The 72,089-nt window shown below is 31.8% G+C and overlaps 2 protein-coding genes and 2 long non-coding RNA genes across 6 annotated transcripts; 3 read left to right on the top strand and 1 right to left on the bottom strand.

Annotated features, from left to right (window-relative positions):
* Positions 1-27,860: 27,860 nt before the first annotated feature.
* Positions 27,861-33,987, top strand: LOC123224850 (kinesin-like protein KIN-14T). Its single transcript, XM_044648582.1, has 11 exons — positions 27,861-28,080; positions 28,217-28,300; positions 28,486-28,653; positions 28,791-28,897; positions 29,149-29,327; positions 29,629-29,790; positions 29,999-30,214; positions 30,694-30,731; positions 31,091-31,218; positions 31,786-33,244; positions 33,418-33,987. Exons 1-11 carry the CDS (start codon positions 27,861-27,863, stop codon positions 33,531-33,533), a joined length of 2,877 nt encoding a protein of 958 aa, XP_044504517.1. The 3' UTR covers positions 33,534-33,987.
* Positions 28,076-32,788, bottom strand: LOC123224852. Of its 2 annotated transcripts, XR_006504073.1 has the most exons (5): positions 32,657-32,788; positions 31,911-32,167; positions 31,662-31,742; positions 28,375-28,706; positions 28,076-28,234 (listed from the first exon to the last, which is right to left on the bottom strand). It is a non-coding gene; the product is annotated as an uncharacterized LOC123224852 (long non-coding RNA). The 2 variants fall into 2 exon arrangements; XR_006504074.1 differs by lacking the exon at positions 31,662-31,742.
* A 9,681-nt stretch (positions 33,988-43,668) lies between the features above and the next one.
* Positions 43,669-55,186, top strand: LOC123226208 (transcription factor Pur-alpha 1-like). 2 transcript variants are annotated; one of them, XM_044650744.1, is made up of 5 exons: positions 43,672-44,244; positions 44,320-44,367; positions 54,139-54,279; positions 54,391-54,633; positions 54,751-55,186. In XM_044650744.1, the coding sequence occupies exons 1-5, from the start codon at positions 43,930-43,932 to the stop codon at positions 54,901-54,903; spliced, it is 900 nt and encodes a 299-aa protein (XP_044506679.1). In that variant the 5' UTR covers positions 43,672-43,929; the 3' UTR covers positions 54,904-55,186. The 2 variants fall into 2 exon arrangements, with proteins under 2 accessions (XP_044506678.1, XP_044506679.1); XM_044650743.1 differs by having other exon boundaries at positions 43,669-44,367.
* On the top strand, positions 47,121-49,349 carry LOC123226209. Its single transcript, XR_006504302.1, has 2 exons — positions 47,121-48,791; positions 49,108-49,349. It is a non-coding gene; the product is annotated as an uncharacterized LOC123226209 (long non-coding RNA).
* Positions 55,187-72,089: the final 16,903 nt, after the last annotated feature.

The following is a 72,089-nucleotide window of genomic DNA, read 5'->3' as shown; positions in this document are numbered from 1 at the left end:
AGATGAAAAATTATTAACGGATCAGTTTCGTTTGAATGATGAAATAATATGAAAACCATTAGTAACACAAGATTGAAAAATTTTAATAAATGTAACATTAATCTTACAATATGTAAAGACAAGGTTGCATAATTACAAAATTTATCCATACTACGACGAAAACAATCTCAAGAAAGAGAGATTGCAGTTTGTCTAATAAAGACTATTCAAACTCCAACTTTTTACGCTTTAGACTATTTATCGTGGGTTGTGTTAGATGGTGTTTTTTTTTTTTTTTTTTTTTTTTTTCATTTTTCGGAGATACTTTGTAGAATAATTACAAATTTATGTAAAAACTTTCTTATTGAGCAAATTCACAAAGCGGTATACTAAGAAACAATCAACCACGATCATGTAAACAAATATCTCATTTAGGTAAAATGACATGTCAATCATCCTATGCCAACGTAGGAAGATAACGTTCTGATCAAAATGAGATTAATAAGTCATTCGTCAGTTAATTACCGAAATTACTTCCAATGTAATGGAATAAAAACCTTTTTTTTAAATTTACATTTAAATTATAGACAAGAAAATTAAGAAGTGGTTGTTACGATCTCAAATGTAAAGTTTGAAACTTGAATTTCACATAGAATACTATAAATTTTTTGTGTGGGTATTGTATAGTTTTGGACTCTCAAATTTCAACACTTAACTTTTGAAATATGGTTTTTTTAAATTTTGTATCATTTGGTATCAAAGTTATAATTATGTTTCTAGTAGTAATTCTGTAGAGGATGATGATATGTTATGATCTCAATTGCAAGACATGTAACTTGGATCCTACACTAAAAAGTGTGAACTTTTAGTGTAGGGTTTATATAGTTTTAGATTCTCTAATATCAATAATTAATTTTTGAGGTGTGGTTTTTTAAAATTTATTTTGGTAGTGCATGATTAGAGAATTGAAGGTAGAGTAAAAATGGTAAGAAAAGGATGAAGAGTCATGCAGACCGTGGTGGTATGTGTATGATCTCAAACATAAAATATGAGAATTTGAGGTGATTAGAGAAATTGATGTAGAGAAAAATGGTAAGAAGAGGACCAAGAGTCGTGCAGAGCATGATAGTATGCTACAATTCCAAGCACAAAGTATATGACTTTAGACTTTCTACTTCTTATTTTTCTCTTCCATAACCGGAATGGAACCTCACCAAGCAAACCAACCACTTCAATTCAATTCAATTCAATTCCATTCTTCATGGCCATGGCTGTGGGAGCTGGACAATATGGCTGCTATCAATTTTGAACTTGTTAAAATTGGGCTCTGCAAAATGTCAAGAAAGAGAGGCTGAAGCCTTCTATCAATCCGCATCAAAGCTTTGGGCTATTAAGTGACTCTAATGCGACATTAGGGCTTCCTAGTTCAAATGACCTAACAAACTAGGGTATTGCACCCAGAAGTTCTGCCAATTTATGCAGGAAAATTGGTTAATTGCTTTCTTTATAAGCTAAATCAGTCTCAAGATCATGAAACATAAACTTTTATTTCTGCTTCGATGTTCAACATTATGTTTCCAAAGGTTAGAATCAATATTATTGTTCTTTCTGAACTTTTATAGACAAAAATGCAAATCTGAAGCAAAAATATATCATTTTACTATAATTTCTGTATTTATTACGAAGGATTTAAGATAGAACTCCATGGATGCATAAGAAATAACTTTAATGCAATATAGTTTTCTATTGTAAAACTAAGAACTCCATGATTGGCAAACTAAGTTTATCAAACATTCTATGCATGATCACTGTCTACAAAAATAGAATTAAATGTCCTCTCGAACCTCTAATGAACTAAAACTTGACTAATGTAATCAGTATATATATTATTACTATATTTCTATATAAAGAATAGTGATTTTTAAGACAATATTTATTGTTAACCATATCTAATAACTAGTCATTAAACCACAAACTAACTATTTGAGAAGATCAAAACTTGGTTGGGGTAAAAAGGTATGAGATTTAATATGTATTAAATCATAATACATTATAAGGTATTTTAAGAATGAGTGGTGGTGATAGATACAATTCACTGTTTAGTAATAAATATTACACTTATATCATGCACAAATGGCTTTTTTTTTATTGCCTTTTAACACGTCATTTAAGATATTATAAATTTTATAATTAAGGTTTTACACTCCATATGTTTTAAGAGTTTCAAACAGAAAAATATATTACATAATTAACAACTGTGTTCTAATATATTTGATCAATAAAAAATATGTTAAGATATAGTATAAAATAGATAAGTTGTCTTTATCATAATTAGTTTAATACATCTATCAATCAATTTCAAATATTAAAATAAATAAATAGAAATACAAATTTTTTTTTTTCGAAAAATCGAAGATGAGAATGACCAATAGGGTTGAATAACTAAGAGATTAAAACATAACATAAAAATCTATATTTGACTAACCAATGGAATTTAATTTTCATTGAGCAGCTCCTCCTATATAAACATTAGACATAGAGCTTACCAAACACATAAAAATTAAATCAGAGCCAACATCAAAATATTAGCAATGACATCTAAGAAGACCACAAGGAAGTAGAAGATTGAGATAAAAGAGATTTGGAAAAGAAGAAGACAAGTTCAATAGGATAAATTTGGGATATCAAATTAAATACCCCATCAACATGAGGTTAAGCAAAAAAGTCCCATTTTCAAAATCTTAAGCAAAAATATTCATTTTTCAAGGGTTTAAACAAAAATGTCCCAAAATTTTTTTAAATATCAATAATATCATTCGCCACTTCTATATAAACTCTCACCCTCATACCTTCCTCACATTATTCAAATTTTCATTTTCCACTCAATATCTAATATTGTGGCTTCGCTCGAAAGGAAGAAAATTTATGCTTCTGAGTTCGAATAAAAAAAAAAATTCATGATAATAAAATATTTATACGAATTTTAACCCAAAACTTAATCTATTCATTAAATCAAGTTCATATATTTTATATATTGACATATAATTGTGTCATAAAATGAATGCTAGGAAAATATAAGGGGCATTTAGATATGGAGGCATTTTGATATTAAACAATGTATGAAGTTGTTAAATGATAAATGTTAGGAAAATATAGGGACATTTCGATATCAAACAATATATGAAGGTGTTAAAAAATGTCATATAAATATATGGATGTTTTAAAATTGGACAAAATATGAGGGTGCTAAATAAAATAAGTCAAAATTGAGAGGGCATTTTGATATTATAAGAGTATCAAGTTCACATATGTTAAGAAAATATAGGGGGCATTCCCACTGTTGATAATATATGAGGGGGTTAAAAAATTTAAGAAAAATATAGGGAGTATTTTGATATTAAGTAATATATAAAGGGGACATTTGGATATCAAATAATGTTTAGAGGTGTTAACTAAAATGTAAGAGGGTGCTAAATGAAATGTAGGAGAATTAGAGGGAGCATTTTGACATTAGATAATATATAAGAGAGTTAAATGAAATAGTAGAAAAATACAAGGGACTATTTGATATTGGTAAAGCTGATTAGATTGGTAAAGTTTAATGTGGATTTTTTTGATAAATGGTTTTTTAACCTAATTTTTTATTGTAGAATTGATTATTGAAATGATGGGTTATACTGTTATTCATTTCAATGGAGAATAGATTCAACATTATCAGAATATAATGAAATACATTAAAGGTTATAAAAGAGTGCTTAAAATTTCATTCAGAACAATACTTGAGAGATTTATTGAGTTGTTGAGTGAAAGATGAGATATCAATCCAATCTGAAACAATATTCAACCATACATGAAACCAAAATGCATTGAGCTAGACTCCCCTGTAAAAATTGAAAGTGATGAAGATGTCGAGGGTCTTATTGACGTGTCAAAATACTTGTAAGAATGTATTACAGTTTTTGTTATATGTATTATCATCAAAGCACAAGAAAAAGAAGAAATAAGTGACAATGATGATGGTGAATTGAAAAAGGAATTCGATGGGAAAGGCTCGATAGATTTTCATAATAATGTATTCTATACTATTGCAAAATGGGTGCATGTAGACAAAGAGAAGGTTTCAGATTAAGGTGACTATGATAGGAATGAAATAATTGATGTTCCTCTTGATAAGCTGGACCTAGAAGATACATTACTTATTAACTATGATATAAGTAATCTTCAGCTTGAATATCCTCTTCAAAGTGGCAAGAATTATGTTGGACCTTTTTTTGATAATGTCCTCACTAATTTATTTAAGTGGTTACTTGATTTTCTTCCACAGTCTTTAACAACATCAAGTGGTGCAGAATCGATGTGAAAGGGGAATGCTGTAAAAATTGGTGATATTTTTAATAATAAAAAACACTTGAAAGATGTAGTGGCTTAATTTGCATTAGAGAAACAATTTTAATACAAAATGGCCAAGTCAAGCATGACGAGATGGAAGATTAAGTGCATTGTTGAGAAATAAGAATGGTATCTATTCCAGTGACCTATTTTGAATCCGTTCTATGAATCTCATGCACACATGTTCAAAAGATCAGATAAAGTCATATCATAGGCAAGTTAGGGCTCAAGCTTTAGGCCAATTAATGAAGTCAAAGTTCGTGTTGATTGATTGTATTTATCAACCTAAGAAGATCATTATCGACAGGTATAAAATTGATATATCATATTCACAGGCTTGACGAGGAAGAAATTGGTTATTATAGTTATTAAGGGGCTCACCGAAAGAGTCATTTACGCTCTTACTAGATTATTATTATAATTTATAGTGTACTAATCTGGCTACCATGATGCATATACAAATAGACAAGAAACATCTCTTTCAGTACTTTTTCATGGCATTGGATTATTCTATCCATGCATTTCAATGATATCTTCGATCGATTATTTACATTGACATTGCTTCCTTAAAAGGTTGATATCTTGGATATTTATTTCTCATCATGGCCCTTGATAGTAATAACCAGATCTACTCAATAACTTTTGACATGGGAAAAAAGAAAGATCATCAAACATAGTGTTGGTTTTTGAAAAAGCTAAAAGATTGCATCAATGAAGTACCAGAGTTGATAATAATCTCAGATTGACATCACGTTATATGTTTTGCAATAGTTGAGGTATTTCCAGATGTGCACCATAGATGTTATTACCATCACCTTCTTTGTAACATGCAATCGAAGTATAAGCATAACTCATAGGTCATGTGTTTATACTAGAAAACAATGAAGGCTTATACACAGATAGATTTTGAAGTTATGATGAGATTTATTGATGAGGTATATCTTGAAATAGGGGATTACTTACGTGAGGTAGGGTATCATCGATGAAACAAGATACATTTTCAAAGCCATAAGTATAACATAATGACAAGCAACATCACAGTCATTTAATGCACTTGTTAGACACACATGAGGTTTGCCCATCACAATGCTAGCTGAGTTCATTCAAGACATTTTGTAGCAATGGTTTTATGAGAGAAGAAACCATACAAGTATGTGTAATGTTAATAGTAATTATCTAATTGACCAAGACTTTTTACACTTACACGTATTTACTAACAATTGTGCTAATGTTTTTAAAATTACAGATGAATGCCCTCATTATGTTACACCATGGACAAAGAAGAAGTTTAGCCACCATGTGTTAAAGTCTATGAACTTGGAGGTTCATCCAATTACAAATGTTTGGTACTAGGTTATAGGTAGTGGTAGATACATGGCCATTATGGACTTTTATAAGCAGACATGTATGTGCATAGAGTTTAAGCTTTCATACATAACATGTAAGTATGCATGAGTTCATCTTTTCTACACCACTAAAATTTTACTGTGCAATATATGTGGAAGTTATCAATCCACTCAAAGATCAATTAGAATGGTTACATGTCAAGAAGGAGAGATTTATCCTACCACTATTTCTCAATCATTGTCAACCAAGTCATCCTTCAAACAGAAATCGATATCCTTTATAAGATGAGGTCATTATATTGAAGGTTTACAATCAATGTAATCAACCTTGGCATGTACAATCAAACTACAAAAGCCTAACACTAGTTCCAAGCTTTTTGCTATCAGGTTCATTGAGAAGAGATAAAGGAAAGAGATTTTCACAGTCTCAACCTCTTGTTTAATTTGATTTATGTATTTGTTGAAATGAGATGTAATGTATAATCTTATATCAATATTATTTATGTTCCAGATATTTATTAATCAATTATTATGTTTCAAAGGTTGGATAGGCATTTCTTCATTTGAAACAAGTGTTTCTTTATTTGAAACAAACATCCCTTCATTTATTTGAAACTACTAAAATATCTTAAATAAAATATATAAATAATAACTTTGAAATCATATGAATAACCAATCATAAATAAACACATGTATCCATGATCTACTTGAAGAAATGGAAATATAACTCTGAGGTCACCTAATCGTCAAAGTGGAGACTCACAAGGGAAATCGAAACTTCGTTTAAGCATCATACACTTTATGCAACGTAACATAAAACATTACAATCGTTGGAAACTATGACCTACTGGAGGACACCTTCTGCTCAATGCAATGCTAAGTGATCATATCGTGGTGCATAACTTACAGTGGACCAAAAACTTGTAAATGCCAACAATGTTAGGATGAAGGTGGTGTACGTTCACATTCTATATGTCAGCCCCCCATGGCTACACGTAAAAGTCATTTATGAGTCATATATAGTGATCATTCACATATGTAAACCCAAGACCTTGACAACCTAATGGACATAGTCAAAGTTTATAGGTATGAAAGCCTGTAAATATTGAGAAATTATAATAGAGACACATGTTGTATATGAATAAATCATAATGGAAACATGCATATACAATACCTAATCGATTATATCTTATGATTTGTAAAATAAACTAGGCGAATAATATATCTCAACCATCTTCATAAAGAGTTTTGACCATTCATACTCACCCAATAGGGTGGCATTCCAACTGTAGTATGCCATGCTAATATGCCTTATGAAGAACATTTGGGTCGTTATCCAACTTTGTAGGAAGATGCCTAGGTAATCATGTTAGTACTGACGTATTAGTGTTAGGAAGAAATCTACAAGCTGGTGATTGACAAGAAAACATCAATTGTTATGTTTTCATGAATATATAAAACATTTAAACAAAATAAATGGATATAAACCATTTACATCGTTGATCACCCACTGACGTAACTTGAGAATGGTGTGCCAAAATTTGGCTTTAGACTTGGCTCTTATAAAATAGACCTCATGGTTGTTCGATGCTTTAGCTTCCTTAACCATTTTTGGAAAGTTTCCTTATGCTTTATAGCTAATAAGGGAATTGTCCAAATCACTTATTTTGCCTTCAGTTTGAGCAGGTTTATGTATAGTGGGCTAGGGTGATAGGCATTCTATTGTGAGGGGCATGTTTGAGTCATTGACAATAGTCGACTCAACAATAGAGGGCTCAATGAATGGAGAAATACAAGTGGGATCAATGATAGATGCCATAGGAGGAGTGGGATCAATAAGTGGAGATGCACCATTTATAAGAATCAATGACGTTGATACTGGTGGAGGAGAGAAAAGATGCAGACTTGCCAGTCCAAATAGCCAATGATATCAATATACCATGGCAACTGCTCCTTGTTTGGGGTAGTAACCAATGGAAATTTACATCATCCTACTCATTAAAATATAACAATTAATATTTTGTTAATTAATTAATTAATTCAAAGTTACAAAGCTTATTTCCATTGAGTGTATATCTTGCATCACCCTATCCCGAGAGGCTTTTTGAATTCCACCTAAACATACACTGAAATGCAAAACAATCTACCAGAACCACCCACTCAACCATAGAGTCCAAAGTTTCATATATCCAAAACTGTAACATAAAAATAAAAGTTTAGATTCTATCAATTTACTAACAATAAAAAGTTTGGGAGAACCCCATGATACTATACTTTCTCTTACTGGTGTTGGGTGGGTCCAATGATAACCTTGTAATGGCTTTGTATATGGATCAGTACGTCTTGTCCCACAGGTAGGCATTAAATCTATAAAAGTGATCAACTAATTGAAGAAACCACATATCAACCTTTTTTCGATTTTCATTCCTTAGTAACATCATATGAAGATAATATAATAAAGCCAATTTAATGGCATCCTCACTATAATACCCTCAGGTACGTTCTAGGGGCATTTATGTCTTTTGGTCTTATTTTAAAAGATTTCCAGTTTTAAATGTATATATTGAAATGTATGTGTGTGTGTTATATACAACAATTATAAAAAGATAAAGGTATATATAGCCATATTAAAAAACAAAGGAACACTTTATGCCTTTTTCCATCTTCTCCCATCTCTTCCAGAAGCCAGCAGCTTTCCTCATGTTTTTGCTATGTTTTTGAATGAAAAATGGGTGATTTAAAAGGGTTTTGGAAGATAATTAAGGAGGGAAAAGAAAATGAAACACTTTGAAAGTCTTGATAACCAAAAGATCTCTTTCCTTTCCCTTTAATTGTGTTTATATATATTGGATGCATGTTATGTGAATATGTTAGTGTGTTTGATGTTAATTCAAGGTGGTTTTGGTGATAAAGGAAGCAAAAAAAAGAGGAAGGAGTTAACTTGTAAAAATTTGGCTTGAAACAAGGTAAGAGGTATTATTCTTGATATGTTTCATGTTTTATGCTTTTGGTTCCTTAGCTCTATGTTATAAATGATGATCTTGAAGTTGAAAAATGTTGTTTTGCCATTTAGGGTATCTATGTGTGTGATTTTGTTTATGACAAAAAGTTAGATAATATTTACACTTTTACCACTAAATTCGTTCTATGTTTTGACTGTCTTATCTAAGGAATCATGAGTGTTATTATAGCTTTTTGGAAATCTCTTTGAATCCTCTTTTCAACGCTATATAACTTGTATGAATTAGAGACCATTTGAACTGTTAAATTGTATGAACAAAAAGACTGTCTTACCAAATAAACAGTAAATATAATTTTTGCCATTGATTTCATCCCACATTTTGATTGTCTTATCTAATGAATCATGAGTACTATTATAGCTTTTTGGAAAACTCTTTGAATCCTCGTTTCAATGATATATAGAATGTGTGAATTAGAGACCTTTTGGACTATTAAATATTGTATGATCCAAAAAACTACTTTACCTAAATAAACAGGAAATACAGGTTTTTGCCACTGATTTCATCCCATGTTTTACTGCCTAATCTGATGAATCATGAGTACTATTATGGCTTGTTGGAAAGTTCTTTGAATCTTTTTTTCAATTATATATAGTTTATATAAAGTAGAGACCGTTTGAACCATTAAATGGTATGAACAAAAAAACTGTCTTACCAAATAGACAGTCTCATGAACAGTATTTCACAGTTTTTGGAAAGAAAAAAAAGGAGAAAAAGGAAAGGAAGAAAGAAAGAAAGGAAAGGAAAGGAAAGAAATGAGAGAAAAAGAAAAGAAGAAGAAGAAAATAAAGAAAAACAAGAAAATGAATTTGAAGCTCAAGATTTAGGGGTCGTCCGAAAAGTATGGTTTGGTGAGTTATGGATAGTTTTAGATGAAAACAAGATTAGTAAGATATAATGCACGCATGCATGCTATGAACTATGAGGGGATATTTTACACTACACCACCTATAGTAGGGCACATCCGTAATAAGACACTTTCATAATAAGACATAGATCCATAGTAGGGCCTGCTCGTAGTAGAACACAATTCAGATTCAAAAATAGTGTAGTGAGAGAAAGAAAGCGAGCTCGAGCTTAGAAAAGTATCAAATCCTTATAGTTAGCTTCTAAAAAGTATCAAATAGACATCAAATGGGACAGAGTATGACCCAAATAGTAAAGAATGAATTAGATTATCCTCTCGATTTCTTATGAAAGTTATGATACGAGATTGAGTCCCAAGAGTAAGTTAGAACAGGAAATGAGATAATTTACTTAATTTTTTCCTTTTATTGAGTGTTTTTATCTCTCACTTCCTTTTCTTTCATGATTACAAGTATGGGTGATCGAGGTAGTTACGAGGTAGGGTCACGTTAGCAAAAACAAACTCAAGCTGAGGCTGGTTACCTATGATTTTTGTTACATACATATGATACTATTGATTTTGGCCCTATTCAGATAGTTGTATAGTTGTATCTAGAGGCATGTATATGATTATTCAGTGATCTTAGATGTTTCAGATGAGTTTTCATATAGGATATATATATCTTTTGTTCGCTTCCAGATTTTTAGTTTTCTTAGAATAATTTCTAAACGCTTTTAGTGATGCGTTCATTTTAAAGTATTTTAAAAAAAAATAGACATTCCAAATATTAAGTCGTAATATTTCTCCTTTGGTAGATAATACTTCTAGGGATAAATATTACAAGTTGGTATCAGAGTATGATTTTAGGAACCTAGTGTACAAAGACAGAGTACAGAGATGTCGATGGTACTTATATTAGGGCCTAAGAGTTTATTAATCTAGTGTAGGGGACAGATTCAGTAAAGGAATATTCCATGAAGTTCAATCAATTTTTCTAGTATACCTCCGAGATAGCTAGTATAGATATAAGGCATATGCAAAAGTTCGTGTATAGGATAGGTCCAGAGATAGCTCGAGATGTTATAATAGAGACGCATCCACCTAGAACTTATGCAAAGACCCTTGATAAAGCTTTAAGGGTAAAGGTTTTTATGAGAAAGAGGTTTGGTTAGACCATAGGGCAAAAGGTTACACCTCTTACTGCCATACCAATTCCCCTATTGAATAGTGGTTCAGTTTCAGTATAGAGAGACCTTCCTCCAAACTGAGACAAGAAGGGTAAACGACCTTTCCAGTTCAGAGGCATGAAAAAGAACTGGAAGAGTGAAAAGAAATAGAGAGGACCTGAGATACCAGCTTGCCAGAAATGTGGGAAACAACATAGAAAAGAGTGTCTGATAGGCCAAACATTTTATTTCAGATGTTATTAGCCCAGACAAATTACTCGTCTTTGTACAGATGCCCCAGTGAGAGTAGAGCAGGAGTAGCCTATATAAGGGACTACAACTAGCGTTTATATGATCACCAAAGGCCCAACAGAGGCTAACCTATCAGTAGTCATGGGTCAGATTCTCTATCTTGATACTCCTATTTATGTTTTAATTGATTGTGGGGTTACTCATTATTTTGTAGCCAATAATTTGCTTGAAAGGTTAAAGTTACAACCCATCAGAATAGCCTAGAGGATTATGTGATGGGGGGTTAGTCATTAGTAAGATGATGCTGCTAGGATAGAGTATTGTGATTCAGGGTCAACAGTTACTAATGAACCTGATTGTATTTGATATGTCAGATTTTGATATGATTTTAGGGGTAGACTTTTTGGGGAGATACGAAGTTGAGATTGATTGTAAAAAGAAGAAAGTGAGATTTAACCTAGACTATAGAGATCAATTTGAGTTCAGTAAGGGTCATATTCAGAGTTTGATGATCAGTATGTTGAAAGCTAGTAAACTATTGAAAAATGGTTGTATAAGATATTTGGCTCATATAGTGAGCAAGGTTGAGTCAAGCCCAACTATTGATGAGACATCAGTTATACGAAAGTTTCTATATGTGTTTTCAAGTGAGCTACCAGGATTAGTTCTCGAGTAAGAGGTTGAGTTTAGTGTAGAGTTGACATCGAGTACAACACCTATTTTGAGAACACTCTATCGAATGACCCCTGTTGAGTTACAAGAATTAAAGAAATAACTTCAAGAGTTACTAGATCATGATTTTATCAGATTGAGCCATTCTCCTTATGAAGCTCTCATCCTATTTGTGAAAAGGAAATATGGGTCTATAAGGATGTACATTGATTACAAATAACTAAATAAAGTCACAGTTAAGAACAAGTATCTGTTACCTAAGATTGATGACTTATTTGATCAGTTGAAGGGATCCATAGTCTTCTTCAAGATAGATTTAAGATCTGGTTATCACTAGGTAAGAGTGGCAAAGAAGGATAAACCCAAGATAACTTTTCGAATGAGGTATGACCACTTTGAGTTTAAAGTGATGCCATTCAGATTGATAAATGCCCTTGTGGTATTTATGGATTTGATGAATAGGGTATTCCACGACTGTCTGGATAAATTTATTGTGATATTCATTGATGATATCTTAGTGTATTTTCGTAGTCGAGAGAAGCATGAGCAACACTTGAGGTTTACCCTTCAGAGATTGAGAGAGAAACAACTATATGTCAAATTCTTGAAATATGAATTTTGGCTAGATAGAGTTACCTTTTTGGGGCATGTGATTTCAGTAGAGGGTATATCTGTGGATCCTAGTAAGATTGAGACTATAGTTGAATAGTAGAGACCAAAGAAAGTCAAAAAGATTCATAGTTTCCTAGGTTTGGCAGGGTATTACTAGAGGTTTGTGAAGAGATTTGCCAGATTAGCTAGACCTCTTACAAATCTAAAAAAGAAAGCAATGTCATTTTAGTGGTCAAATGCTTATGAGGCAAACTTCCAAGAATTAAAAAGAAGATTGACTATTGCTCCTGTGTTAGCACTTCCAAAGGAGGGAGTTAAGTATGATTTGTACACCGATGTCTCACATGGTGGTTTAGGAGTAGTGTTGATACAGCGAGGCAAGGTGATAACATATGTCTCAAGACAGTTGAAAGAATTTGAAACTTGATACCCTACTCATGATTTGGAGTTAGCAGCGGTAATTTTTGCTTTAAAAATCTGGAGACACTATTTGTATGGGGTAAGATGTAATATTTATACTAACTATAAGAGCTTTAGATATTTCTTCACTCAAAAAGAGTTAAATATAAGACAGAGGCGATGGCTTGAGTTAGTAAAAGACTATGACTGTGATATTAAATACCATCCAAGCAAGGCTAATGTGGTTGCAGACGCCCTTAATAGAAACGTGATGATATCACAACTGACGGTCCAGAGAGAAATTCAGAGAGATATGGATTGAGAGCAAATTGAGCTTATGATTAGAACTCTCACTAGATTAGAGATTCAACCCACTCTTATAGATAAGATTTGAAAGGCTCAGACACAAGATGAATGGTGTCGATAGAAAATTCAAAAGGTCTAAGAAGGTTTTGAGACAGATTTCTAAGTATCAAATAGAGTTCTCAGATTTAGAGATCGAGTGTGTATTCTCTAGATAGCCAAACTAAGATAGAGGATTCTCATAGAGGCTCATAGTTCTCTTTATACTACCCACTTCGAAGGTGTAAAGATGTATCAGGATTTAAAAAGACATTTTTGGTGGTCGGACATGAAAAAGGATATAGGTGAGTTTATTACCAGATGTCTCACATGTCAGCAAATTAAGGTCAAACACCAGAGACCGTCAAGGTTGCTTCAGCCTCTGTCTATTCCAGAATGGAAATAGGAGCATATCTTCATGGACTTCATCAATAGACTCTTTAGAGTTCAGAATAGATGCAATGCTATTTAGGTGATTGTGGATAGATTAACCAAATCAGCTCATTTCTTGTCGATCAAAGATACTACTATCACATATCAGTTGGAGAGATTATATGTTAAGGAGATTATTAGATTACATAAGATTTGTATCAATTTTCTGAAAGAGTCTCCAAAGATCCTTCGGTACTAATTTGACATTTAGTGTAGTTTATCATCCTTAGATAGATGGTTAAACGAAAAGGGTTAATAAGATTTTAGAGGACATGTTAGGAGCTTGTTGCCTTGATCATAAAGCTACAAGGGTAGAAATGTTGCTCTTGGTAGAGTTTGCTTATAATAATAGCTACCAGAAGACTATTCAGATGGTACCTTATAAGGCATTATATGGTAGGAGGTGTCGTTCTCCTCTCCACTGGGATGAGATAAGAGAGAAAGATGTGTTATCCTGATCCCTTAGGCCTGAATTAACCTAAAAAATGATCAATGATATCCAGTTGATCAGGCAGAGAATGAAATAGGCTGAGGATCGATAGAAAAGTTATGTAGACTATTGATGTCGAGACTTAGAATTCAACGTGGGTGAGTTTGTCTTTGTAAAGGTTGCTCTATTCAAGCATTTTATGAGATTCGAAAAGAAAGAAAAGTTAGCTCCCAGATTTATTGGTCCATATAAGATAGTTGAGAAAGTTGGTAAAGTGGCTTACAGATTGGCCTTACTAGCCAATATGGATTGGATTCATAATATATTTCATATCTTATCTTTGAGGAAGTGCCTTGGTGATCATTCCCAGGTTGTGAATATAGATGATATTTAGTTATCAAAAGACCTTAGTTATGAAGAAAAACTGATTCAAATACTTGACAAGAGAATTAAACAACTAAGGAACTGACAGATTCCTCTAGTAAAAGTCTTATGGATAAACCAGAAAATAGAGAAAGTTACCTAGGAAATAGAACAGACCATAAAGGAGAAATATCTAAAGTTGTTTTTGTGAATTCCGATGACGAAATTCTTGTAATACCGTCAGGTATATTTTAGGGGCATTTGTGTCTTTTTGTCCTACTTTGAGACATTTCCAATTTTAAATGTATATGTTGAAATGTATGTGTGTGTGTGTTATATACAACAATTACAAAAAGATAAAGGCATATATACATATATATAGCCATATTAAAAAACAAAGGAACACTTTATGCCTTTTTCCATCTTCTCCCATCTCTTCCAGAAGCCAGCAGCTTTCTTCATGTTTTTACTGTGTTTTTGAAGGAAAAGTTAGTGATTTGAAAGAGTTTTGGAAGATAATTAAGGAAGGAAAAGAAGAGGAAGCACTTTGGAAGCCTTGGTAACCAAAAGATCTTTTTCCTTTCCCTTTACCTATGTTTATATATATTGAATACAGGTTATGTGAATATGTTAGTGTGTTTTGGTGTTGATTTAAGGTGGTTTTGGTGATAAAAGAAGCAAAACAAAGACGAGGGAGCCAACTTGCAAAGATTTGGCTTGAAACAAGGTAAGGGGTATTATCCTTGAAAAAGGAAAGGAAGAAAGAAAGAAAGAAAGGAAAGGAAAAAAAAGGAGAATAGAAGAAAAAAATAAAAATAAAAGAGAGAAAAAGGGAAGAAGAAGAAGAAAATAAAGAAAAGCAAGAAAAGGAATTTGGGGCTCAAGATTCAAGGGTCATCCTAAGAGTATGGTTTGGTGAGTTATGGATAGTTTTAGATGGACGTAAGATTAGTAAGATATAATATACGTATGTATGCTATGAACTATGATGAGACACTTTACACTACACCACCTACAGTAAAGCATGTTCGTAGTAAGACATGTAGGGTCCGCTTATAGTAGAGCACAATTCAGATTCAATAATAGTATAGTGAGAGAAAGGAATAAAGCTTAAGTTTAGAAAAGTGTCAAATCCTTATAGTCAACTTCTAGAAAGTATCAAATAAACACCATATGGGATAGAGTATGACCCAAATAGTAAAAAATAAACTAGATTATCCCTTCAATTTGTTATGGAGGTTATGATATGAGATTGAGTCCCGAGAGTGAGTTAGAACAGGAAAAGAGATAGTTTACTTAATTATTTCCCCTTACTGAGTGTTCTTATCTCTTACTTCCTTTTCTTTCGTGATTGCAGGTACGAGTGATCAAGGTAACTATGAGGCAAGGTCAGATCAGTGAAGATAGACCCAGGCTGGGGCTAGTTACCTATGGTTTTTGTTACATACATATGATACTGTTGATTTTGGCCCTATTTAGATAGTTGTATAGTTGTATCTAGAGGCATGTATATGATTATTCCATGATCTTAGATGTTTCAGATGAGTTTTCATATGGGATATATACATCTTTTGTTCGCTTCCAGATTTCTAGTTTTCTTAGAATAATTTCTAAACACTTTTAGTGATGCATTCATTTTAAAGTATTTAAAAAAAAATAGATGCTCCAAATATTAAGTCGTAATATTTCTCTCTCAGTGGATAGTACTTCTGGGGAGGGATGTTACACTCACCATCACCCCTCCACCTCCCCCCCGATAACCTCGCATTAAATACTCTATCAATATAACAGTGGTGAACTTTGAGAAGTGAAGGTCAATAACAAGAGCAAACTCGTATGTACTAAACCTAATGTCAATCCTATTAATTTGAAACCATAATTGGCCTTTCATGTCATGTCTTCTAACCTCTTTGAATATACACAAGTGAACCAAAATTGCATTGAATCTTATGTCTCTTAACCATAGAAAATATCCAAAACAAGTTCTTTCAAACATTTTCAACTGCCTCTTGATTAATATAGACATGATTGGGCTCATTGGTTTTCGTTTTATCTTTATACTTTATCTTTGTCAAAAAGTGTTAACTCTTATCAGAAAATCTCAATTCCCCCTTTGCTCCTCATGTTTTCTTTTTTTTTTTTTGAATCTTTCTATCAAACAATAAAAAAACTGTTATCACGACAATTTTCATAATAATATCAAAATAATTTGAAAAAACAGATTGGAAATCCAAAATCTATACATAAAATAACTTTAATATCAAATATATGTATCCACTATATATGTAAAATTTATTAATTATCAAAATAATTTAAAAAAACTGATTAGAAATTCGAAAACTACATATCCAAAAACCTTAATATTAAATGTACATATCCGTTAAATAAGTAAAATATACTAATTATTGCAATAATTCGAAAAACAATTGAAAATTTGAGAATTACATGTTAGAAAAACCTTAAGATAAAAGAATTCAAACTTTCCCATAATCACGCCAAATTTCAACTTGCCCACTCAAATCCATAACAATTATTTGCCCTTCCATAAACCTTAAAAATCAATTTGCCCCCTAACTTGAAAATTTCAATTTGCCCCTCCTAAATATGTAAAATCTATTGATTATCAAAATAATTTGAAAAAATCGACTAGAATTTTGAAAATTATAAGTCAGTTAATCTTAATATGAAATATTCATATCCCCTAGATAAGTAAAATCTATCAATTATAGCAATAATTCAAAAAAAAAAAAAAAAAACTAGAAATTTGAAAACTATACGTTAAAAAACTCTAAGAGAGAAAAATTTTCAGTATGCCCCCCATAATATGGCAATTTCAATTTGCTCCCTCTAATCCATAACAATTTCAGTTTTCCCCCTCATAAACCTCATAATTCAATTTGTCCCCTAAACCCAAAAAATTATAATCTACCTACCTAAACCCAAAAAATTGTAATTTCCCCTATCACAAAATATAACAAAAAATCATCATTTAAAAAGTCACTTTTTCCTCTATCACAAGTCATCACAAAGAGTTACTGTGTAAAACTCACTATTTTTCCCTTATCGTGAGTTATCACAAAGAGTCACTATTTAAAAACTCGCTTTTTCCCCCTATCATGAAAACCCAATTGTTTCGCAATGAATCTACCCAACTTCCAATACTCGAGTCATATAAACTTCATTATGATACAACATCATCACCATGTTTTCTGACCCAAAATATATTTTTTGACTTTCATTTCAACATTAAACAAATTTATGTCTACTATAAAACAAAACCCTCAAGAATTAATCCAAAACACGCAAAAATTCACTCATAAAATGGATTGTTCATACCAAAACCTTAACTTTAAAATGTGAAAAATCTTCATCCAATCAATAAAATATCAACACCGAAATGATTGAAAGTTGATAATGAATGATTTACTAACCTCATTGGCCATTTTTGTCACTGGAAATTGTAAAAACTTATAAGAAATGGTCAATCTTGCAATGTCTTGTGGTAATGCACAGTGAATTCACGAATCACAAATTTCATTTTAAAATTGCATAGTGATTTCATGATAAAATTTGTGCGTTTTATTTGAATATATAAAGGGCATTTTGATCATTTCATGTTTTTTGGGTATTTTTGCTTTAGTTTTGTAGATAATCAGGTATTTTATTTAATTTCCTGATAAATTACAACAAGACCTTTGTTTTTTCTATTTAACACCTTGAATCTTCCAAGATTCTTGTTAAGGATGGTTATAAGATCAACAAAAGATAAACATGATGTTCAAGTCATCAGCCTTTTGATGTTTGGAAACTTTTGAATTTTTGTATTGATAAATGACAAATTCACTATGCAATGTGCACGTATAAAAAATGATTAAAGAATTATAAGAGTTTCTAGATTGTAAATATATAATTAGGGATGTCAAATCCAAAATGTTTATGGTAGAACAAACCCTAAACTATAAAATGGTGGACTCCAAAGTTATCATCAGTCAAGCACAAGAGATCCAAGTGATATTACATAAGACTCATTCAAAAGGGATAATATTGAATGAAACCTTCCTATGTATACTTGCAAGTGTGGGGTGTCTTACTAAAGTAGTCGTATCAACACTAATGAAGGATACAGTAATGAAAATTGGATATTTATTCACACTAGAAGGTGCAACTATATCATGAAAATCCTCTAAACAAGTCATTATAGCTAGACCCACTATGTTATTTGAGTTTATTGTTTTGGTTAAGTAAGGTCAAGAGGTTGAATAGCAACGCTAATTCTTAGAGGATATTAAAAAATGACCAAAGCCTATGCAAACAATTTGCATTCATTGTGATAGTAAATATGCAATTGAAATAATATAAAACAATATGTATAATGGTAACTCTAAACATAAGTTGCCGATATAATATCATTTAACAATTATTTTCAATTAAAGTTATCTTTGTTGACTATGTGAAGTCAAAAGATAATTTAACAAATCCACTAATCAAAGAGTTTAATAAAAAGTTTGTTGAAAAATCATCAAGTAGGATGGATCTAAAAGTTAGTATGATAAAAACTCAACCAATTTAACTAGGGATCTCAAGATTTAGGTTTTGATTGTCAAACTCCATTACTAGGTCATGTATTTAAGTTTGTTAAATTCATTCATGTAGGGGATTGTTAGAAAAAATTGAAAGAGGTTTAATTAAGATGAAGTTAAAAAAATTGAACATTAAAGGTTAATATATGGCAAAATTCAAAGTCTCATTCCAAATTTGAGTAGTATGAAAATAAAATAAAACTATGCATATAAACAAATTGTATAAATTTATCTGTACAAACTGAGATATCAACTTGTGATTGAGTGATATGATTATTTACTTATTTTTCTCACTTTAAATCATCTAATCAGATACTAAATTTTAATTTATACAAATAAATTTGTATAATTTATTTTTACATATAGTGTTACTCATAAAAATGAGACTACTCCACTCATTTAAACATAAAAGATTTGAACCATTTTAATTTTTTGTTAATCCATAAAAGTGTTTTTCTCTAAGTCTTTAAGTGTTCTTTAGGTAATCTTGAATTGAAGAGTGGTGTCTCTCTTATTATTTCCTTGTCATTTTTTGTGTGCCTAAGGGAAAGAGATAGATATGTTATGTTACACAAGTCTCAACTTTCAACCTTAATTTGTTCTAATTTTTCTTTATCCATTTCTATAATTTAAATGATTATTTGAAAAGCTTCTTCCTTACATTAACATTTACAAAGAAAAGAGATTTAAACCTAGGTTTCGAGATTCTGACAGACACATAAACAGTTGACTTGAAAATATTTATTTTTTATATTATCTAATAAATATATTTAATTTATATAACTTTAGTAATATCAAGTTGATATTACTTATTTGTATGGTTAATCAAATCAATCTAACCAAAAACTAACCCTTTGACCATATTAAAATCTTGGTTTGGGTAAAAAAACATGAGATTTAATATGCATTATAAAGTTGTTACTTTTTATTTTCTAGGGATTCGCTAATCATCATTAAAAATAAGTGGTAGAGACAAATGCACCTCATTGTATGATAATAAAAAATTTATTTTATTTTAATATTAGGGCATAACTGTCATCTTTTATAATAAAAGGTTGGTTCCTAATTAATTTTAAATTTTATAATTAATGTTTGACTCTTCACATGTTTTATGTGTTTTAAAGAGTAAATTATATAATGTTATTTGTTATATAATTAACAATGCTCTAATATATTTGATTGAGGGAAACGTATTAAGATATTGTATAAAATAGATAAATGACTTTATTATAATTAATTCAATATATTTATCCACAACAAATTTCAAATATTAAAATAAATAAATAGAAATACAAATATTTTTTTTTGGAAAAATAAAGAGATAAGAAGTGCATGGCTCCATGGCTTCTACAAAATAAATATAAAAATCTATATTTGAAAATAAAAACAGTGAAATTAATTTGCCAACAAAAAAAAATGTATACTTAATTTAAACAATAATTAAATTTCAAAATATTACCTAAAGAGGAGAACTACATAATTTCCAATTGAATTTAATTCTCATTGAGGAGTTCCTCCTATATATACATGATAACATAAAGCATACCAAACCCTAGAAAATCAAATCAGAGGTAGTATCAAAATTTTAGCAATGGCAACCAAGAAGTCTAGAAGGAGGCAAAAAATTGAGATGAAGAAAATTGAAAAAGAATAAGACAAGTTAATCACTTTCTCAAAACGTAGATCTGGTATCTATAAAAAGGCAAGCGAACTTGTGACTCTTATTAGGGTTGACATTGGAATAGTGGTGTTTTCATCAGCAGGAAAGGCTTTCTCCTTTGGCCATCCATCCATGGAAGTTGTGGCGAACCGTTTCATGGGTGGGCAGACACTAGCAAGTGACCCAACAAATCTTTATCTAGAGGCTAACCAAAAAGTGAAAATTTATTAATTGAATCAGCATCACAACAACCTCCTTAACCAACTAGAGGCCGAGAAGTAGTGAAAGAAGTTGTTGAAGCGAATGACAAATGAGATGGAAACTAAGGGATGGTAGGATACTCTTATTGATCAACTTAACATTGAAGAGCTCCTCCAAATGCATGCCTCTTTAGATGAGTTAAAGGAAAGTTTGTTAAATGAAATTTACCTCAAGACTGGTAGTGATCCTCGTGCTTTTTCTTCATTGAAAGCTCTTCCACAAAATCTAACCAAGCAACAAACCCTTTTCCAGTGAACAATCCAGATGAAGCAAATCCATCCTGTAGTTCCTTTCCTTAAAGCTATGGTGGTTACATGCCAAATCAATTCTAAATGGCAATCATGTTATGATAGTGTTATCTTAGTTATTTTGTTATGTGTTTTGAATCATCTTTAATGTTTTTATTTTATGTATCTTTTTAAGTCATGATCAAATAAATCAAACAAGGTTATGCATTGAAAAGTTCCTGTTGATTTATGAAAGAAACAGAAATGATAAATCCAAAGCAACGACATCGCATTTTATTGTAATTTATATATAAATTACCAAGGATATAGGATAAAACTCAATGGATGTACCAAAAAATAAAATAAAACTCCAAGGAAATACAATTTTACTTTGTATAACTAAAACCTTCATGAATGATAAACTAAGATTATCAAACTTTCTATACATGATCACTACCTATGAAAAAATACACTTAAAATTTCCTTTAGAAATCCATTTTTTAAACTAAATCCGGGTAACATAATTAGTATATTATTTCAGTATTTCTATCCAAAGAATAATGACTATGTGTTACACAGGCCTCAACTTTCAACTATACTAAATTTTCTTTACTTGTTGTCAATCATATTGAAAGTTTTCCAACTCTAAACCAGGTAATTGACATGGTTATTTTTAATATGTTTGTGTTTTATTTATATTGTTTACATATGATATATTTATTGTTACTAATATGAATTTTGTTAACAAATTTAAAACAAATTCGTTTATATTAGTTATCATATTTTATATATTTATAAATTTACTATTGATTTGGTTGTGAAATGATTTTTATTATTCACAAACATTATCATTGTCAAGAATGGAGTCTGATGTTTTTTATTTTGGAAAAGCTAAATTTATTGGCTATTAATTTAGGAAGGCTGAAATATGGAAAGCTAAATTTACTAAGTTATTTATTTAGGAAGTTGAAATATGGAAAGTTAGAAATTTAGTAATATATTTGGAAAAGTTGACAACCCTAGTTGTTAATGTGCCTCCTTTTAAATAAAAAGTATATGTGTGTAACACTCTTGAAAACCTAATTCAATAAAAATCTTGTAAATCCCATAAGTGTTTATGATTGATATACAATTGACTAAATGTGAGTTAGATGATGAAATGTGAAATTTGAGTGACACACCACTATGCATGAAGAGGCCACACCCAAGTGTTACATTGTCGCGTCAATTGGATAGGGCGAATGTCACGTGGTATTTGAATTAAATGATACAAGGTTATGTGTGGTGAAGCACACACCCGCGCAAGTTTGATGCATTTTAGGGATTTTTATCCTAATCCAAAATGCACACACTCACTCTAGAAGAAGAGAAAAGTGAGTTTTAGGTGATTCTTTGATTATGGTGGCAAAATCTAGGGATGACAAGACGCTTTCTAGTGAGCAGAAGTGTAATGACTTGTGAAGAAAAATTGTCAAGTTCATCAATCAAAATAAAGGTAAGTAGGACTCTTCTCTTATTGTTTTGAATGTATGTTTGATATGGTTTGAGGTCATTCTTCTGCTAAAAATGTTTACATAATGCCATTGATGTAAGTGGAATGTTAAACCTATATGTAGCTACATGACTTTTGTCTTTGATGATGTTATACATATGTTCTTATGCTAAAGACTATTTTGAAATAAGATTGTATATTAGGCTAATGTTTTAATGTTCTGATTGTTGATGTTATGATCTAATAATAAAACTCTAATGATTGGCATGAACAATGGTGAAAATTTCATAATAGATTATAATCTGATATGCATATGTGATTACTAATTTCGATGTGTATTATTGCTGATCAATTTTTGTTCTCTATTTGGTGGCATTATGATTTTCTTAAAGATGCTAATTGTATTAGATATATGTGATTGAAAATGTTTAAGCGTTGAGGAGAAAGTAGAAAGATCGTAAAGACAGATTGGGGTTCAATTTCAAGTTTGCATTTAACTTCTAGGTTTCAACACACAATCATGTGGTATAAGTTAATGCTTGTGTTCATGAAGCCCAAAATCTAGGTTTCAAGTTAATTTACATATTGTGTTCAAGTCAGTATGGACACCATGTAGGCTTTTAGAATTTTTCAAAAATAAAGACTTAAAGTGGAAATCGTCTGTGCCAATCACATGTCACCCATTCACTCTGTGGCTTGAGTATTTAAAGTTGTCGATTGGGAACTCTAATTGGGGTTAACCTTAGCTGTAAAACTTAGGTCCTAATCGTGCCTTTTGAACCTACCGACTGTGCTCAAACTGTTTCAAGAGCAAAACATTATTTCCAACAGATAAATGACTAATTTCTCAACTCCAATGGAAATATTGCAAATTACAACCACTCCAACCCTATAAATAAACCAAGTTTGAAGTGAAGAAGAGTTAGAAAAACAATTGTGATAATTCTTTGTTAATACTCTTCATTACTTTTCACTTCTTTCTCTCACTAAGCTCAAACTCAAATCCTTGAGAGAGACCATTGTGCAAAACTTGTATTTTCAATCTTTGTAAGACACTTAGTACTCAAATGTTGTATTCTCAAACATTCATAGGCGAAATCCCGATTCAATTATTATTGTCAGCAAAATTTTGGTGAAACCACTTATAAAGAGATATTTGAAGTGTTAGTGGAACTCCGAGGAGATTTGCTTAGAGAAATGGACATAAGATGTTTGCAAAAGAAAGCTTCGAACCATTATAAATTGAACTCTTATAAATTAAGCTTTTTTAATCTCTACTGTTATTTTAGCACTTATTAATTGTTGGTTATTTGTATTAATTGATTATATGCATTAAAATTTTTAAAAACCTATTCACCCCTTCTAGGTTCTTTTTATCCATTTAAAAAGGTTTTCTAATAGATCCTTCAAAGGCTCTAAATTCTCCACCTGAAATCCAAACGAAATCTAACTTAAACAATCCTCACATCCCTAAAGTTCATCAACTCTTTTTGTGTATAACCTATAAACTCTCCACTAAGTTAATAGTAATCAAATTTGTATTAGGCTTTCGACCTAACATTTGTCTAGATATAAACTAAAATTGGCCTTTAGCAAGGCACAGTAGCTACCCAATTAGCAAAAGTCAATGTATGACTTCTTTAACTTGTAAATGATATGGTTACTCGTACAATTTAATCATTTCATCATACGATATCTTTTCGAGACTAAAATATAGATTAAGTGTCTCCTTCAAGGCTCTTCGAATTATATAAATTGACTTTTATTAATGACTAGATTATATTGAATTGAGTGTTAACTCATTCCTACTATGGCAACAAATTCAATTAGTCATTGACATATGTCAATAGACTGTAACTGAGATATCAGCTTTCATACTCGAGAGTGACAAATCCTTTATTGATCCACCATAACCTTTATTCACCACTTTTCTAGTAATCTTTTGATTGAACTACGTTATGCTAATGTCAATCCATATCGATCTTTATATAAGATGGTCTAGTGATCTAAATTTTAAGAATCACATGTATCTTCATTCACTAAAAGGATATGTTTCATAGACACTAGAGCAATCATCTATATAAAATCCTCTTGACGGGTTAATCCGGTGGATACGTCAACAATATGCACCCATGTGTTACACCAAGTTGTCAACAAATAACTTTAACACATAAGAACTGTCACCATTTTATGATGAGGTTGTTTAATACTAAGATAACTTTATCACTATTACTTGTGCTCTTTATCATGATAATGTTAAAGTTACAAACGTTTTAAGAACATCAATCTCATATGCACATAGGATTTTCACAATTAGGTGTCGAGCACTAATACTCTCATCATGATTTAACTATTCTTAGGATAATTATCTAATTTTAAATAAAATATAGATAATATAAATGTCATTTTATTAATTAAGTGTCAAATATTGCATTGAATATCAATTGTGACGATTGGCTCTAAAAAACTATCCTAACAAATGACACACTTGTCATTCATACCAATACAGATCCAAACTTTTTATGTCTCAATAATTACAATTATGTCCTTCCCTCCTTTCTTTATAAAGTGAGGGTTGCATAAGGAAAAGGGTTGGGCAATTTCTACTACAAAGTTACAAAAGAAAAAGGAAAAGGCTTCTTCACTCCACATTTATAAAGAAGCTCACCATTTTTATTTGATCATTCTAGCTAGCAACTAAACACATATAATCTGACAATACATAAACACTTTATAAAAAATTTTCCAAGAATCCTAGTTGAGATCCTATATAAAATAACAGTAGATATGGCTATGTGAATACATCATTTTTCAATATTTCCCACCTAATTTTGTTAATGCGATTTTCCACACCAAGGCCATCTATCCCTTTGATGATTTTGTTTTACTTATAATCAATGAGTCATGATCTAAGACATCTACAAGATGTTAACTCAATTAATCAACAACTTGTGATTAATTAAACGAACCCTCTCTTTGGGATGTAGATATGTATTAATTATCTTTGCTTAACAAACAAACTACTTGCATAAATTCATATATATAAATGGAATATGTTACAACTCTTTTATTGTCACATCTTTTATTCATATTAATTTATATTTATTTAGTTGATTTTGTATATACATTTATTTATTCCCTTTATGCCACACCAGTGTGTGTAAAAAGTTAATTTAAAGAGTTAGGTGTTGAATCAAAGAAATACCATAACTTACGTTGATGATTAATTGACACATCTTTTCGTTTTAAAAAATGTCATAATGGAAAATTGAAATGAACCATTATTTTGTATAAGAAAGTTAGCCAACAAAATGGAGAATATTAATATGCAAAGCAAAATGAAATGCTAGTTATGATTGTGACTTTAGGGTAGGAAGCCATACCTTTCTTCTTTTACATATCATTCAATAATATGCATGGTTCCCATCACATTAATTCTCTCCATTTTATAAATATAAATTTATATTTATATATAAATTAAGACCCCCCCTTATATTTTAACCCAAACAAGAGAATTAATGACTTTGGGATTAATATTACTCTATACAAAATTGATTAAAAATTTAAAGTCACTAGGGCTTGATCTTGATTCTTGGCATTGACTAGCCCACCAATCCTTAACTAATGTGAAATTGAAATTTATTTATATTTTAGGTTAAACAACTATTTTTTATCTGAGTAGTTTCAGAAACATGACAGAGATTCGATCTCAGATCTTATCTCTAGAAATTTTAATGCTTCGTCAGTTTTACTAACCATTAAGGTCTTACAGATGTTTTATTTAAATCTAAATAAAACTTTGGCACAAAACTTTATTAACTATATATATATATATATATATATATATATATATATATATATATATATTTTAACAACAAACTTTTCTTAATTTCCACTCTTTGATTCATTATAAAAACATTCCCCTTCATCATTGATTAATATATTAATTACATAACTAATGCAATAATCTCACATGCATGCATTGCAAAAACACACTTCTAAAACTGGTCCTAAATCTAACTCACATCTTTAAATAGAAGATTAAAAGAATAACGTATAATTGGGAACCCAAAACTTATATAATATTATGCCATCGAATGAATGCCTTGAGCGGTAGGTTAATTTGGCCACAAAGAGATGAAACATCGCTTCCCAAATATTCATAGTATAAGATCAAAAGCATGGTTATTTATTTATTTATTTGTTCTTGTTGTTTGTGTCATTATCGTAAGTTGGAACAAAATTTTCTTTGATAGGTCTATGTTAACATAACGTAGAATATAGGCGCTCAAATCAAAGATGTAACCAGCTGTTTGAGAATGTGAACAGTGATGTTTGGTGAGCTTGCTTTAACTTGATTAGAGTCATTAATTACTTTAATTACACTAATTCCATGTTGACATAAGAACAGCTAGAGGCTTTTACTCTAACCTTTGTAGAGAAAATTGAGTGAAAAATAATGCAATTCTTGTTGGCAATGGCAGGGGGGCCCTTGACTTTGCAAATATGATATTTTCATCATCATGCAAACACAAAGAAAGGTTGGTATTTTGTCAAGAAGCTCACTACATTCCAATAGTAATTATCTGTATAATACATCATGATGGTTTCACATGGAGTTATAAGAGATTTCTTATTAAATAAAAAGGGTTTCAGATTGTTGCAGCCTCTGTGGTTCAATGATTTTTATGAGTTTCTGATTCAACACTTTGAATGCTTTCTTTCTTTCTTCTGCATATTTATAGCCATTTATGAAAGTTCAACTACCATATCTTCTCTTTCTCTCTCTCCCTCCTTGGACCTGAATATTTATTTGATTAAGTTTTAGACTTGCATAATTACATATTCCATGTCTTCCTTCCTGTGATTATACTTTCAGTTTTCCAGGAGCTTTTTGAAGGACCGAACCTTCAGCTTAATTCAAGGTATCAGTATTCTTATCTCTGCATCTTTTCATTTTTGTTTCCATGTAGGTTTTCCTTCATAGTTACCCCAGAATTTCGTATATGGAAGTTCATTTATCACAATGAGCAACATTCTTCTCTGTAGTTTCATTTCTTGTTGATCTCTGAAGAGTATAATATAGAGAATGAAAACTTTCTTGGGATAGAGAATCAGTGCATTGTAAATGTTTGAAACTTTCTTTCCTGATAAACCAGTTTACAGTTTGGCAGCAAAGCATGGACATTCAATTTTCAGAGCATTACAGAGCTTCATACTTAGTTCTGCCTATGTTCATTCTCATTATCAATGAACTTAACTGGATCCACGTAATCTAGATTGCCAATTGGTTTATTAGAAATGTGTAGTGCAGGTTACAGACAATGAATAAAGCATAAAAATTAAAAGGGAGGACAGTCTTTTATACATCTTAGACAGAGGACGAAGGCCATGGACTCAAGGCAACCTGTTCAGAACCTGGCTGAAACGATTCATTCTCTGCTAGGACTAAAGGCTCATTTGACATCTAATTGGGTTAAATCTGTTCGAGACATAATAAAAAACCTACCACCTGAAAAATCATCTGCTGATACAAAAGCAAAAACCTTGGAGACAGGGGATGCTTTGGATAAGGAAGATGTGGGAGGAAATGCCATTTCAAAACTAACAGGTAGATAATAATCGGGCATGTTTTTTCTGCATGTATCAACATACACTTGTGTATATCTTTGTCACTTTTCCATGAATCATGACAGCTTACTCATTCTATTCATTTTCACCATTGTTCCTCCTTTGCTTATCAACAGGTCAACTTGCTGCTTTAACTGCAAAGATAAACCAATTAAACATTCAGAGAAGGCAAGTCTTAAATGAGTTTCTGGACTTGAAAGGTAAGTAATCTTTAATTTGGAACAATCAATCATCAATATATATCTAAGGTACAAATAAAGTTTTGAATAGAAACCTTTTTTATTCCAATAAAAGTCAAGATCTTGTTGCCATCGCCTTGGAACTCAACCAACTTAGGTTGACTGAGAGTGTTTGAGGAACAAAACTGATCTTGTTGCCATTGCAGGGAATATCCGTGTATTTTGTCGTGTGAGGCCGATCACAGTGGGTGAGAATTTCAGATGCTTAAGACCTGTTGTAGCTTTAGATTCTAACCATGTTCTCCTGAGGCTTCAGGATAATAAGAGTAAAAGTTACAGCTTTGACAAAGTGTTCCATCCTGATTCATCACAAGGTGATTGAAGTGGAACTTCTATGTGATTTCATTTGTTTCTTCATTATAGACCCCTGAAAAAGGAAGACAATTATTTCTTTATAATCAGAAGAGATTCTAGTATATAGAATCATAATTCTATTGTTGAAAATTTTCAGATCAAGTATTTTCAGAAATTGAGCCAGTAGTTAAGTCTGTCCTAGATGGCTACAATGCATGCATTTTTGCATATGGGCAGACAGGAACAGGAAAAACTTTCACAATGGTAAGGACCTTCTGAAGCCATTTTTTCATACAGAATAGGTATCTAAACAATATACTATGCCATTTTTCATATAAATGTACTAATTGTATTCTAATGAAATGACTTTTATCCGATAGTACTAGTAAATATAATTCAAAATTACCTAGATTAATTCTTTCTTTTTTATTTATTTATTTATTTCTTTACTTCTGTCAAAATTCAGAGATTCAAATAACATTTCTTACTCTATTGTTATTCACCTAAATTTAAAGGAAGGTAATCCAGATTACCCTGGCATAGTGCCCCGCACAATTGAAGCACTGTTTAAGCTAGTAGTAGAGACCAATCATTCATTTCTCATCAGTTTTAGTATGCTTGAAATTTACTTGGGAAATCTCAAAGACTTGCTCACTGCTCAACCAACAAAAGCAACAGATCCTATGCCACCACGGTGAGTCTGCATTCTATTTTGCGCAAAGCTAATTGATTTCTATAACAAATGGAGATCTAAATCCTACATAGCTTTGCTCCTAATGCTAGATTGATTAACATTTATTACTTCAGTAGTTCAGAAACTTAACAATTTCTTATCAACATTACAAATTTTACTTTCCTCATCGCAGGGCCAAGGTAAAATTTATCTAACATTTATCCACCACTTTATGAATTCAAAAATTAATTATAGTTTCATCTAAAAACGAGAAGGCATTAGGAATGCTTTTTTGAAAGACTTCTGTGACCTCTATTTGCAGCCTTTCAATTAAAACGGATTCACAGACTGGGATTGAAATAAACAACCTAGTTGCCATCCAAGTGAATGACTTCAACCAAGCTTTGAGACTGTACAAATTAGGGTGCCGGTTCAGAACAACTGCATCTACAAATTCAAACACAATTTCTAGCAGATCCCACTGGTAACTACTTTTCCTGCTTAGTATTTGTATAAAACATTGACAGAATCAAGATAAAGAAACTAGACCAACGGGACCAGAGGGTAAAGTAAAGCTTGCTAACTGTATTAATTATGAACTGTTTCAAGACCTAGTTGCCAATTTGATTAGTTGCTAGGTAAATGACAATGTATTTTGTGTTCTAAGTTAGTTTCATTGTCGCTTCTAATAGCATGACCCGCATATCGATAACTTGCTTTGATGCTCCTGAGAGGCAACGGGAAACAAGCAAAATTTGGTTAGTTGACCTTGGGGGAAGTGAGCGTGTGCTGAAGACAAAGGCATGGGGGAGAAGACTTGATGAAGGAAAAGCCATTAATTTGTCGCTTTCTGCTCTTGGAGATGTAATTAATGCACTTCAAAGGAAAAAGCGCCATGTACCTTACAGGTGAACAAGAAACTTTACTTGACAATGTCGATCCCAATATGAAGTTAACAACATAGATCCTTTATAGCCTGTCAGCATATTCTCCATTCAAGTAAGGCTAGTCATCAAAGTTAATCTTTTGTAGAATTAAAAAAGAAAAAAAAAAAAAGAGAGCGAAAGAGAAGGTCTATTCAGGGTAAGTTAATGCATGATAGCATGAGCCTAAAGATTTTTTTTTTTTGGTAAAAACAATTTGCAAGTCTGTGGTAGAATTATCAGAGGCATCCTATCTTCTTAAAAGAGATTGACTTATAATTTTGACATTGCATTACTGTATTTTGAGTATAAAAAAGGTGGCAGACTTCAAGATTTTATATACATGAATATAGCATATCATTTCTAAGATAAGTTCTCAATAGATACAGGAAGGTTGGTTTCATACCAGGTTTCTACAGGCTCTATAAATTGAATCCTAACTATTAAGTTCTTAATTTTTACAGGAATAGCAAGTTGACGCGAGTTCTTAAAGATTCACTTGGTAATTGAATTCTTTCACATTGATTCCATATTATCTGTAGTTTATGAAATTATTAGCAAATGACAATCGTTAAGGTTGTCATCTATATGTGTGGTACAGTAGAGTGAAATAAAAAGAATAAGGTTTCAGAAATAGTTTCTTCCAATTTATACCTTGTAGTTGGTAAAAAGGCACCGGTCCATTCTTACCTTTCAAGTGTCTCCACTGATGACTCTCCTTAGAAACAAATTAACCAAAGTCATTCTTCTTCATGGTTTACATAACAAAATAAATTTGCAGGGCTTAATGTTTAGATTAATTATTTTTATTTGTGTTGATTAATTTTTACAATTATAATACTTGTTTTTACCAATCTTCAGGTGCGGATTCAAAGACACTGATGCTCGTCCATGTCAGCCCTAAAGAAGAAGATTTGTGTGAGACAATTTGTTCTCTAAATTTTGCATCAAGGGCCAAATGCATTCACCTAGGGCACGAGGACTCTATTGTAAGTAAATGCAACATTGTGTTTCCTTCATTATCTCTAAATTGTGTTACCAAGTTGAAAACCTATATAACTTTGAGGATGTACAGATCAACCTGTTAATGTTAAATGTTAGAGAGGAAGGTACATGCTTTGTGGAAAATATGGGCCAGATTATTATAGATTTGCAACATAAAGTTAGCATAGACTATATCGAACTTCAGAAGCATGATGGTTTGCTATACTCTATCATTCAGAACACTTTATTACAAAAATAAAAATGGTTATTGATGCATTTATTCACAAGCCTAATATGGTATTAAAGCAGCTCACTTAGAGATATCCTGGTACACAAACCTTGAAAATAATAGAAACTGAACTGTAGACTAGCATTTTCACACAATAAAAGAGCATTCAAACCTAAGCATTAATAGTAACTTTTCTAATCAATAGATTAGGCGCATTACCTGGTTAGTTACTTTAACTGTCATCTGATAGTCACATTAATTGAAGCTGGAAGTTCATTCATCTTATTTCAAATTAATCTTCTGCATTGATATATGATCAATGAGTTTAAACCACTAAAACCAGGATATAAGAGACCAAAAAGAAGCTTCAATGAAGAATTTGCAGAAGAAGATGGAATGGATTGAAGAAGAGCGCCTAAAAGTTAGAGGAGAATATGATAAATTAAGTGAGGAATTAGAAAATCTTACAAGGCCAGCCTCCACTTTCCAAGTGAAACCACAAGTTCCCCATTTATCTTCTGAGGAGCCACTGTGTAACCTCAAAGTCAAGAAGGGACGACTTGGAGATGTCACAGCTCCCTTGTCACAATTACCAGGATTTATGAGATCAACTTTTTGCAGCAGAAGGAAATCTGGAAGAGATCTTTATACTGTAGAAGGAAGCAGTCAAGTCCTTGGGAGAAGGAGAAGACAATCATCTCATCGGGCTGAGTCTGTAACTTTCCCTGTAAAAAATAATTCGGACTACAACTCAGAGCATAGCATTTCCAAATCAAGCTGTTTGGCAGGTTTGAACATAAAAAGTAGTGCAGATTATGAAACAGATTACAGCCAAGAAACATTGGAAGGTAACATTAACATGGTCACTTTTGGTACACAAGAAATATCACAGAGGACTTCAATTCATCAAAGGGTTCCCCTCAGTTACCCAGAGAAATATGGAAGTCAAAGGAAAGAAAAAATTAACTACACAAATTTTTTGACAGTTGATGATTGGCTTTTACATAAAAGTGAACCCTTAACTAGTGCTTGTACTGAAACAAATAAACCAGTTGGAGCTGTTCCAATCACAGAGGAGAAATTTGATGGGCAAGTTCCCAACAGAAATAAGATACCATATGATGGTAAGGCGCCTAGATGTGAGCTTATGTTGGAAACTTTTGTCAGCCATAACAAAACAAAGAAACAAGGTGACATTGAGAGAGTTGAAATACCTGTAGCAGAATTGATAACTGAAAAACCACCAACAATGTTGAAGGACTTATTTGATGAGGAGTCAAGATCAAGTTCGCCTTCTGCATCTCAGACTACACAGACAACCAAACTAACACAAGATTTTGTAGATGGCCTATTGCTAGAGGATAGTGCATCTGGCACTCATTCTTCACCTGATATGTGCTGTGATAGACTTGATCAACATGAAGACAATTATATAACTTGCCTAACTCCAATAATGCAGGCAGTGAAATTTGATATGCAATGTCTGGATAGCATACAAAACAATAAAGGGTGCCCATTTACTCCAAGTAGCAAAGATGATCACATCTTTGATTCAAAAAGTGATACTGGTATTTCCATATCAATATCAGAACTGGGATTAAATTGCCAAGAAGTGTCTACTGAAATAGGCATCAAAGATAAAGAAATTGGAGACTTTGATGACTCCTCTCAACCCTCACCAATAGGGACAACGCCTAATGCTTTCAAGTGGACATCTAAAAGAGCTTTATTTATGGACAAAGGACATCAGAGGCGTAAAAACGTGTCAGATGCTACATTACAAGGAAGTCCACAGAACAATGGTGAGATTCTTAAGCTCTGAACCAAATAAATATATGTTTTTTGTTCCTAAGTGAAATCCAACTTAAGCTTAATGGAGAATAAGTGAAACTCTAGCAAACGTGTGACATTTTATAATCCCTCCAAGTTGAGCTTGTTTACTCTTAACCATTTGCTTTTATTGCACTTCTGGCAGGAACATTTCATGTCCTCAAACAGAGAACTCAGATGGTACTTGCCAGTGCTCTTTTAGGATTTGGATTCCATGATCTAGGACTTGACCATGACTTCTTTTATGGTTTAACGCTTTAAAGCAGCTCTAGTGGAAAGTAGAATGAAGTTTAAGAATTTTGACTTGGTGTTATGTGGTGGCTGAGGTTGGCTTTATGATGAAATTGAATGCTTACATAGTCTTGGTTCTCGACCTTTACCTCCACTATGTTACAGAGTAGGTTCAACACAATAAAGCTGTTCCATAAATATGAACATTCGTGTAATGATTTCCTTGCTTTGTATAAAGACCTAATGAAGCTCCGTGACAATCTATAAGATAGACCTCTCAATGTCAAAAGAGAAGAAACATTTGAGTATGATGAGGTTCTTGAGGTGTATCAAGCAGAAAGAATGATTAGTTTCTCTATGCGTATAATACAGATGTATATAATTGTATATATTTGCTACTGATGTATATGCGTATTATCCTCTTGTAATTATCATTCCTCTAATATAGGAATGCATAATCATTAAACATATTATTTCAATTAAACAGGATTTCTACTCTGAACATAAAAAATTACATGCTTCTATGAAAATATTTTTAATGGACATGGATGGTCTTTTATTCATTTTTCTTCAGGTTTGCCGATATATCTATTCTACAGATCATTTTGGTATACATTTGAAAGCACATACCTGATGGTTGCTGCATTGGCACTAGTATTCTGGTCCAACAAAGTTCCATTCATGAAAAAAAAATCCTAGTAACTTCAATTCTAGATCTTATGATGGGAAAATCTCCCATTCCCTCAAAGTTCATCAGGTCCTTAAATGTATCTGAATCTGAAAGAAAGATACATCATTAATCAATTTAATCTAAATACTGTAGCTTTTGCAAACATGGTACTACATTATAGCTTGTAGATGGCCGTACTGCAATAATCATCAAAGCACTCAAGGCTGGATCTCATTTAAATGTATGTAAGTGTAATTACCCAATCCTTCATCAATTGCAAGCAACCAACATGATTCATTCTGAAGATGGTGAGTTTTGTAAATTCATGAACTTGATTAGATTCAGCAAAGCACACTCTCCAAGCTCAGCATCACCATAAATATTAGAAGCAGCAAGAAAAGATTCCCTTATAGCTGCATTTGCATCAAATGGCATCGTTCCAAGTAGCTCCCATGCTTTTTGGATGTAACCAGCATGGCTGAGTAGATCAGTCATCCAACCATAGTGCTCCACCTTGGCTCATTCGAGTCAATCCCATACCTTAACTTCATATTTTTTAGAAAATTAAATGACCAAATCAACCAAGCCAACACGGCTACAAGCAGAAAGGATGCAATAAAAGTAATCTTATTTGGTTTAGTCCCAGACTTTTCCATTTGAGAGAACATATAAAGGGCTTCTCTTCGAAGATCATGTTGAGCCAGTCCAGCAATCATAGCAATTCATGTTATAACACTTCTATTCTTCATATTCTTATATACATGTAAAGCCTTTCTCTTTGTTTCCAGATTCGGGCATACACGTCAACAACTGCATTGTTAAGAGGAATCGTCCCATATAATCCATGTTCATCAATATAGTAATGATTGAACTCTCCCAACCTAAATTGCACCGAAATGAGCACAAGCAGAAAGTGCAGCCAACATAATGATTTCGTCAGGCTCAACATTTTGAACCATGATCCTCTGAAAGATACTAATTGCCTCATTATTAAGCTTAAATATCCAGAGATCAAAGCTTCCCAAGAAATTACATTTCTTTCACTCATGCGCTCGAATAGCACTCTGGCATTCTTCAAATTACCAATTTTTAAATAACCGGCAACCATTGCATTCCAAAGTGCAGCATCTCTGGTGGCTCAATTCATCAAACAGTTTTCAAGCATCAAGAATTCATTTACAGGCACCAAACATTTGAACAAGGACTGTGTGGCAACGTGAACATCAGAGACCAACCCAGTTCGAATGGATTGGCAATTGCCCTGTCTTCCAATTTCAAGTGCTAATAACCTAACAACAGCATTTAAAACAAAAGGAAACGAGTAAGTAAGTGTAAGGTCTGAAGCCACTTGCTTGAATTTTGTTAAAAAGAATGATGGCACTGGAGGGAGAAAGAGTTGTGTTGTAAATATAAAACTGAATACGCATAATGGAAGAAACCCAGTGAAGAACACGAATCAACGAAGTGACTAAGCTACGAAAAAAAATTGGGATAGAGTTAAATTTTTAACACAAAATTTAGTTTGGATAACCCAAAACTGAATCAAATCGTATTCGAATGATATGAATGTTTTTCTAAATGTTTTTTAGCAAAAAAAAAAATTTATACAAAACACAAAAGGACAAAAGGATGTCAACATTTTACAATTCAAACGAGTGGGAGGTTTTTTTTTATTTTTTTTTTACAAGCTCAAACAGGAAGAAGAAGAGAATGGTGTAGAAAATAGCAGAGACAAGCAAGAAGAGGCGTTGGTTGCTTTGATCGAACATCATACCGAAGAAGTTCAGCATCTAAAACAGAGCATCTCTTATTACAAATCTCCCGTTGTCGCAATTATTAATTCCAATAATAAATTGCTGTTTTTCTGGATAATTTTTTTCTTTTTTAATTTCGATTTTATTAATTCTAGGGAAATTAAATAAAATTCCTCATTTTACCCTAAACAAAAAAAAAAATGCCCCCAATTTCTATTTCTAAACAACTACTCCCTTTTTAAAGCCTCAAACAAAAAATGCCCCAAAAACTTTTTTAAAATACCAAACTACTCTTCACCACTTCTATATGAACTCTCACTCCCATATTTTTCTCATATCATTCAAACTCTCACTCTTCTCATATCTTTCTCACATCATTCAAACTTTCACTCTCATTTTTACTCAATATTTGATACAGCAGATTTGTTTAAAAGAAAAAAATTTATATTTTGAATTCGAATTAAAAAATTTTAGTTCATGAAAAACAAAATATTTATACGAATCTTAACTGAAAACTTAATTTTATTTATTAAATCAAGTTCGTATATAATATAAAGGAAGCATTTGGATATTTGATAATATATTAGGGTGTTAAATGAAATGTTAGAAAAATATGGAGGTATTTTAATATTAAAAAAGTATATAAGGTTTAAATGAAATGTTAGAAAAATATATAGTCATATCGATACAAGACAATATATGAGGGTGTTAAATAAAATGTCAAATAAATATAAGGGGTTAAATGAATATTAAAAAAATATGAGGGTATTTTGATATTAAACAATTTATGAATGTTTTGAAAGAAATGTTAGAAAAACATAGATATATTTTAAGATAAGACAACATATAAAGATGTTAAATGAAATATTTTCACTTCTTTAAGCTTCCTACATCCACTTTTTCAAGCAACTAGCTTAAAGTTTTCACTCGAATCACTTTCGAACTACACTAGTTTATGCAAGATTATGCCCTTTTATAATAGTGATACGAGATTTCACACAAGTGTAATTGGAAAGTAGATTTACGAGTACAATATGCCTCCAATAGGCTAATTTTACTATTGTGTACAGATGTTTCTCTTAGAGACATGAGTTTTTGAGTTTTAAAAAGAGATTAAGAGTTTAAGATTGAGATAAGAATTCTTGAATGCTTTTGGATAAGTTCTCTAACCTTTTTTACTTCAATCCAACTTGTTTATATAGCCTTAAGACTTGAAAGATCCATTAGATTGATTTTACTAGTTGTTGACTTGTGAAAATGATGTTTTAACCTTAAAAAACAGGCTAGAACGAGCATCCTCTTATGAGAGACGGATGTCCTCTTACACATCCTTGCTTTGGCGATTACGAAATAGTTATCCAACGATTGAATTCTTAAAACACATTACTCGAGGGATCAATATTCCTTTTTCGAGATAGGTATCCTACCTTGCTCCTTAAAATTCCAAAGAGTATTAAACATGAGGGAATAGGTAAAGGGACAAGTGTCCCAATATGTTGACTTCGTTGACCATCCAAATTATGCTTGTTAATACATTGGAGAGGGAATGAGTATTCCACGGTCATCAACCAATAAAGGATAAGCGTCTCTTACTTTAAGATAAGTGTCCCTATTCATTTAGATAACATTTTCGAGAGCTCTAAACTCCTAAGGATGGGCATGAGACTGGTAAAGGGACTGGTGTCTTATTTGGAAAAGGTGTCTTTAACCTGAAACATAAAACATTTATGTTTCACCCATCTTTTGGTTATTAGAATTTTATGTCATGGATATTATTAACTCAATAATTATTAATTATCAACTTTAAACTTAATTTTGACATAATGAAAACACCTTGGTTATTAGAATTTCATCATGTTTGTTAATTAAGATGAATTATTAAATTAATAATTTTATATAATTTTTTAGTTGGAGTGGACCACTCATGGTAGGTTCTGCTTGTTCGCATTTCGTATGCAAATCCAATAAAACCAAGGGTGAAATGATAGGTTCGGACCATTCCATCATCTACTGCAGAGCATAAGGAAATTTTCCTCACATTATACATTGGAACTGTAGCATCTGACGACCATGATGTGTATTGCATAGGAGCAAAGTCCAAAGCCACTTTTTGGCACATAGTTGTCAAGCTATGAGAATGGCTCACTGATAATGTAAGTGGTTTATATTCATTAACTTTGTTTAAATATTTTATATATTCGTGAAAATATAATACAATTCATGTTCTATATCTATTTCAGCATGTAGATTTCTTCTTGACACTATTATGTCGACACTAGCACGAGCAATAGGTCATCGTCCCATACCTTCTTTGTGGGCATATCAAGATGGCATATGAAAGTGGGAGTACCATGCTGTCAAATAAGTACGAATGGCCTAAGCTATTCACGAAAATGGTAGAGACAAATTACACACACAATTTGTTTTACAAACCATAGGGGAGGGCAATAGGGTATTATATATGTGTGTTTCCATTATAATTTACTTATATACAATATTTGTGTCCATTATAATTTTTTAATGTTTATAGGTTTTTATCCCTATAAACTTCGATTGTGTATATTGGGTCATCGGGGTCCTAGATTTACATGATTGATCGATTACTGTATATGACTTCAAAATAGCTTACACAGGCAAACATGATGGGCTCGCACAACAAATGCGATATTCATCTCGATATTACCAATGGGCGTACACTACAAAAGGATCACTTGATTTTGTGTTGAGTGGAGGGTGTCCTCCAATAGGGCAAGGGTTTCGATGATTGTAGTATTTTTATGTTACGCTTCATAGAGTGCATGACACTTTCACAGAGCTTAAATTTCCTCCGTGAGTCATCTACCACGTTGCGTAAGTGTTTGGCCTCACAATTGTATTTCTATTACATCGAGTAGATCACAGATATATATTTGTATTTATTATTGGTTATTCATATGATTTTTGAATTTTTATGTATATATTTATTTACAATGGTTTATTGGTTATGTGTTTGATTTCATGTTTTTTCATTTTTTCAGTTTTATTGCAACTTACCCAATAAAATATGAATCAAAACACAAACAATAGATGAAACATAATAACTAAGTAAATGAAATAAACACATGTTTGGAACATAAATAATATTGATAATGTTTAATGGATTACACAAATAATACTCATTCCAACAAGTACATAAGTTAAACATTACTCATACTAAATAGATTACATTTCATTTGAACAAGTATTTTAATTGAACATTAATCAAATTAAACCGATTAAAACTCATTTTGACAAATACATAAATCAAACTAAATCAGTTACAACTTATTTTAACAAATACATAAATCATACGTTAATCAAACTAAAAAGAAGGTTATGAAGATCTCTTTCATTTATCTTTTCTAGATGAACCCAATGACACAAAGCTTGGAACCAATATTAGGCTTATGCATTTTGTTCGAACATGCCCTTGTTGATTACAACAACTAAAAACCTTCAGTATAACAATTTCACCCTATGAAGGACATCAATTCTATTTAAAGGGTGACTCGATTAATGACGATTAAGAACGGGGGGTAGAATAACTTTTTCTTTGGCGATAGCTAACCATTCAAATTGGTTCTTAAGTGGATTGACAACTTTCTCATACATTGCATGGTAGTGTTCAGTGGTGTAGAAAATGATGAATCCATGCATAGACATTGGTAAGTCTCATATGTCTTGCAACAACAATGACATGCGTATATGAAATACGTGAAAACTGAAACTTTATGCACGTATAAGCCATTTCATGAAAGTCGACAATGCCCATGTATCCATCATTACTTAAAAAATATTTGTAATTGGACAAACCTCCAAGCATGCAACCTTCAACACATGGTGGCTAAACTTCTCCTCTATCTATGGTGTAATAAGGTGAGGGCATTCATATGTAATTTTAAAAAGCATCAACACATTTATTAATAAACAAGCATAAGTGTAAAAAGTCATGGTCAATTAGATAATTAGTATTATTGCAATTATATACTTGCATGGTTTCTCTTCTCGTAAAATATCATTGCAATGTACCCCGAATAAACTCAATGAGCATTGTGATGGTCAAACCTTATGCATGTCTGATAAAGGCATTAAATGGCTTTGCAATGTTAATTGTCATTATGTTATATCTGTGCCTTAGAAAATATGCCCTACTCTATCAAGGAAACCCTACCTCATGTAAGTAAGCCCCCACTTGAAGATGTACCTCATCAATATATCTCATTATAGTCTTGAAATTTGTCTCTGTATATGTCTTCACTGCTTTTCAGTATAAACACACTATCTGTGAATTTATCAATAATATGAGCATTTCATTATCAAAATTTTCAAATGTGTAAAAATTTCACAAAAGTATAAACACGTTACTTGTGAGTTGCACTTGTACTTTGATTACATGTTACAAAGAAGATAATGACAACATCATCCATGGTGTGCATCTGGAAAGACCTCAACCATTGCTGAGTATATAATGTGATGTCGATCTAAGATTATTGCCAACTCTGGTACTCCATGGATGAAATTATTAAACTTTGTCAAAAAGCAACACCATGATTGATGATCTTCCTTTTTACCCATGCCAAAAGCTACTAGGTGGATCCGGTTATTACTATCCATGGCCATCGTAAGAAATAATTGTTTCAAATATCGACCTTTAAGAAAGTATCATCAATGCAAATAATGAGTCGAATATATTGTTTAAATGCACAAAGAGAACAACATAATGCTATAAAAAAAATACTAAAAGCAATGTTCATTGTCTGTTTCTATATGTGTCATAATTCCCAAATTAGCACACTCTAAATTATAGCAATAATTAGATAAAAGTATAAATGACTCTTTTGGTTAGCCTCTCAATGAATGTAATGTTTAATTTCTTACCTGTTAAGCCTGTAAATATGATATGTTAATTTTATACTTATTAGCAATATTGATAATAATCTCTTTAAGCCAATAAATATGATCAATCAATACAAACTTTGACTTTATTAATTGACCTAAAGCTCAAACCTTAGTTTGTTTGTGATATGGCTTTATCTAATCTATCGAACATGTGTGCGTCGGATTCATTTTACGGATTTGGAATACTTAATTAAGTTTTCTATTTTCTTATTAGAAACTATTTGCATTTCTCATCATAACACTTAATCTTCTATCTCTTCGTGTCTTACTTCATCACTTTGTACTAAAATCCTTTCTCCAAAGCATATTAAGTCACTAAATCTTGCAAGTGTTTTTTATTATTAAAAAAATCACCAAGTTTTACAATATTCCCCTCTCGTATCAATTTGGAAGCCACTTAAATGGATTAATAGAGACATTATCAAAAAAATGGCTAGAATAATTCTCGCTACCTATAATAGGATCTTCAAACTGGAGACTATTTATATTACAGTTTAACAAGTGACACCAGCTCATCAAGAGGAACATCAGTCATCTTGTTCCCATCAAAGCCAACCCAATCTAGAACCTTCTCTTTGTTTCCATGAACCTATTTTACAACAATATAGAATGTATCATTATGGAAATCAATTGACTCTTCCCCATCGGATTTCTTTTTCACTTCACTATTCTTGTTGCCACCTATTTCTTCTTCTTCTTGTCCTTGGATTGTGGTACATGTAATAAAAACTAGAATACATTTTTAAAATTATTGCAACATGTCAATAAGGCGCTCCATATCTTCATCATTTTTCATTTTTACAAGGGAGTTGAACTCGATACCTTTTGGTTTCATGCATAGTTGAATATAGTTTCAGATTGGATCAATGCCACACTTTTTATTCAAAAATTGAATAAATCTCTCAAGTGTTATTCTGAATGGAATTTTAACTAATTTTTTAAAATATCTAATATATTCTATTGTATTCTTATCATGTTAGATCCATTCTCCTTGAAAATGAATTGCAACATAACCAACCATTTCAATTAACAATCCTATAATAGAAAATTTTGGTTAAAAAAACAAATATTTATCATAAAAAATCCACAATACACATTTACCAATATCAAAATGACCCCTATATTTTTCTATAATTTTTTTGACCCTATCATATATGGTTGAATATCAATGTGTCATCTCTAATTTTTCAATATTTTATTAAACACTCTTATACATTATCTGAAACCAAAATTTTTTTTTTATATATTGGTTAATATTCAAATGCCCCTTATATTTTTCTAATATTTTTTTTACCCTCTAATATATTATAAAATATCAAAATGCAACTTATATTTTCATAACATATATGAAGTCAATATTTTTATAATATTGAAATGCCCTCTCATTTTAAGCGTAATTTTTTAGCACCCTTCTATTTTGTCTAATTTCAAAATACCCTTATATTTATCTAACATTTCATTTAACATCTTCATACATTAGCTTGTATCAAAATACCCCTATATTTTATCAAAATGTCTTTATATTTTTCTAACATTTCATTTAAAACTTTCATATATGGTTTAATATCAAAATACTCTCCATATTTTTTAACATTTTATTTAACACCCTTATAAATTTTTTTATATCAAAATGTCTGTATATTTTATCAAAATATTTCTATATTTTCCTAAAATTTCATTTAATACCTTCTTACATGGTTTAATATCAAAATACCCTAGTATTTTTTAATATTTCATTTAACTCTTATATTTATCTAATATTTCTTTTAACACCTTATATATTATCTTATATCAAAATGATGTTATATTTTCTTAACATTTCATTTAAAACGTTCATACATTGTTTAATATTAAAATGTCTCTTATACTTTTCTAATTTTTTTTAACCCTCTAATATATTATCAAATATTCAAATCCCCATTTTTTATATAAATACAAATTGATTTAACAAATAAAATTAAGTTTTGGTTTAAGATTCATATAAATACCTTATTCTCATAAATTAATTTTTTTATTTAAATTTAAAAATAAGAATTTTTTTTTCAAACGAATCTATAATATTAAATATTGAGTAAAAATAAAAGTAAATGTGAAAATTTAAATGATGTGAAAAAGGTACGAGAGTAAGAGTTTATATAAAAGTGAGGAAGGATAGTATTGGTATTTTAAATCAATTTTGGAATATTTTTGTTTAAAATATTAAAAAAATAGGTATTTTTGTTTAGGAAATAAAAAATAAAATTTTTTTGCATAATTTTGGATAAAGGGAAGTATTTAAATTAAGTTCCCTAAAATTTGGGATAAGACATAAAAGAGGAAATTATTGCCGAACTTTTGAATAACAAATTATTGAGTCTGGAAAGCAGGTTTAGCAATGATTTGTTAGTAAAAGTGGGCACAAAACGAAAAGATGATTCCTTGAATGGACGGCCTCACAATTTGAGATGATAAAAGAGAAAGGAAGAGACATTTTTATGGAAATCGAAGTCAATCATACAGGTGGAGCAGCATTTAGTGAAAAGGTTTTATATTTATTTGTATTATTATATAATTAAATATTATTTTATAAATAATATATATTATTTAAAAATTTAATATAATATGTATAATTTTATTATTTTAATTAATATTTTAAATAAATAAAATTATATTAAGAATGATTTTTTTTAATTTTATAGAGGATATAAAAATAATAATAATATATTATTTAAATATATAATAATAAGGTATTATTTATATATAAAATTATATATAAAAGTTATTTTTATAATATTATTTATAAAAATAATAATAATTAAAAAAAAAAAAAGAGCATGAATATGCGAAGAGAAATACCAGAGAAGTAACAGTAACACTACTCCTGCTGAGTCAATTTCCATTATCATATTACTTCCACAATCCCTAATTCACACAATTTTCTTTCTCCATCACTATGCTGCTACAATAACACTAACCCACTTCAATTCAATGATTTCCCAGATCTGCTTCCTTCTCATTTCATTGTTTAGCGGGTAAAGGAGAGAGCTTTTTGGTTCTGGAGTGAGTTAGTCAATTGTAATTAAATTGTTGTTCATAGTGCAATTGAATGGAAGGGAATTCAGGAGGTGCAGGTGCAGGTGCTGGTGCTGGTGCTGGTGCTGGTACTGGTGGCGGCAGTGGTGCTGGAGGAAATGACGTGGAGCTTATTTGCAAAACATTGCAGGTTGAGCATAAGTTATTCTACTTCGATCTAAAGGAGAATCCACGTGGGCGTTACTTAAAAATTTCTGAAAAGACTTCTGCAACTCGTTCCACTATAATCGTTCCTTTCTCTGGCATTTCTTGGTTCCTTGATTTCTTTAGTTACTATGTCTCTGATGATCATGATCTCTTCAGTAAAGAGTTACGTCTAGACACCAAGGTAATATCTTATTCTTCCTTGTCCTTCTCTGTAAATTCCAGTATTATTTATTGTCTTTGTTACTGGTTTCAACAGGTATTTTACTTTGACATTGGCGAGAACAGAAGGGGTCGCTTCTTGAAGGTATGACTTTTTAAAAGGTTACTCCTTTTATGTCATGATTATCAAATCTTAATTACGTTTCTAATTTGCAATTTCTTTTTAACTGTGATAGTTATTCATATAATTACTACATGAACCTTAATTCCACAGTCAAGTACATTTCTAGTGTTCTCTTCTCTTTTGCTTAAAATTCATGGGTAATTTTGTGGTTGTCAAGAGCCTTTGAAAGGCTTGATGTTAAACCCATAATATTCCCATGCCATGGTAGGCTACATAACCATATAATTTAACCTTTGACTCTCTAGAAGAAGCGTGTCTTTTTATATCTCCCAACCTATACATTTCACAATTTTTCTTACTTGAATACCATTAACTATACAGCTGCACTATAAAAGGGTCGAGGGTTGATTTTCTATTTCTTATCATGTGTGCTCTTTTCCCAGGCACAACTGGAAATAGCTTCCAAAGTGGTTAATCTATTTCTGTCATAGATTTTTAATTCTTCGACAATCTACTTTGAAATTTGTCATTTTTCATAATTTTGTTTGGGACAATCTGGAGTCTTAGAGGTGTCCTCAGTGGTGCTTCCTGCTTGCTTATATGGTATTTTCCTTTTTGTTTGTTGAATAAGTTTCTGTAGGCCGTTTTCATATCCTTATTTGTAAAGCATTTAACTGCTTCTTCCATGAGGTTTACTAAAAGTTATCTTTATGGGTAAATTGAATAAGATATTTGTACTTTCCTGTAAACATCAGAATTTTGTTCTATCTAGAATTAATGTACTAGAATTGTTTGTAAGTAGTTGTAGATTTCTAAGTTTGTTTCGCTTCACTGTTGCAAAATCAATCAAGGAAGCCATATAAATTATATTTCTTTGGCTTTTGGGGAATAATAATTCCAATACATGAGATGATGTCATAGTAAATCTGATTGGTTGTGAGGATATAAGAAGCTCAAATTTGAAGTGACATGATTGTGCTCAGATGGTTGATGAAATTATGTACACTCATGATTGTTGTTCTTATAATATTGTCTGATGTTTTGGTTGACTGTTCGGATTGGAATTAGAACCTTAGGAAACTGAATTTAATGAACTTTCCTACTAAATTAACTAACCCCCTTGTCCAAACTTTTTGGGTATATTGAAGCAACCAGTTAAGCCCAAACCATTCAAACTATGTCTAGGGTCAAGCCAATATTAATTTATTGATTTTCTTTCATGGTTCAGACTCTTACCACATCACTATGGAGTTATGGAATTTGTAGATTCTTTTCCAGATTTTTGTATTGCCTATAGTTGAGAACCATAGTAAATTTTTTGGAGAGTAATCATTTCTAGATTTATCAAATGGAAATAACAAAATTCAAGTTTGAATTATGCTAAAAGTATTCTTTACTCTGATTGAACAAGAAATTCGAAGTTTTTACTGATTCTGTGTTAGTCAGCTATTTTCAAGACATAGATACTTTTGCTTCTTCTCCTGCTTTATTTGGAAGCCTAAAGCTTTGCAGTTTCTATTGGAAAGTTAACAAGGATTCCTAAAGTTAACGAATTGAGTCAAACTTTCCTAGTTTGGTTGTCTCTGTCTTTTAGTTGAACTTTCCTAGATTGGTTGCCTCTATCTTTTAGCATTTATTTTTTTATTGTAATCTTTTTCTTAGTTGTGATTTTCCTAGAATGATGCCTATGATAATGTGATTTTCCTATAATAATACCTAAGATGATTCATTCCTATTTGCTCCATCTATTATATAATGTAATTGTTGTTGTTGAATAAAAAAAATCTTGGGGTATTATATTTTGAATATGTTAGAATTGAGACATTTATTCTCAATTCATAGGGTAGTATAAGGATAGTTTATTATAAAAAGGGTATTTAGGTTTCAAAAGAGAGGGATTAAAAAAAATATTCGGGTTCTGTAATTTGGACAGCGAACCTTGGCTGATTAGGAGAGGATTACAGTACCTCAAACGTCTAGAAAATGGGAGACCCCGAACTTTTTGAATTGCTTGGATTATCCTTTTAACCTTCTGATTAATGGAATAGTTTTTTTTTATGTTTTTGTGTTTTTATTTTCTACTTTAGTTGAATAAACATTAATCAGAAGGTTACAAGGATAATCCGGATAATTCGAAAAGTTTAATGCCTCATTTTTCGACCATTTGATGTGCTGGAGACCTCCAATAATCAACCAAGATTGGTTGTCCAAATAATAAAACCCTAATATATATTTTTTTCTCTCGCTCCTTTGAAACCTAAACACCCATTTTATAATAAAACTATCCTAAACTATTTTATGAATTGAGGACAAGTGTTCTAATCCTAATATTTCCTTTGCCTTGAAAAAACACCTTGTCCTCAAGGTAGATTTTTTTTTCTCATATATATATATATGTAATTTTCTTTTTTTTTCTTGTTATTTTTTTGTCACTTTTTTTTAATTTTTTCAATATTTTTTTCTTTTGGCCAGCTCTATCCCACTTATTTCCTTGACTTTTTTTTTTTAAATTCTGTTACCAACTACTCTCTTTTCTAGTTTTTATTATTTTGCCACCTGTCCACCAATTGGTTCTAACCCACCACTTTGCATTTTCATTTTTTTTTAACAACTGTTTTATAGCTTTTTTACCTATAGTTGTCCCTTCTCTTTTTCTTTAATATTTTTTCCTCTCTTCTCCTTTCTTCTTTGCGTTTTCTCTTGTGTCTTTTGTAAATTCTTTTCTTCAAACTTTAGCCGCTGTTCCCTTTTTTTTCTCCTTCTTTTGCTATTTTCGTTTTCTTCTTTTTCTTTTTTTTTTTTTAAATATTTGGCCTTAACTCCTTTTTTTTCCAATGATGATTCAAGACTCCATTGTGACCTTTTTCTGACGACTATTCACTTTTCTAATCATCATCGTCATCTTGATTTGTCTTCTTGGTCAGACTTGCTGCTTTGATACCATTTGATAGAAACCTAGCTCTTATTTAACTAAAACAAAAAATAAAAATTGAAAAAAAAACACAAAAACCCAAAAAAAAACTATTCCATTAATCGGAGGGTTATAAAGATAATCCAAACAATTTAAGGACCAGGGCCTTCCATTTTCTGGTCGTTCAAGGTGTCAGAGACTTCCCACAATCAGTCAAGGTTGGCTACCCAAATAACAAAACCCTAATATTTTTTCTCCCCCTCTTTTGAAACTTAAATACCCTTTTTATAATATAACTATCTTAAACTACCTTTTGGATTGAGGACAAATGTCTCATTCCTAACATAATACATCTAATTTCATGGTATCAGAGCAGGTCATTCATGCTAGCAAGAAACCTTGAACAAAAAAAAAATCTTCGTTCTTCTCCATTCTTATCCTTCATTAATTTCTGTTTGTTGTCATCATATTCGACACTAGCCAGTCTTCTTTAATGGAGGAGTCATCTAGCGTTTCTTCGAGACCCATTAGTAGCATTGCCCTTTCTCTTCAGTAGAGATCAATCACTCATTGCAAATTACCCAACACAAATTAAATAGGTCAAATTTTTAGCAATCGTTTCAATCTATGCTGTTGGTTATATGAGAGATAGGAAAGATAGGTTATCTCATTGAAGAAGTCTTTGCTTCAACAAACTGTGATGCAAATTTCAAAACTTGGGAAGTAGAAAATTTCATCATCATGGCATGGTTAGTCAACTCCATGGAGCCATAGATCAGACACATGTATTTGTTCTACAAAATGGCACACAAGATATGAAAGGTTGTCTAGGAGATGCATTTGGATCTCAAAAACACATTTTAGTGTTTTGAAATTCGATCTACCATTCAAAATACGAGACAAGGAACAGAATCTGTCATAGAGTACTACAATAGATTGAATAAACTTTGGCAAGAGATTGATTTAATTTACACAATTCCATGGAAGTGTCTAGATGATGGAGTACTCTACCATTAAGTACTTGAGAAAGACTAAGTCTTTGATTTTCTTAAAGGACTAAACAAAGACTTTGGTAAAGTTAAAGGTCGTATTCTAAAAAAAAAAACCCTTATTGTCACTACTAGAAGCCTTTGTAGAAGTTAGACAAGAGGAAAATAGGAAAAAAGTGATGTTGTATATCTCTACAAATGCAATCCCAAAAGAACAACTACAAAGTTTGACTTACTCGTTCCAATTCTCAAAATTCTCAAAGTCAGAAGCCAAAGGAAAATCGATCGTGGTGTGAACATTGCAAAAAACCGTATCATACCAAGGAGACTTGTTGGGACATACATGACAAACCTCTAAATTGGAAACCATGGAGTCAAAGAAAAAACAACCCAACTGCATATGTGGCTGAAGCTATTGCCAAGACCAAGAAACTAAGCATTCCCGCGTTCACCCCCGAGCAAATGGAGATTTCGAGGACTCTCTTAAACTCGCCAAGGATCTCTGAACCTTCAACCTTTGTCTACTGTTGTTATTACTCAGCGAGGTATTATCTCATCATCCTCATTGTCTCAAAAGGATATTCTTGATGGGTGGATCATTGATACTGGGGATTGGATTATATGACAGGTTATGCACTTTCTTTTTGAATTATAAAAAGTGTGTTGATGATATGAAAGTCACGGTGGTTGATAGGAGTTCGTCTAGAGTTGCTGGAATTGGAAATGTTACTTGTCGTGGACTGTATTTGAAATTGGTTCTTCATGTTTCTAGTTTAAGATACAATCTCCTTTTTTGTCGGTAAGTTAACTAAGGATCAAAATTGTACAGTAACATTTTTTTGTGATCGTTGTGTTTTTCAGGACCCATCTTCAGAGGAAGATGATTGGGAATGCTGAAGAACAACATGGTCTTTACTATCTCATCGGTTCTCTTCCAACATTGATGACATCTACATCACTTTCTTTGTATATTTTGTTTTCTTTGTCTATTTCGTCTAATTCTGATGTGATCATTTGACATAACATTTTGGTCATCTTAGTTTTTATTATTTAAAGCATTTGTACCTAGTGTTATTCATCAATAAAGATCTTTCTTTGTTTCATTTTGAGTCATATATACTAGCAAAACAACCCTAACAAACTTACCCGGTTCATAACTATAAATCGTCCAAACCTTTTCACCTTATTTACAGTGATATTTAGGGACTAGCTCGAGTTGTAGATCTAATTGGTATAAGATGGTTTATCACATTTATAAATGATCACACTCATGCTTGTCAGGTTCATCCTTTAAAAGAAAATTTTGATGCAAATTATGTGTTTCAACAATTCTACAAAACAATAAAAAAATGTGTTTTAATCTACTATTCATATACTCCACATAAATAATGGAAGGGAATATTTTGCACATGATCTTAAAGATTATCTCATTGATAATGACATCTTTCATCAAAGTTCATGTGCTTATACTCCTTAACAAAACAGAGTTACAGAAAGAAAAAATTGTCATCTTTTTGAAATTGTTTGGTCCCTCATATTTGCTAGCCATGTACCTCATCGCTATTGGGGTGAGTCTATGTCAACTACTTCTTATCTAACCAACAAGTTTCCATCCAAATCTATAAATTTTTGCAAATTTTTTCCCCATGTCCATCTACTCCAATCTCTTTCTCCTAAGGCCTTCGGGTGTTCTACACTTGTTCATAATACCAATCCTGCTCGAAGAAAACTAGATCTCAAAGCCATAAAATGTATCTTCGTGGGTTACTTGTCTACTCAAAAAGGCTATAAATGTTACAATCCAACCTTAAAGAAGTTCTATGTTTCCTATGATAACACTTTCCTTGAAGATTAACCATTTTCTTCCCATACTTCCCTTCAGGGGGAGAATTCAAATGAAGACAACCATTGGGATTCTTCTATCTCTCGTCTTATTTTTTTACCAACATACCCACTATCTGTGTCCTCTCTAATTCCTTTACAAAACATATCCATTCTAACTCTTTTACCAAACACAACCGAATACACAGGTAACATGGGTCAAGGGGGAGAACTTGCCCAACATCAAGGCGAACTACGTGTTTACTCAAGGAGACTTCAAGTTGTTCAACAAAACCTATCATCAGAACATGAGGCGAATTCGATACCACAAGTTCCACAGAGAGGTACTATTACGACAAATGATCTAGATGTTCCCGTTTCTATTAGAAAAGAAGATCTTGTACTTATCATTCGATTTCAAATCATTTGTTGTATTACCCATTGTCTAACACTTATAGGGCTTTTGTGTCTCAACTTGATGGTGTGGAAATTCCTACAGGCGTACATGATGCCTTGAAAGATTCAAGATGGAGTGTTGTAGTCATGGAAGAAATGAAGGTCTTGAACGACAATGACACGTGATATTGTTGACATTCTTGAGGGAAAGAAGCTAGTGGGTTGCACGTGGATTTTTACTGTGAAGGTAGGATCAAATGGAAAAATAAAGAGATATAAGGCACGATTTGTTACTCAAGGATACACACACGCCTACGACCTTGACTATGAAGAAACGTTTGCCCCCATGGCAAAGTTGAATTCTATACAGAGTCTTTTACTATGGCAGCTAATTTAGATTGGGAGTTGCATCAAATGGATGTATCAAATGCATTTTTGAATGAAACTCTTGAAGAAGAAGTATAGATGAAGTTGCCTCTTGGATTCGAAGATAAAGAAACAAAGGATCAGTGTATAAGCTGAAGAAGTCTCTATACGACTTGAAATAGTCTCCTAGAGCTTGGTTTACTCAATTCAGCACAACCATGAGAAAATTTGTCTACAAGCAAGGGCAAACTAATCATACTTTGTTTGTTGAACAGACTAAGGATGGAAAAAAGAAAAATCAATTTTGATTGTATATGTTAATGACATGGTAATCACTAGAGATGACAACTATAAGATAACAAATCTCAAAAGCCTACTACAGTCTGAATTCAAGGTCAAAGATCTGGGGAAGCTTAAGTATTTCTTGGGATGGAAATAGCTAGAAGTAAGACTAGCATTTTCATTTCTCAAAGGAAATATGCCCTGGATTTGTTAAAAGAAACTGGAAAACTTGAATGTCGACCAACTAGTACACCATTGGAAAAAAATTGGAAGCATAAGATCTCTGAAGATGATCCTTCAGTAAACAAAAAGGATATCATTGCCTTGTTGGAAAACTAATATACCTATCACTTATTAGGCCTACCATTGCCCATTGTGTTAGTGTTGTTAGCTAGTTCATGCATGCTTCCACAAAATACACCAAGATGTTATTGATCAAATTCTTATGTATGTGAAAGGAACTCAAGGCAATGGTCTATCGTTTTAGAGGAATGGTAGCTGAGAAGTCAAAGGTTTTACAGATACTGATTGGGCCAATTCAGTTGAGGATGCAAAATCAATCATAGGGTATTGTACTAAGCTGTGGAGGAAATGTTGTTACATGAAGATGCAAGAAACAGATAGTAGTAGCAAAGAGTAATATTGAAGCAGAATACAAGGCTATTGCACAAGATATCTGCAAACTGATTTGGCTAGAACGACTTTTATCAAATTTAAATATTTCACTACAATATCCTATGAAGTTGTATAGTGATGGTAAATCAACTATTGCAATTTTTCACAACCCTATAAAATACGATCGGATGAAACATGTACAAATTGATAGAAACTTCATCAAGTCCAAGGTCGATAATGGAAGAATCAACTTGACTTATGTGTCGACAAAGCTATAAGAAGCAGATGTCCTCACCAAAGCCTTGCTTAAGTCCAAATTTGAGTCAAATGTATGCAAGCTGGGAATGGTTGATACACATTCACCAGCTCAAGGGGGAGTGTTGGAAAGTTAACAAGGATTCCTGAAGTTAAGAAATTGAGTCAGACTTTCCTAGTTTGGTTGTCTCTATCTTTTAGTCAAACTTTCCTAATTTGGTTGCCTCCATCTTTTAACATTTATTGTTTGATTGTAATATTTTTCTTAGTTGTGATTTTTCTGGAATAATGCCTAGGATAATGTGATTTTCCTAGAATAATGCCTAGGATGATTCATTCCCATTTACTCCATCTATTATATAATGTAATTGTTGTTATTGAATAAAACTAATCTTGGGGTATTATTTTGAATACATCTAATTACAGTTTCTTATGTTTTTTTCTAATTTAATGGTCTTTCTTTCTCTCTCCATTAAATTTCAAGTCAAGATTTTTTTTTCCTTCCAAAGATTCTTGCCATCTTTCATGTGCCTGTGTGCTCCTTCTTGACTTCATCTTGTTGAATCAAATTAAAGAATAAAAATGCTTAATACAGGGTTTGCGCCTCTGTATGTTTGGTGAACCATCATAGAAAGCCTTGAGTATGCAAGCTAAATCAGATGTGGGGGTTCTGAAATGTTTTTTTTTTCTTTTTTTTTTACACTTTTGAGCGAGTGATTCCCCGTGTTATGGTACTGAACTGTGATATGCAATTATGAAAAAATCCGTATATATCAAAAGAACTGTGATAAGCTATGGTAAATTGATTTGTTGCCTTGACGGCAAATTCTCAGGATTATTTTTCTTCTCTTGCAACTCTGGTACATCCACTAAGCCTACCTGATTCATCTCTCTGTTTCAGAGATTTTGTTGAAAGAGTAAAGGGCCCTCCCTTTTTTCCCAAATTCACCACAAAACAATCAGGAGATGAATTTACCCATGACCACTGAATATTTGTTAGTATAATTCAATGTTTCCTTGCCATACTTCACTTTTTGGTTCCTTATTCTAACCAACCTTTAGTGTTATAAATATGAGCAATAGGTTGTTATAACAGGCTGTGCATATCACACTGCATAGGCTTGATCGTACCTGCAATTTTCCTCCTAAAAATTGTTTTCATTCTACCCCCCTCATGCACTTTAAGTCATTTATGGAAATATATTATGTTCAAATGAATGAAATCACCATCAACCACTTTGTTGAGAATCAGGTTTGTCCTATGTGATACTTGAACAACTCATAGTTTCAAATCAACCGTGTATCTGTACTATATATCCAGCCCCTCAACAACAGTCACTAGAATATTATCGAGAATATGTGTTACATTTGTATAGCCTTTTTGAAGCTTTTTTTAATGCAAATATTATTTCCTTGCCTTTGGATTGAAAGCACTGTAACTTTTGGTTAGTGAGTGAGATCTACTAAAGTTGAGCAATTTTAATTGGGGACCCTTGCTCTTTTTTTGTAGGAAATTCCATCTTGGCTTTTGCATCTCTGCTTTCACTTTTATCTTTGTTCATCTAATAATGTCAAATCATTTTCAAGCTTGGCCTTTACGCTTTGTTTTGGGATTATTCATGTGCCAATGGAATGGTATTGTAGCTCTGAAATATTTACTTAGCTTAACTAACCTCCATTGATATTTTTGTGAAAGAGCCCTGCTTCATGTTCCTTTCTAAGGCATAAAGCATGATATTTTATCTCTTGTTGGATGTTGAATCATTTGTAGTTGCTTTTTGGAAGTCCATAAAATTTGAAGATTTTTAAATTTTTCATCTTTGAGTTCAATCTTTGATTTATAAATGTGCCTGAAATTTAATTTAAAATTTTGAAGGAATGGGAGCTGATTTTCACCTTCGCACACTGCAGATACTAATGCCTTATTTTATGCATTAGCATAGTCAGGATGCCTACTTTTTGTGCCATCATATAAATTCATGATAAGTGATTTACTTTTTTCTGTATATAACTGTTTTTGTTTGGTTTTAATACTTTGGTGTTTCAGTTTTGTCTTTTTATGTGTTTTTACAAGTGTGAAGATAATAACGGTAATCCATTGGTTACAATTTTTATTCCTAAAAACTTATTGCATTATTATATATATATTTTTTGTAGGTATCAGAAGCATCTGTTAGTAGAAATCGCAGTACTATTATTGTTCCAGCCGGAAGTTCCGGGGACGAAGGGTGGGCAGCATTCAGAAACATTCTGGCGGAGATTAAGGAAGCGTCACGGATTTTCATATTGCCCAATCAGGTGTTCTTGCAGAGCATGCACTAACACCTTTTCTGTTTTTATACAGATACAACTGTTGCATTTATTAGATATCTTATCCCTTTTTGGGTCTTCTTGTGTTTGTGTAAATAGCAAAGTTCTGAAACTTCGGAGCATCTTGTTGGGCTTTCAGATGATGTTGGGGCAGGCTTCATATCTGGCCACAGTAGCCAACCTGCCCCTGCTTCTGAACTGAATGTTGACAGGTCAGTTGACTTGCTGGCACAAGATGAAATAGGTAACATGGGGGCTTCAAAAGTAATCAGAGCGGATCAGAAGAGATTCTTCTTTGATCTTGGGAGCAACAACAGGGGTCACTTCTTGAAGATATCTGAGGTGAAAAATTGATGATTGTTATATTTATTTATCTAAATTGCGGAGAAAATTAACTGTTATTGATGTTTGCAAATGTCAATCAAATTCATTTGAATTTGACTGAGGTCAAAATTGCAGGTTGCGGGTTCTGATCGATCCTCAATCATTCTCCCTCTGTCAGGGCTAAAGCAGTTTCATGAAACAGTGGGACATTTTGTAGAAATCACCAAAGATCGAATTGAAGGGATGACCACTGCAAACGTTCGAACAGTGGATCCCCCACAAAGATAAACTCTGATCATTCGGGTGTTTGGAAAACTAAATAATTTGGTTATGCAAGGTCGCTATGCTACAAATTGGTGTTTGATCAGGAGTGGTGATTGTATTAATTGTGCTTGTTCTATTTTCTTCTCTTTCACTCATTTGAGTCTGAGATAAATAAACCGACGTATCTGTTTGATCTGTAGAGAAATTTCGCTAAGCATATTTGGTAGGAATAATAGGAGGAAAAGCCAGATACTTGTAATTGTCAGTTTGATAGTGTGGCAGTCAATAATGCTCATTCCTGATGTAATTTGCTGAGGTGAACTGCTGTTAAATTAAATTTTAGCTTAATTTAATAACTGCAGTCTGCAGGTTCCAGTGGATTGCAAAGTTGATTTAATTAGATGGAGATTTTAATCTTTCAACAGAATTATGTGCAAGTGAAGAAGCAGGCATTAGAAGGATAATTGGTGTTGTAGGTTGTGTTATTTTATAATACTCAGAAATCCCTATGATGTATTTCCTAATTTTATTGTCTTGATAATCTTCAAATTTGTGTTTTGGATTTTAGTCATTGATGACTTGTAAAAGTCTCAAAGAAAAGGTGTCTTCAAGTATTTCCATCAGAGGAAGGGTCAACAGATAACTCCACCCAGGAGATTTGGGCATGAAATTAAGCTTTACTTAAAAGAATAATATGTTTTTAGACTGTAAACTTCCACTAAAATTTATTCTAACTAGTTCATAATGAAGGATAACAGAATTAACTATCTGTAGCAGGAGATGACTTGCAGATGAAGACTGCTGATACAACATATTTTCTCACTTATTGCTTATCTTTTGGTGCCATGGGTAATGAAAGTTATCTATAAAAGAGAGATAAAACAAGTTGGTGTGCCTCTAACAATTGACTTGACATAAAACTACATATAGAATGAGTGTATTTAGTATAATTTCAATCTTAATTTTTTAAAAAGATAAATACTCTTTAGCATATAATCATTTATAAAAATGGAATGAACTATTACCTTGTTGCAGGTGGATTTCTGAATGATTTGAAAAACTTATATTAAGGAGGTTCAATTTCATAGTAAATTGTCTGACATGGATCCCAAAAAGGCCCTGCATGATGTTCACTATTTCTATTATGTAAGTGGTGTAATGTAATGAAGGTCTATTTTTGTTTTCAAGTCAAGTTGAACCAATAATGCATGTGAATGATCCATACAAATAATGTAATTTTTTTTCCTACATTTTCAAACTCTATTTCATTCAAACTCAAGAGAATAATGCATGATTAATTTGGGAGACTTGGAATAGGACTTTAGATTACAAAGGGCTTCACTGAGGAAAGCTTAGAAGGCATGCGTTTTTATAAGATCTCAAATTGTTTCCTACGATTAATGGGTGTTAAATTGGATCAAGTTCAATATTAAAAATTTGTTAACATCTGGGGTTTGAGTTCCACATAAGAAATATAATAGAATTGTGATTTTGTGGGTTGGATTTTGTATACTAAAAATATGTATGCACAGTTTTATTATATGGAAAGATGCCTAGAATGCCAAGTTTCCATAATTTGATCTTGTAGTGGCAAAAAACCAATATTTTTAAAGCTAGAATAGTAGTTAAACCGGTTATTTCACTAGTTTACAGTTTGATTGGTTCAATCAGTTCGATCGGTCAATTTTAGTATAAACCATTATAATTGAATAAATAACTGTGAATGGTTGAATAAACATTTTATAATAATATACAATTATTCAATTAATTAATATAAATGTAATCTATCAAACATTCTCAAATTTACCAATATAAAGAACGAATATGGTTTTAAATTTGTTTATTTATGCTGATAATATAATGCACAATATTAAAAGACAAATAATTCACATAAACTGTAATTGATTCATCATGAGTTTTTTAACACGAAATTTTAATAACGAAAAACCTTTTACATTCAAAACTAAGTATGTACACAAATTCTCATAAGATGAAGTTTCTAAACCAGTTTTTATTGGGTTTGACTGGTTTTTCAATTGGTTAACAATCACATGAAAACCAGACCGGAATACAAATTGGTTCTTGATTGGATCCAGTTTTCAAAATACTGCAAAAGACTCGTACGGGATATCTTCTCCTCTCTTAACTACATTAGTGTAAGGGAAGAACCAATTTAGGAGTGTAATGCTTCTTCAAAAAGAGATTGTAAGGAGGTTGCTAGCAAATCTTGATGACTATGAGCTAAATAGATTGACTGTGAACGGGAAGTTGGTAGCTGACGTAGGAGGTTGTTATGGATGTAAGTGAAAGGAATTTTGTTCCTTGCCCAAAAATTGAATCATCTGTGAATGGTTATAATAAGACCAAAAGCAAAAATAATGGCTGTAAATCTTGATGAATGGTTGGCTTTCACAAGAACTTGTTTTAGTAAGAAAAAATAAATTGCTACGAGCAATATTTAAGAAGCAAAAGAGAGTGACAGAGCTACTAAGATCATCCAAAAAGATGGCTCCGATCAGTGAAAAAAGCCGAAATTTGTGACTGTTGTTGTTGTAGCGAAGATGACCATGATAAAAGGCGAACATTTGTATTCATTTTCTTGCTCAAAACTAGAAGTCTCAATAGATTTTTTTAAATCTTAAATGAATTAAAATTGATATCAGTCGAGCTTGAATATTCGAGTTTGAGTTGACATCAAATTAAGCTTGAGCTAAAAAAATTTTGGCCTATCAATCTCAACCTTTCTATAATTTGAGTTGAGCTTGAACATGTCCTTGTCCAAGTTCAGTCTGGTTGAAACCACTTACTAGTATCAATGTAACCGATTAACTAATTAAATACAATTTTGCTCTAATTCTTAACCTTTCAAAATACTAAATTAACCCTTAAAATTTATCAATCTCTAATATTCATTTGTAATATCTTACACCTTAAAAAATAAGAAATATCATTCTATAGAAGCATTAATTAAGATCAACCTTAAATGTAAATTTTATCATTCTAAGCTAAAATGATTGTACATTGTTATTGTCTTACTATTAATATACATAGTGTTTGAATATTCGGGATGTTTAAATTGTGTAATATGTGGTACTACGCCTTAGTAAATGGTTTTAGAGATTTAGAGTTGCGTAAGTCGTGAAAACAACATTAAAACAACAAAAGGACTTGTGTTGGCATGAAATTTTGCGATTGGTGTGATTTTTCATGCTAATTGGAAAAATATACGTGAACAAGGGGTTTCATATAAAAATTATGTGAACTCCCTATTAATGCATTTTTTAATCAAATTACGCTATGAGTTTATTTTCTCAACCAAGATCCCTTGTTGGTATGAAAAATCATGTCTACCTAAGGATTTCATGCCAATGTATAATATTTGTAATATATTTTTTTAATATATAAATGCTCTTATATCTTATCTATACTATTGCATAATTGATCAAAATGACAAGTCTTGGTTGGGTATGAAAAACATTGGACAATAACAAAAAGATAGCATAATGAATTATGTTGGAGAAATAGGAATTGGTTAACATACATCATGATATGACGTATGATGAATTAGTTGAGTTGTTCAGTGAGTATCTATGTATTGATTTCAAACAAAATACTAACTTGAAAGCTATGAAACACCAAGATGCAATCAATGAGATGACTTGCGACATCTTAGACAATGATGTTTTGCATTATATGACCTTTTGTCAAAACAATATCAACTCAGTCATTATTATATTTACTATGGTTACTCCATATTTGAGAAGAGCGTCTCAGTTCTTGGTTTCGGAGCACATAAATCTAAAAGTGATATAATTGTGTAACAACTCAATACATATGACAAGTAAACCTTCCAATACATTGTATAAAGGGCAATATGAATTTTCCTGAAGGATCAATATTGAAGTTGAGCCTCTTCAAAGTTATATAGATGTCGATAGAAGTAATAAATCCCTTTGGGATGAGCAAGGAGAAGGTAACACAAATGTAGATGTTCATAATTTAGATCTTGTGGATGTGATTGCTTTAGACTTATTGGAAACTAGGGAAGAATAAGTTTATGGATGGAAGGAAAATGAACCAAATTAGGGTTTCTTTGATCATAGTGATAAAATGAATGATGTTTTGATTGACAAGTTTGAGCATGAAGAGACAATAAATGTTAATTAGACTGCATGTGGTATAAGATGTTCTTAATAGCCAAGTCTAATTGCATTGCCTGTGGTAGTCAAGATGAATAATATACCTCTAGTTGATGTTATTAGTTATTACACTATAATACACTAAAAGGCAACAAAAGTAATGTTTGAAAATTATAAGAACTTATAATGATATCATAAACATAAACCATAAAAACTTACACATAATCCATTGTAGGACATATATTTATAACATGTTTATAATCACATCCATAGAGTGTTTCAAAACACATATCAATGTTAGTGGCTTCTTCATTTTATCAACCTTGGAATTTGATTGAAAATCAACTCCAATCTAAGAAGAGGATGACACTTTGGTATCCATACGAGGTACAAGCATGAGAGCTTACAAATGAACACTTAAGGTCTACTAAGACCTCTATACACGAGAGTGAGTAGGAGAAGACAGGTGTGACTTGGCTTTAAAATATGTCTTCTTTCATAATGCACAGTTGTGCACTAGATCCTTATCATATCCCTTCAAATCCATAATGATCTAAAATTTTAGATATAAGATAAAATCAATGGATAAAGTCAACCACAGATAGTGCACAGGTGCATATTTGACCATGTGACCATGTACGATCATACTCCTTATTTTAGCACTTATTCGTTTTCACCTTCACCTTTAAGAATACCAAAGCCACTTACCAATGACTTATTAACATAATGTTTATCCAACAAATAGAATACACAATGGAAGTTTATATTGACCATATGCACGTCAAATTAAAATGTATTGAAAACCAGGTATCCCAACTCAAGAAGATGTTCATTGTCTTCCAAAGGTTCCACATGAAGTTGAATCCTCTCAAATGCACGTTCAAAATAGTTTAGGGCAATTTCTAAGCTTTATAGTCAACCAATGTGGCATCAAAATGAACCCAAAAAAGATCAAGGCATTTCTGGATTTGCAAAGTCCATCAAAAACACAAATGTACAAAGTTTAATGGAAGGATAACTGTTATAATATGCCCTAAAAACCAATCGCTTTCTTGGTTTCAAGGGTTGTATATCTTGCATATACATTATTGACAAAAGAAGAGTTTTGTCATACTTCACATGTTTTTTACATCACTTTTATATCTATGTTGCAGTTATATATTATATTTATATTAGCTACATGCATATGACATGTGAAAGGTCCCGATGAATTTTAATAAACATCATCAAATCGTTCCTTGCATAGGCAATCTGTTTGGACAATAGTATTGCATAGTGGGTGTATGCTATATCACCATGGTATATCAGTAAATAATATTAGACATGGTAAATATACACTGGTAAACAATAAAACCGTTTGATAGTCAGACAATTGATTAAAGGTTATTATATTATATTGTTTATCGAACGTGACCGTTGAATGATGATCACATGGGCATTAACATGTAGTCAATGATACATTGTAAATCATACTAGTGTATAGATCCTTTAACTTGAGATATCACGGTTGTGCTTCGTTCTGGAACATATGGTTCATATGATGAATACCATAAGGCTGATTATGTCTCGTTCAGAAATCGCTTTGATTATATGTTGCTTGAGCGAGAGGAAAAGTGATGATCATATAGGGATCCGTCAATTCGACTGCTTCCGAGTTCTCATACGAATATCGAGAAACATAAAAATTTAAGACACTGGTCAGTGTAAATAAAGGTTTACATGAAAAGAGTTTTGATGTGGCATGTTCTGAGATATGACTTGATATTCCAAAATATTAAATATTAGATTTTGACATTCCATGAATCTAATTTTAATCGAGGTGTAACAACGGAAGGATTAGACTACATGGTAAGTGTGAGTAAGAAAGGTTCATTTGGCATTATGTGAAGCTTGTACTTCATTGTGATGTAGGGGTCATAAGACATTGCTCGATGACACCACATGATCAGTGGGAGCTTCGTTTTGGTTAACGATAGTTTTGGGTTATACAGTGATATAATGAAACATATCGTCCGATATGGGATCTGCAGCTACGTCACTACGAACCTTGAAGGTCACACTTATATTTCAAGGAAGAAAATGTTGTTATGAAGATGAAAATATTTATCCACGGTTGGCTAGCACTTTCTGAAGATAAAAATGGTACTTTTCGAATAAGATTTGGAAAAGAGGCAAAATTGTCATTTTACACTTTTGAAATTGTTTAAAAAGTGGAACATATAATTTTAGGCACAAATTAATCAACATGTGTCAAAATATTAGTTACTCTTAATTATAAGCCAATAGAAATTGGACACATGCTTAACTTGATAAATATCGAGTTTAAGCTTAATAAATGGGAGAGAAATATAGAAAAATTAGAAAATTTTCTTCTTCTTCTTCCTTATGCCGAGAAAAGTTTCCATTTTTCTTCCTTGAAGGGTGCAAGTCAAGAGATCACTTATTTAGTAATTCAAGCTTTCTAACTTCAAATCAAATTACAAGATACAAAGTAGTTTACATATTTCTATGCTTTATTTCTTGAAACAACATGCAAAATTTTATATTATCATTGTTACATATGATGTGAATAGGATTTAAAAATGTTAATTTTCTTACCAAAATCCTACAAATGGTATCAGAGCAAGAGTTTGATCTTTGAATGACAAGAACATGTCATATTTTTAGGTTTTTGGAAGTGTTAGTGATCAAAACCTAAGATATAAGTTTTGTTATGTGTGATTGGTTCAAACCAAATGTACATATGTTGTTAGGAATGTCTTAATAGCATTTGAAAAGCTTTAAATTGTTGAAATTGTGTTGGATAACTTTTGACATAAAAAAAACTTAATTTTAGAAATTTGGGTGTTTTTGAAATTAATAGTTTAATCATGATTTATACATGATTGTCATGATATACACATGAATTTTAATCTTGACTTTACACGGGAATGTGTTTTTAAGAAACTTAGTTTGTGTGACTTGGTGAAGGGCATGAACAAGTTGACATGATTTCCATGTGTTTGGTTGATGGAAATAACATTCAATGTTGATTAAATTGTTATTAATTCATTAAACTAGTGTTTGACTTGGTTTGATTGAGAACTGAATTCTTGATAGTTTGGATTGGATAAATTACATTATGAGGAATAATATTCATGCTTGAATAATTATTACATGGTGAGATAGATTATGTTTGAGTGATGGATGATTCAAATATGTCATGATTTGGTGAAATGCATGACACTTCTGAATTTGGCTCACATTAGACATGTGTTATGTATTTATTTTACAATTTGTCATTCTAAAATCTATTCATGTTTAAGTATGAATTGAAACATGTTTAGTGAGATTTTGGTGAACTTGGTATATGTTTTGGAAACATCAAGAGTTGGGGTTTCATGGTTGGTTTCAAGAAAATGTAATAGAAAATTTTGGTTTAATTACTTTGTATACTTGTTATGGTTTGATCTTGTAGACACCAAACATTGGATGTGTTTGTGTTTTAGCAAACTTGAACAAAGAGTATAAAGTATGGTAAATTATTTGTTAAGTATACCAAATTACAAATTTAATTTCTAAGTTTGAATGTTTGACTATGGTGTTACAAATATTAATATGGTGCACACAATGTCATGTTATTATAGGTATATGTGATAGCATTAATGTGTGACATGTGTACGCTATATATGACACATTATGACATGCTAAACATCATGCATCTAAATGCTTAACATTATGTATGCTAGATTGAAATGGACTTAACATATTGGATATGTTTGTTGTCTTAGATACATAAATAAGAACTAAAGTTTGCTAGTCTAGGATTAAGTTATAAGATATTGGATCTCTTATATGCAAGATCAACCTAATGTACATTTTAGATATGTGATATGTTAAGTTGTATGAAAATATGACTTCTTTTGATTATTGAATAATATAGTTGATATGTGTTCAATGGCATGTCTAAGTTTTATGTTTTATATTATCATGTAATACATAGTTTTGTATTTTAGATAACTAAAACTTTTAGGCATGAAATATTCTTACAATACCATTTAGGATATTAGAAAAGTTTTCAATGACATAAATTGTAAGAATATGATTTAGTAACATGTCTTGGGTGACAAATACCTATCCAAAGTTACATACTAGACTACTCAAGATATAAACTGAACTTAATTAATAATAATAAAATCTTTCCCAAATTTTCAATATCAAATCCGAGCCTTCCATTGTGGGTTGATTAGGGTTATGTCATAAAGATGAAAATCCTATATTTCTATTATGTGACGGATATTATGTCATATGGCGTAAAATTAATCGATTGGTGTCTAAAGTACTATTTCTATCATTCCCTAGATTCTATTATGTGCGGGAGTGATGGGGTATTATATCTGGAAAGTACGATGGGTTGAATTTGACTAGTTTAGAGTGTTTAGATCTATTATGTGTGATGCTCAAAGCTAGAGGCTCACATGAATCATAGCTTGCATTTCGAATGTAAAAGGAAATCGATTCCTACTTATTGAGCTTGACGAACTTAGATCTATTATGTGCGGTTTGTCAAGTTTGATAAGAACTTGATTCCCCACTAGAAAGTGATCCAATGAACTTTCTGAATCTTCAGCCGAGAAAGTATAAGATTTGAATAAAATAGTGGGAGCTAATAAGATTAGGTTTATTGGTAATTACTAATGAATTTGTTATTTCTTATAGCATTCTCTCTTGTGATATAGAATCTCAAAATGTCAACGACAAACAATATAATCCTGAAATTAATGGACTCTTATATGTTTATTGGTCCCAATTTTAAAGATTGGCTAAGAAATCTGACAATTGTTCTCAATCTTGAAAAGTCAGCTTATGTCTTAGATGCACCTTTACCAACAACAGTGGACCTTGACACCCCTGAGGAGGAGCAAAGGGCTTATGCTGAATGGGTAGATGCCAACTTACAAGTTCGCAGATATATGTTGGCATCAATGAACTCTGAACTTCAAACTCGGTTTGAGAACGTGTAGAGTGCGTATGAAATTATCATTACTTTAAGAGAATTATATAGTAAAAATGTTCGAGTGAAGGAATATAATTTGATGATTTCACTATTCAGCATATGGCTTAAGGAGGGCGTTTTCCTAGATGATCATGTTATTAAAATGATTAACAAGATTGGAGAGTTACAAATTATAGACATAAATTTGCCACATAATGTTCAGGTGAATTTGATTCTTCATTCACTCCCTCCAACTTTTAAGCTGTTTATTACAAATTATAATCTCAATAGGATTGAACACACTCTCCCTGAGCTTCTCAATGATATTCAAGAATTTTACAATAATGAGAAGAAAGGGAAAACACCAACTGAGTTGCTAGCTACCTTTGCCACGAGAGGCAAAAAGAGACAAGCTCAAAAGCCTTGGAGGAGAGGTTCACAGATGGGATCTAATGGACCAAAAGTACAAAGAAAAAGTTTTAAGAAAACCATTACCAGGCCTTCTAAGATGAAAGGTTCTGCTATCGGGCTATCACGTTCTTAGCTTCCACAACTATCTGTTCCACAGAAAGAAAAGAAGCAGGAGAAGAGCAATTGTTTTTATTGCAACCAAGAGGGACATTGGAAGAGGAATTGTCTTCTATACCTTGATAATCTGAGAAAAAGCAAAATAGGTACATATCAGTGTTATGTAATTGAATTTGAATTAAATGTTAATTCAAACATTGATTCCTGGATATTGGATTTTGTTGCAACTTTACATGTTTGTGTTTGTTTACAACATCTGCAGAATAATTCTACCTTGAGACGTGATGAGATCACATTGAGACTAGTCGATGGGACATGAGTTTACACAGAGGTTGTAGGTGTATATAGTGTACAGTTACCTACTAGGCATGTAATAACTTTGTATAAAACTTTGCATTTTGCTAATGCCACCAGGAATATCATCTCTATTCCAGTTTTGTGTAAAAATGGTTATCAGTTTACATTTAATGGAAATGAATTTCTAATTTATTTTGGAAATAGATTAGTAGGAAATGTTATCAATATAAATGGTTTGTATATGGTAAAACTTGATTTACATAGCGTCATGTCTTCCATATTGTCTAAAAGAACAAGAGAACACATAAATCCAATAGTTCTATGGCATCACAGATTTGGTCATATTGGAGAGGACTAGATTCGACAATTAGGAGAATGAACTTTTAGGTTCATTAGGTTCAGAACCCTATTCTACTTGTGAATCTTGTCTTCGAGGAAAAATGATTAAGCTTCCGTTTAAGAATAAAGGGGAGCGAGCCAAAAATATATTAGAATTGATACACACTGATGTGTATGACCCTTTTAATAAAATGGCCCGAGGAGGCTTTTTATACTTCATTACCTTTATCGATGATTATTCTGAATACAGGTATTTGTATTTAACGAAATACAAATCTGAAGTTTTTGAAAAGTTCAGAGAGTTTCAAAAGAAAGTAGAAAACCAGACTGAAAAGAATATTAAAGCTTTGCATTCAAATCATTGAGGTGAATACTTGAGTACAAAATTCTAAGAGTTCTTAAGAGACAAAAGAATATTATCTCAGTTGACTTCGTCATTCACACTACAACATAATGGTGTGTTTGAATGGAGAAATCATACTTTGGTAGATATGGTATGATCTATGATGAGTTTTACTGACTTGTCAGTTTATTTATAAGGATATGCTCTTCAGATAGCACTACATGTGCTGAATAAAACACCATCAAAGTCCATTCGAAAGACACTATACAAATTATAGTAGGGTAGACTTTCAAGTGTAAACTATCTAAAAATCTAGGGATATCCAACATTTGTCAAAGTGGTTAGAATTGATAAATTAGAGTCTCAATCAAAAAAAGGTTAGTTCATCAGGTATCCAAAAGAAAGTTTAGAATATTATTTCTACTTTCATTCTGATCAAAGGATCATGGTCAATAGAAATACACATCTTCTCTAGAAAGAGTTCTTGGAGGAAAGTGGTGAAGGAAAGAAAATTATGCTCGAAGAAGAGTCTGGAGAGCCAATAACCGAGCCTATTTAGGTAAATCCTCTCACTATACAATCACCTACACCAACTACAACGGCTCAAGTAAGAAAGTCTGCTAAATGTCTTAACCTCTTGAGAGATATGGATTTCTAACAGAATGAGCTTTTGAATTGCTTCTAATGTGAGAAACTAAGCATCTAGAGGATCAAAAAACTTACCAAAAGGCAATACTGGATATTGACTCTAGTAGATGGCTAGAGGCAATGAATTTAGAAATTGAATCTATGAATGCCAATCAAGTATGGACACTCATTGATCCATCTGATGGAATAGTTTTAATTGGATGTAAATGGATCTTCAAAAGGAAAATTGGCAAGGATGGAAAAGTTGAAACTTATAAAACTCTATTAGTAGCTAAAAGTTATACTAAAAAACAAGAGTTAGATTATGAGAAGACTTTTTCATCAGTCGCGATGCTTAAATCCATTAGAATCCTGCTAGTTATCGCAACACACTATGATTATGAGATATGACAGATGGATGTTAAAACTGTTTTTCTTAATAGGAACATTGAGGAAAATATCTATATGGAGCAGGCAATGGGTTTTGTATCCGCTATCGAAAGGCATAAAGTATGCAAACTACATCGATCTATATATGGATTGAAACAAGCTTCAAGAAGCTGGAATATCCGGTTTGATGAAATGATCCAAGAATTCGGTTTCATTAAAAATTCAGATTAGTCGTATGCTTATAAATTGGATAAGGATAAAATTGTCGTGTTTCTAGTCTTATATGTAGATGACATATTATTAATTGAAAACGATATTGGCACTATGACTGAGGTTAAGCTATGGCTAGCAAAATCTTTCTTCATGAAGAATCTAAGAGAAGCAACCTATATTCTAGGTATTCGCATCTATAGAGATAAGACAAAAAGATTAAAAGGTTTATCTCAAAAGTTGTATATAGAGAAAGTGTTGAAACGTTTTCACATGCAAGACTCTAAGAGAGGTTTTCTACCGTTTCCTCATGGAACATATCTATGAAAAGATATGTGTCTAAAGACTGATGAGGAGCGACAACGAATGTGTGAGGTGTTATATGCTTTGATAGTAAGTAGTCTCATATATGTCATGTTATGTACACGACTAGACATTGTTTTTGCAGTTAGTGTAGTAAGCAAATATCAGTCAAATCCTGGAGAAATACACTAGACAACAGTAAAAGCTATCTTGAAATATTTAAGGAGGACCAAAGAGTTAATACTAGGTTATAGAGGTTTAAAGTTAACGCTCAAAGGATACTCAAATTCTGATTTTCAATCATATGTAGACGATAGAAAGTCTACGTCTGCATTTGTTTTTGTTTATAATAGAGGTACAGTTAGTTGGAAAAGTGTCAAATAATCGATTACTGTAGATTATACTACAGAAATTGAGTATATTGCCGCTTCAAAAGCTATGAAAGAGGTCGTTTGGATGTGTAAATTCACCACAGAGTTAGGCATGGTTCCTTAGATGAGTCAACCAATAATTATATTTTATGACAATATTGGTGTCATTGCATAGGCAAAGGAACCAAGAGTGCATCAAAGGTCAAAGCATGTTCAACAAAAATATCATATCTTGAGAGAATTCAATGGAGCTGGAGATATTGTCATTTAGAATATTGTTTCGGCGGACAATCTTATAGACCCACTAACTAAAGCACTGACACAAAGACTGTTAGACCAACATCTAGAAAGGATGGGCATTAGGTACTACAACGATTGGCTTTAATGCAAGTAGGAGTTCTTATTAGAATATGCCCTAAAAACCAACTGCTTTGTTGGTTTCAAAGGTTGTATATCTTGCATATACATTATTAATAAAAGAAGAGTTCTATCATACTTCACATGTTTTCTGCATCACTTTTATATCTATGTTATAGTTGTATATTACATCCATATTAGCTACATGCATATGACATGTGAAGGTTCCGATGAGTTTTAATAAACGTCATCAAATCGTTCCCTGCATAGACAATTTGTTTGGGCAATAATATTGCATAGTGGTTGTATATTATATCACCACAATATATCAGTGGATGATATTAGACATAGTGGATATACACAGGTAAACAATAGAACCGTTTGATGGTTAAACAACTGATCAAAGGTTATTATATTATATTGTTTATCGAACGTGACCATTGAACGATAGTCAAATGGGTATTAAGATGTAGTCAATGATACATCGTAAATCATACTAGTGTATAGATCATTTGACTTGAGATATCACGACTGTGTTTCATTCCGAAACATATGGTTTATATGGTGTATACCATGAGGCTAATCATGTCTCGTTTAGAAGCCGCTTTGATCATATGTTGCTTACGCGAGAGGACAAGTGATAATCATACAAGGATCTATCAGCTCTACTGCTCCTGAGTTCCCATACGAATATTGAGAAACATAAAAATCTAAGACATTGTCCAATGTAGATAACAGTCCACATGAAAAGAGTTTCGATGTGGCACGTTCTGAGGTATGACTTGATATTCGAAAGTATTAAATATTGGATTTTGACATTTCATGAATCCAAGTTTAATCGGGATGTAACGACAGAGGGATTTGACTACATGATAAGTATGAGTAAGAAATGTTCATTTGGTATTATGTGAAGCTTGTACTTCATTGTGATGTAGGGGTCATGAGACATTGCTAGATGACACCACATAATCAGTAGGAGTTTCGTTTTGTAGCGAAAAATGAAGTATATCGATTAATGACGGTTTTGGGTTATACAGTGATATAATAAAACCTATCGTCTGATATGGGGCTCACGACTACGTTACTATGAACCTTAAAGGTCACACCCATATTTCAAGGAAAAAAATGTTGTTATGAAGATGAAAATATTTATCCATGATTGACTAGCACTTTCCGAGGATAAAAATAGTATTTTTTGAATAAGATTCAAAAATGGGGCAAAATTGTCATTTTACACTTTTGAAATTGTTTAGAAAGTCAAACATATAATTTTGGGCACAAATTAATCAACATGTGTCAAAATATTAATTACTCTTAATTATGAGCCAATAGAAATTAGACACATGCTTAACTTGATAAATATCAAGTTTAAGCTTAATAAATGGGAGAGAAATGTAGAAAAATTAGAGAATTTTCTTCTTCTTCTTCCTTTTGCCGAAAAAAGTTTCTATTTTTGTTCCTTGAAGGGTGCAAGTCAAGAGATCACTTATTTTAGTGATTCAAGCTTCCTAACTTCAAATCAAATTACAAGATACAAGGTAGTTTACATATTTCTATGCTTTATTTCTTGAAATAACATGTAAATTTTATATTACCATTATTACATATGATGTGAACATGATCTAAAAATGTTAATGTTCTTACCAAAATCCTACAATAACAACCCTTAATCACTTTGTATCAAGAGCCACTAATAAATTCTTCCCTTTCTTCAATACTTTATAAGGGAAAAAGTATTGGAGTAAATACTCTACGGATAATCTTTTTGGCATTATATGTCAATGCTATGTCATGTTTATATAACTATAAATGACACTCTTTATCTATAAGAGCATATGTTTATATGTATGTCAAGATAAATATCTTTAGAATGCTATAATCGTGAAGAGATGATCCACATGTATATTGATTGTGAGAACCCATATGCATTTTGGTGGCTATTCTAGAAACATTCTTAGCTCCAATATTATCATGTCCTAGGGCATAGATAATACAATAAGACTACCATCATGTTAATGACTTTACTAAGTGATAGTGATAAATCTCATGTGTCAAGGTTGTTTATGATGATCTAATGTACAACACATGGGTATGTTTTGTTTGCATATTCATTAGAATGGAACGAATCTCTTAATAAATGATGGTGCATGTGATCCTTCGATTTGAAATCACTAGAATATTTTATGCACCAATCAAACTAGTTTAACACTAGCCAAACAAAGTGTTTTTTAAAGGTTATCAATATAGTAGTCATTGGCTATATTGAGAAGTGTATTAGGATTATGATAGATGGACACAGGATTCATCACTCTCGAGTAAATGGAAGATATATCACCACGTAATTTAGTTATGGCAACCTACTATAAATCTATGGTTATAGTAGGAACAAGTTGTTGTCTGTACCAATATCAGTTCAGTTGTTGCTTGACCAACAAAACATCAACATCAAAGATGGTCTCAAGTAGACATTATTTTTGTGTCTCAACCTTAATGAGATATCACTTAATGAAAAGATTGGATTACATGGTAATTGTACTAGTGGTAGGTAAAATTTAGTCTTTAGTTGATTCTTTCTCGTTTCGATGGCCAAAATGTGTTGCCATAAGCCACTCTTAATTCGTGAATAAAGAATTAATTGGTTGTATACTAATCATGATTCTATTCACTACCAACATGATAGAAAACCTATAAATCACACATAATAAAAAGTTGATTGCTAAGACTGAGAAGTTTTCAATTTATTATATGTGGAGTGAATCACATAGTGTTTTCTTAATTATAGTGATTTGAATATTTATTAATTGGTCATTTAGATCCAATCCTTTAAAGATAGATTCAACTCTAATAATTAGACCTAAATGACATAAATCAAAGTTTTAAGGGATGAAAGTAATAGCTCTAAGTTAAGGGACTAGAATGATATTTGTCAGGTTTAACCTAAGGTCAACTAGGGTGAAAAGTTTCAGATAAATTAAAATTTTCTTATTTCTTCCTAGTTCTAGCTAGCCGTTATCTTTTGAGAAAAAAATCTTCTCTCAATTTTTAACAAAACAAATTTATTCAAAAAATCATGTGTTAGCACCTGTGACAGTCCTTGACAAAATTCAACATTGTTCATGGCTTCTTGGTGCCTCTTTGTGGATGAGAAGGATCCTTGCTACTTTGCGGGGATTCATGAAACTATTCATCATGAAGATCAAAGTAGTCAAACCTTTAAACGTATGGTTTATGTTCATATCCTTGTAGAAATTATGTGCTTGATTCATGTCTTTGATCCTGCAATGATTAAGGTCTCAAAAATAATTTTTAATTTTGCCCTGTTTCTATTGTAATATTTCGTTTTCATGCATTGGAGATCTCTTTAAAAAGAAGTTTGAGTGTCCAGAAAAATATGAACAAGCTTTCCAAGAATTACAAAAAAGTTAAGACAATTGTCACTATTATCAAATTCGATAAAAGATGAAACATTTCTCTTATATCTATCAATGTCGCAACATGCGATTAGTGAGACCCTAATTTGAGAGAAAAGACAAATATAATGGTTTATCTATCATATTCACAAAAGGCTACTCAACATCAAAACATGATATTTGGAGATGGAACAACTAGCTCTAGCACAATTCATTGCCTTTAGGAAGTTATGCCCTTACTTCCATGCCCATTCAGTCAATGTGTTAACTAATTACTTGCTGTAGGTGTTAAAGATACTGAGGACTTTGAGAAGAGTACTAAAATGGAAAATTGAGTTAAGTAAATTCAAGATCAACTTTAAGTTTCTAATAGCGATAGAAGGACAAACATTGGCATACTTCATATTCGAGTTCTCCTTTCAAGTAAATCTTAAGTATGTTCAACAAGACTCCACATTACAATGCCTAAATGAGTTAAACGCACTAGGTATGTGGTAATTGTATGTGGATCGTTCATCCAATGAAGGAGGGGCAAAAGCAGGCCTATTACTCATTAGTCTTGAAGGACAACGGTTCCACAATACCCTTGGATTTGGTTTCAAGGCTTCCAAAAATGAAGCGAAATGCAAAGTAATCCTTGTTGGCTTGTCACTAGCAAAATATATGGGAGCTAGGTTAGTAAATAATTTTAGTGATCAATAGTTGGTTGTGCCTCCAAGCACAAAGGGAAAGCATGACTTCCTATTTAAAAAGAAAAAAAAAAAGGTCACACTTTTATCAAAAGCTAAAGCTACTTTTATCATATTTCATAGACTAGTAGAAAAGTAATTTGGTATAAAATTGCTTACAGAATGACTAGGAAGGAAAACACAAATCATTTGTACCTTATTTTCAATGTCAAGGAAAATTTTTTAGCGACTA

This window comes from Mangifera indica, chromosome 9, assembly GCF_011075055.1.
Source record: "Mangifera indica cultivar Alphonso chromosome 9, CATAS_Mindica_2.1, whole genome shotgun sequence".
Taxonomy (NCBI): domain Eukaryota; kingdom Viridiplantae; phylum Streptophyta; class Magnoliopsida; order Sapindales; family Anacardiaceae; genus Mangifera; species Mangifera indica.
Note: the sequence above shows the minus strand (reverse complement) of the source record. Positions and strands in the feature narration are given on the sequence as shown.

Excerpts from the sequence above, each read along its gene's own strand:
- LOC123226208 (XM_044650743.1), top strand. The coding sequence starts at position 43,930 with ATGGAAGGGAATTCAGGAGGTGCAGGTGCAGGTGCTGGTGCTGGTGCT. Across the intron at positions 44,368-54,138 it reads GAAGGGGTCGCTTCTTGAAG|GTATCAGAAGCATCTGTTAG; the intron begins GTATGACTTTTT and ends TATTTTTTGTAG. Across the intron at positions 54,634-54,750 it reads ACTTCTTGAAGATATCTGAG|GTTGCGGGTTCTGATCGATC; the intron begins GTGAAAAATTGA and ends TCAAAATTGCAG.
- LOC123224850 (XM_044648582.1), top strand. The coding sequence starts at position 27,861 with ATGGACTCAAGGCAACCTGTTCAGAACCTGGCTGAAACGATTCATTCT. Across the intron at positions 28,081-28,216 it reads TGCCATTTCAAAACTAACAG|GTCAACTTGCTGCTTTAACT; the intron begins GTAGATAATAAT and ends GCTTATCAACAG. Across the intron at positions 30,215-30,693 it reads AAGCGCCATGTACCTTACAG|GAATAGCAAGTTGACGCGAG; the intron begins GTGAACAAGAAA and ends TAATTTTTACAG.